The sequence below is a fragment of the Saccostrea echinata genome, unplaced genomic scaffold (genome assembly GCF_033153115.1).
Source record: "Saccostrea echinata isolate AGI-Se365-2 ecotype Australia unplaced genomic scaffold, CSIRO_AGI_Sech_v1 ptg000015l, whole genome shotgun sequence".
NCBI lineage: Eukaryota > Metazoa > Mollusca > Bivalvia > Ostreida > Ostreidae > Saccostrea > Saccostrea echinata.
This window is the reverse complement of record NW_026889764.1, coordinates 7,252,552-7,313,499: the sequence shown is the minus strand read 5'-3', so window position 1 is coordinate 7,313,499 and position 60,948 is coordinate 7,252,552. Positions and strand designations below refer to the sequence as shown.

The following is a 60,948-nucleotide window of genomic DNA, read 5'->3' as shown; positions in this document are numbered from 1 at the left end:
TCCAGACTTGCTTTTGATACTGGTTCTGACCTACATTTTCCAGATGGATAAACTGGTTAATGTTTAACGTTTAAGGTCAATTCCAATAATCCATAATACATAGAATTACTATGGCTTCTTCCCAGGTTACCCAAATTTGAAGGAGAGTTCATTTAGGGGCAAATACCTAAGTGTGGGTAATTATTTACTGTCTTATGACAGCATCTTGCTAAAATTTGTTTTAAATTGTTCCTGCAGAATATTAGTTGATTTTATCTTTTTCTTACCCACTCCATTTCTTTATATATTCCTTCCATTTTCACTAAATCGAAGGTGATTAAAAAAGTGGAAAGGCCACATGAACAATTTGTCATGGTTCCCGTTGACAAGGCTTGTTACAATATCGCCTTTGTTTGTAATGCATAATATTACAACTGTATTTTAGAAGATCTTGGTATTAAGGACATACGCAGCGTACATGTACATAACTCTACAGTGCACCTTTCCTACTGATACTTTTCCAAGATATTCTAATTTAAAAGCAGAGTACCAAAAAAAAAAAAAGTCAGCATACATTACCAGGAGTTTTGAAGAGATATCAAATGATGAAAATCCTTGTACTTCTTTAAGAAAAATTAACAAAAATGTATAGTGTAGTTTTAGCCTATTGACGGCAAGAGTCTAATAGTGTGCATAATTTGGAGGAATTGTAATTTTTGTGAGCATTGGAAGTACATTTTTAACAAGATTCCAATGGTGTGAAAAATGCGAAGTGATTAATTCCGTGTGGATTGGACATAAATTCTAATGGTGTGACAAATTCGGAGAATTTTTGTGTGTGTGTGTGCATTGGAAATTTTGCATTTTTAAACTCTTTTATTTCTTCTGTTCATTGCTTAATTATGTTTGTATGCACAGTTGGATATTTAAATATCCAACCGATAAGCATTTGGATATTTGAATATCCAACTGATGGCCAGTTGGATCTTTAAATATCCAACTAGTGCTGGTTGAATCGGTAAAATAAACGTAGACTAATAACAATGGATGGCGTCATTGAAGTTTTTTAAACAGGGAATAAGAAATTAAAGTTCAGACCTACGTTGCTTACGTCCTTAATTCTACATCTGGAAATCAAACTTATGCTTCCAGTTCACTTTCTAATAATGAAATTCCTCAAAATCATGTTTCAGTCTTTATAATCAATTTAATACTTTTGACAAGCAAGTCAGTGAAGGTGATTTCAATTTATCCTATCTTAACTGGATTCCCAAACTTCATAGACATTCTTACAAAAAATAAATTGCAGATAACTGCAAATGCTCCGAGCCCCTAAATGTATCTTTACTCCACGCAAGAATATTGACTTCAGGGAGAAACTTCAGACGTTCTGAGCAATGATATATTTTAAAGGTATGATGAATCAAACATGAATTCTAAAACACTGCATAGAAATTTTAGAAAATTTGAAATAATTTTTTTTTTCGAAGTCATCAACATCAAAACATATAATTTTTCATTTCCTTATGCAACCCTTCTTAACAATAAATTAGAGATAAGGGTTCTTGAAATCATCAAAAATTGCTTCTTCAATAAAATGGAACTCGGAAATGTTAATACCTTATATTTGACTAACTACAAAATTGCTTTTTAAAAACTATTCTGATGCTATAGAGAAATACCCTGAAGTTGATACATGTTTCTATCAAAAGAAAATTAAGATTACTTTAATATGTTTTTTCCATTCTCTTGAGTTATATTAAAATAAGATATTTCAATCTTATTTTAAAATTGTACATACATGTACTTCTGATTTCATCCGTTTGCTTCTTAGTTCTCTGTTTCCAGCCATCTAAAACAAGTTAAATGTATTAAAGAGATATCAGTTCTTCAAAGACAATGTATCCATTGGAGTAGCAATATGTTGGAACTCCGATAGGTTCTAAATTGTTTCTAATAAAAGTAATTGTGATTAGCTGACCTGTTTTTATATTCCTGTGAAGCAGAATGTATTCAAAACCTTCAACAAGAAAATAGAAAAAATCTTGTTTCGTCCTTCAACTCAAAATTTAGACATGTCGAAGACTTGTTTTATTTTCATGCCTATTTTGACTCGATATATTCCAGTGAACTCAAGATAATTGTGAATTAAAAAATGATAAACAAAATTTTACCGTTTCCATAGTTATTTTTTCTTATTTATTTAGTTACATTCAACTGCCTCCTACATATGATGTTTGTTTATTTGTTTGTTTGTTTGTTTGTTTGTTTTTTTTTTTTTTTTTTTTTTTTTGTTTAACGTTCCTAAATGTCTTCCAAATTATTCGATATTCAATACGCTCTGAGTACGATCAATATTTTAAACCAAGGCAAGCCACTGATAAATATATTGATGTTACAGGGATTTCAAAAACTCGTTTAAAATCAGCATTACGAAAATTTTATAGTCATTAAAATGACCTTGTTGCAAAAACAATCTATAATTAGGTCGTATTTTGACTGATTTTGACAGTTTCATACCAATTGTTGGGCCTTAACTTAATTTGACCTAAGATTACTCCGCCTATACTACCAATACCTAGGAATCACGATGGATGTGACCGATCGACAGGGGATGCTTGCTCTTCATATTCACCTAATCCCACCTCGAGAGTTTCCAGGGATCCGAGTTTTATGCCTTGTTTATAACTTTGTTCTACAGGTCTAGAAGTCAAAGACAAAATGATTAATTTTATTATTCTGTTAAAATTAAAAATGCTAAAATTCGGTTTCGGTCTTTTCAATACTTATCTTAACTGGATGTTATGGCTTTGCACTAATGCACTTATCAGACGAACCATACGTGGTTTTGCATTGTAAGGTTGAAATATGGCTGTAGGATGCTGCATTACAGCAAAAAAAAAAAAAAGATATTAGGAGCAAAAAAAAAAAAAAGATATTAGGAGCTAAGAAAAATAAAACATGCTGAATCAAAGTTTCCAATACTATGGAAGTTAATGATCCTTTACATAAGCAAATGTATGTGAATTTCAAAGCAATCAACTCTAGGTTTATCTAATTATTACATTAAGACTCTAGGGTTACTTTGTAGAATTGTGTAGTGATAACAAAGAAATATGGCAAAGAATCGGTCTACAATCAAAATGTTATTTACTAAAGAATTTAACAATCAAAGAGAGTTCGAGATCATTTAAAATCAATATTTGGTATGCCCCTAAACAGACACCAATGATACCATAAAATGTCATCCCATGGACGCCAAAAATAGTACAGAAATTCTATTTCCCTCTAAATGTACATCTATGATTAGCTGTTGTAGAGTCTGTGGTTGCAGTTGTCTTTGGCAGATATGCTTATCCAATTTATCCCATGTTTGGTGATCTAAATGGGCAAGACAGAACTGGATGTTGTGGCTTTGCACTAATGCACTTAACAGACGAACCGTACGTGGTTTCGCAGCTCTGTTAAGGCTGCATAAAGTGGGCGGGGCCTAATTTATACGGGAAATGTCTACTGTGACATCACACAAATATAGCAATTCCTCAAAACAACAGAAAATGAAATAATTTGCGGTTTGAAACTGCATAAGAGTGATGAACAACATCAAAACTTTCAACTGCATTCATTTTTGTCGCTAGTTAAATCCCACACAGCAAGATATAAACAAGTCACTGATCTCAATGCACTTGTCGACATGACGTCATCATGGTAAAATCTGACGCATTTTATGTGCAGTGAGAGGCGGATCAAGTTATTTTTCCACAGTGAAAAACGCATTTTATTATTAAACAGAATATTATTTGCAAATCTTAGGTAGACCATTATTGCAAATCTGAAACCTTTGTTTTGTGCCATTATTCAAAAACTATCGAGAGAATGTATTGAATTAATTCTACCATGTTTTTATGTACAGGGTGTGCATGTTTCACTCCAAGGTGCCTTATTAAATCGCCTTTTCGCAAGAGCATACACTTAATAGATCTTGACCATTTTTTGAGTATGCATAACGGAAACATTCCTTACCTTGAAAAGTGCTGCTGCTTTCCTGAAATCGAGAGCATTACTAAAGAAATAAATAAAATACACGGCAAAGGTCACACATATTTCGACTATAGCCAAATAACTTGAAATTTAAACTAATAAAATGCGAATTCTATTTAAAGCAGCAGCACTTTTCATAAACTACAAGTTATGTAGATACAATTTATTACTGAAATTTTTAATTCTAACTAGGGTATGCCCTTGCGATATTGAAATTTGTTGATGACCTACATACAGTACACATTACTTGCATTTATCACGTGACTGTCAAATAACGTGACCAAACCAAATTCCGTACGGAGCGAAGTATACAATGTTATTTCAATTAAAATTAAAGTCATGTGATAATATAGTAGCTTTACAAAAATTAATTCAGTTTAAAATAGTATGTATTTATGCACGTATATATTCCGTTGATTTATTCGTAGTACGCCTTAACAGTCCTGCGTTTGCATTGTAAGGTTGAAATATGGCTGTAGGATGCTGCATTACTTAAAAAAGTATGCAGGTAAGACATCATCAAGGCACCCTTGTTTTGTCGGAGTCCTTTGAATATGAACCAAATCAGTCTTGCTTGTTTGCATTACCGCTGTCCCATAACACTCGAACCGCCACATTTATCAACCTCCCGAAGGCAGAATGTTCATTACGTAACGTACGAAGCCTTTGCACTTTGCTTCTACTGTTAGGCTTTGCAATATGAACTCTTGACTCGGAGCTGAACCGGATTTCTTGCCAGCGTTGCTGTGGCCATATTCTGTTGGTCTGAGACCTTTTAAAGTCACTATTGGTGATGTTGTGGATCAGAAAAATGACATGGATATGTCCTCGTGCTCTAATTTCAGCATCCCATTGTTGATTATACAAACGTACATTCCAGGGAAAGCTCATGCTGTAGACGACGTCATGGTAAAACTTTGATGAGGAAGATGCAAACCATTGAAGTAAATCTGTGCTATATCAAGCACGGTCTGCCATTTTTTTGGTGATCATTTTTTGTACAGAGTTGCTGGTATCTATAGGTCAGATATATGATGCTATGTTCAACATTTAAACTTATTGTAACAGTATATTGTGTTATATATACTTCCAGTCGCCGAATATTTTTATTGCAATGTGCATCATTCAGATGCGGCATGTCTTGAATAACTTTAATGTTCAAAGATAACAAAATCAAAAGCAAAGAACCCAACCTTTTGATAGACTTGTTATGCGTAAGTGTGGATCAGAAACCAAAGGAAGATAAGTACTTTTCTGTCAAGTTAGAGTGACCCACCAATTGACATAAAATAGAATTAATTGTCATCTACACTGTAGGACATAATTCTAAATTATTTCAGTTATTCTTAGCATTATATTAGAACCCGATAGAGTGACTTAATTTGCATATATTTCCCTCACTCGAGAGTAAGCAAATGGATTTTTTTTTCTGTATTATTACTTCGTTGTCTATGGAAATTTTCCTGGGTTTAAAAAAAAGGACACACCGCACAAGAAAATTATTCCCTGTAATCGAAGATTAGGAGGCATAGAGTATTTGTCCTGTTCGTCCGTCTGTCCGTCTGTTTGTCCACAAAAACTTTAACCTTGTCCATGACTTTTGATTGGTTGAAGCTACGCCTTTCATATTTCACACGCGTATTCCTTGTGACAAGACCTTTCTTTGGGCATCATCATATTTAACCTTTTGACCTTGACCTTAGAGTTTGACCCACTTTTACTAAACTTTAACCTTGGCCATAACTTTTGAACAATTGGTGCTAGGGCTTTCATACTTCATATATGTATTCTTTGTGAAAGAATTTTCCTTGGGTATTAACATATATTACCTTTTGAACTTGGAGTTTAAAAAAATCTCTAAAAACACTTTTAAAAACTTTATAACCTTGATCATAACTCTTGAACGGTTAGTACTAGGGCTTTCATATTTCTCAGTTGTACTCCATGTGACAAGATCTTTCTTTGTGCAATTCTAACCATTTGACCTTCAACTTGGAGTCTGACCTATTTTTGAAAAACTGAAACCTTTGCCAAAATTTTTTAACAGTTGGTGCTAGGGTTTTCATATTTCACATGAGTATTTCATGTGACAATATCTTCCCTTTGGCACCATAAATTTTGACCATTTGACCTACTTTTGAAAATTGTTAACCTTCACCATAACCTTTCAACGGTTGATTCAAGAGCTTTTATATCTCACATATTTATTCCTTGAGACAAGACCTGTCTTTGAATATTAACATTTGTTATCTCTTGTCCTCGGAGTTTTACTTGCATTTAAGAAACTTTCACCTTCGCCATAAGTGCCATGCGGGGGCGTCAGTGTTTCACAAACACATCTTGTTTTAATATGTATTCTTAATTACCCCCCCCCCCAACTTTTTATTAATGTATAGAGGGTCCTCCAGTAGCAGTTTACCAAATAAATGGAAGTAGTATGGTTTAGGTTCAAACAGAACAAATCAACAGTTTTGTATTTGGCATTATAATGTTCATGTTTAGACAAAGCTTAGCCCGGTCATTGTAGTCCCCTGCATTTTACAATAAGACGATTGTTATAATTATATATATCACTCTTTAACAGATGAAAAGCTTACTTAATTTATGATATTTCGTAAAAAAGAAGTAATTCATAATTAGAATGCAAACAATTTCACCATAGCTTGCGGTGTAACATTTGAAAGGAATGGCCTTTAACTTGACAATTCTATAATTTTTTAAAGTATAATACATGTATTTATCCCTTTCTGAGTTGACTCTCTTATCAAAGAGACAATGAACCTTAATGCCAATGAAAAATAGAATTGAATGTTTACAAGTAATCTAATTAAAACAATTTTAGATTTATCTTGTTCAAATTCTGACAACTATTTGATAATGTCCTTCATTAAACGTTGGCATGAAGCATTTAGCAGGTAATTTGCCAATGTGTTGAGTAAACATTCTGTTTTCCCTTATATTAATGCCAGAGATGCAAACAGTGGCAATGATGCCATTTCAAAAACAAGTTCTGGTTTTCAAACCCTATTTTGACAGAAAAGTGATACTTCCATGTAAAATCAGGAAGGCACAATTTACAACATTGAAAAAATAAAAATAAGCTTGCTTTCTCGTATGATTTGAGTAAAGGTCAATGCAAGAAAGTCTATATTGTGCTTGATTTTTGATTCGTAACTGAAACAACTACAGAAGGATGAAATTAAATGCAATGTCAAGCAAAACCAAGTCATGGATGGGAGAGAACAAGTTCACCAGAAAATCACTCTATGTAAGTGAGGAAAATTACAAAAATTTCGGGGAAATGACCAACCTTCTATAGTAAATGAAGTCTCCAGCAGTTCAGAATCAACGTCCAAAATGAAAAACATTTTCTTTTCTTTTTTCATCAGTAGAATATTGATCGATTGTCCGATTTATAAGTGGATCACATAGCTTATAAATACATGTACCAAATTCATATTACTTAAGGGGGATTTGTAAAGATTCGTAGATGAATTATGAGACGAAATTATACATAAAGCTTACCTGCATCTTTTGTGAAATCAGCCTATCTACGTATGCACGAGTTCCTGCAAAGATATTGCTACATTTATAATTTTCCTAAATAGAATATAAAGCGGATTTCTATTTTGATATTTGCAATATCGTGTATTTGCAGTATTTGCAACATAAAGCAAAAATTACATGGAATGGAAATATGTTGATTCACAATTGATATCGGGGAAATTTTGAACTAATCTTCACACTGCTATTCCTCAAAGGACTGTGATGAGCGCGATTTTTTTAATGGAACAGTTAAGATGTTATGCATATGATAAGACCAAAAGTTACTGAATGTAAAATATATTTCAGAAATAATAAAAGCATTAAATATATTAACTGCAGAAGTGTAGCTTTCTGGTTGAGAAAATTCGGACAGACAAACCAAATTTTCTCAACTACAGAGCTACAATAAACAAAAAAAAAAAAATTTAAAGTGAATGTAGTAAATAATATTATTTTATTTTTGAATTCAGGAAAAAATCGTATGTAAATTAAAGTATTTCTCTGGTTTGTGTAGATCCTTAAATCATTTTTATTTGTGGCGGTCAATGCGCGTGGGCAAGCAAAATTTTACTTGTTCGTGGGAACGTAATTTCCTGGGTTATTCGTTTATACTGTAGATTTAATGAATCAATGTTTACAAAATAAACGTTCATGGGGATGTAAATTCGTGCGTAAGGGTGACCCACGAACATTGGTCCCCCATGAACAATGATGATTCCACAGTATACATGATTCTGTGGAGGTTAACCATCACTGCTGTTGCTCGATAGTCATATTTGTGTGATGTTTATTGCTGAACTGAACTCAGTTCAAAATGTTATGACAGCAACTGTTGGCAAAAGGACTGCAGATTGCGAAGAACTTTTAGAACTGCCAGATCATTTGCAAGATTTATATGTAAGGTCAAGTACTGGTATGTCACCGGAGAACAAACGAGCTGTACTTCAGTTACTAATACGTTATCACTCATCTTTTGCAAGGTCTGAACGAGATTTAGGAAGAACCAACATTATTAAACACAAGATAAGTACTGGAGATAGCCCAACTTTTAAGCAACCTCCAAGGAGAATACCTGTGCATATGCAAAAAGAGGTGGACATATATATTGATGACATGCTTCAACGGAATATCATCGAGCCTTCAAGTAGTCCATGGGCGTCCAATATAGTGTTGGTAAAGAAGAAAGACGGTACCACCAGATTTTGTATAGATTATAGAAAGCTGAATAAAATTACGAAGCATGATGCATATCCTTTGCCAAGGATAGATGATTCTCTTGATCAGCTTAGAGGTGCTACCTAGTTTTCAACATTAGATTTATGTTCAGGGTATTGGCAGGTGGCTGTTGAATCTCAAGACAAGCAAAAAACAGCCTTCACAACGAGACGAGGCTTGTATGAGTTTTCAGTGATGCCATTCGGCCTGCGCAATGCGCCTGCAACATTTGACGCCTCATGGAAACAGTGCTGTGCGGTTTGCAATTTGAAATCTGTCTTATTTATCTGGATGACATTATAGTCTTTGGAATTTTGAAGATATGATAGAAAATCTATCACGAGTTTTTGACCGTTTGGAAGGAGCAGGGTTGAAACTAAAACCGAAAAAGTGTACCCTTTTGTCAGACAAGTTGTGTTTTTGGGTCATATTGTATCTTCAAATGGGATAGCTACAAGCCCAGATAAGACCAAAACAATTCAAGATTGGAATACGCCTTCCAATGTTACAGAAGTAAGATCATTTATCGGTCTTTGTAGTTATTATAGAAAGTTTGTCAAGGATTTTGCCTCTATTGCAAAATCTTTGCATGACTTGACGTCAAAAGAAAAGCTCTTTAAATGGACGGAGGAATGTCAGATTTCATTTGACAAGCTGAAACATATTCTGACTTCTGAACCTATACTTCCACATCCAGACTTTGAAAAGGAATTTATCTTAGATACTGATGCGAGCGATAAAGCCATAGGTGCTGTACTTTGGCAGGTAATTGATGGCAAGGAGAGAGTTTGTGCGTATGCCAGTAGGTGCTTATAAAAATCTGAACGACGTTATTGTGTTACTAGAAAGGAACTTTTAGCAGTGACACATTTTGTCAAGTACTTTAAACATTACTTGTATGGCAGAGAATTTCTTGTAAGGACAGATCACAGTTCTCTCAGATGGTTGATGCAATTTAAAAACCCAGAGGGGCAGTTTGCACGTTGGATTGATATACTATCAAATTACAACTTTAGAATTGAACATCGTCCTGGGCGATTACATACAAATGCTGATGCAATGAGTAAACTTCCCTGTAAGCAATGTGGTTATCACAGTACACTGGAAAAGAAGGATTCCAGTGTAAAAATTTGTAACCAGATTGGACAATATCAGTCACTATTGTTAGCTCAGAAAAATGACAATGATCTACAGAAGCTACGTGAATGGATTGAGGAAGGCTCCTCTCCAATTTCTAAGAAAGTGGCACCAGAAAACTATTTTCTTAAGTCACTGGTTTCTCAGTTTGACAGATTGTGCATTAAAGATAATTTAATTTGTCGAAAGTGGGAAGATTTGTCATCGAAGCTGACACTTTACCAGTATATAGTTCCATACTCTGAGCGTCGTAATGTACTTAGACAATACCACGACGAGAAAACATCAGGCCATCTTGGTATTAAGAAAACATTATCTAAAATTCGCAATAGGTATTATTGGCCAGGGCTACAGCGTGATGTACGGCAGTATATAGCTGGTTGTGAGCTTTGTTCTAAAAGGAAGAGTGACAATGTTACCAAGTATGCACCTGTGAAGGTAGTACATTCTGGTTATCCTTTAGAGAGGATAGCGACAGACATTTTAGGTGAGTTACCACCTACAAGAAATGGTAACAAATACATCCTGGTGATTGCAGATTATTATACTAAATGGACAGAAAGTTTTGCAATGCCAAATATGGAAGCAAGTACGGTTGCTAAGATCATAGTAGAGGAGGTGATATGTCGAATTGGTACACCTGCGGTCATACACTCAGACCAGGGTAGGCAGTTTGAAAGCAAACTGTTCTCCGAAATGTGTACTTTGCTTGGAATTCGGAAGACGCACACAACGCCATATCATCCCCAATCGGATGGTATGGTGGAACGTTTCAATCGGACTCTCACAACTATGCTCAGCAATTTTGTTAATGAAAATCATTCAGATTGGGATGAACATTTACCTTATGTCATGATGGCATACAGGTCCACAATTCATGAAACCACTGGTTTTTCGCCAAATTCATTAATGCTTGGAAGGGAGGTTTGCACTCATTTAGACATTATGTATGAGGTACCCTCTGCCATTAAACCGATACCTCAAAATGAATGGGTTTGGCAATTGCAGGAAAGACTTGAAAATGCACATAAAATTGTTCGCACAAATACACAACAAGCCATGGTTCGTCAGAAACATTATCATGACAAAAAACTGAATTGGGCACAATTCAAGGAAAAGAATGAGGTTTATGTTTACTTTCCGAGAACTAAGTCGGGACAGTCCCCCAAATTTACGAGTTATTGGCGTGGACCATATAGAATCATTAAAAAAATGTCTGATGTAACGTTTATGGTGAATTGTGGGGTACGTGGGTCAAATCAGGTCATACATGTTGATGGGATGAGATTGAAACGACATCAAATGTTAATTGGAGAAACTCCAGATGGCGTAGAAAAGAGAGACGACGAAATTCTTGACAGAAGCCAAACGTGTACTGATGACATAAATGATTAAAAAGCAATTGCAAAAGATAAAGTTACTGATGATCATAAGGGTTGCAACGTTGAGATAGATTCTGGTATTAAGGAAGAGTTGCCAACAAGACAGTTTAGAAGTAGAAAACCTCCAACTTGGTTAAAAGATTATGAAACTGATTACTTGTAATACTGGTGGTAACATATATTTTTGTTTATTTCAGATCACGCAAAACCATGGTGAAGACCAAGTTTACCAAACGGAGTGGAACAAGAAAGTGTCCAATGTGTTCGAAATTGTTTCAAGGAGATAGTGAGTTCTCCATGCATGTTGTACAATGTGCCATGAAAGAACATGCTTGTGAATTTTGTGATTTTACATCACAAAAAGAATGTAACGTTAGGAGACATATGAAGAGAGCACATACAGGTTTAATAGAAAGTCCAATGCCTTTGGGACAGAAGCTTGACACAGCAAGTGGAGGCAAAGCCGAAAACTCAGGAAAAGAACACAACACTACTTTGTCAAGTGAAAGCGATTTGGAAAATGAAGAATGGTTGTCGCAAGATCCAGGTGATTTACTTCTGACAGAATCTGAGAACAATACAGCTTATGTCAGTGGTCAATGTACATCTTCAGAAACAGTAAATAAACCAGACTCTGATATCATGGTTGGGCGTGTTTTCCGCAAGAAAACATCTCCGTTGCTTCCGGGAAAACGTCCGTCAAATGACGATGCTAAACAGTTTATTGACACTAAGAAAACTATGATTGACATTGGCACACAAACTGAGTTTTGTAAGGAAATTTCAGTAAAGACAGTAAAGAAATTTCGAGAGGGTACAGTGGATATTAAAGAAATCACGGTTGAGAAATTTATTTAATATTAAACAGATAGTGTTGACTTAAATCTGTTTTTATTGTTTGTTTCAAGGCAAAATTTGTCTACCTGTCAATAAAACAAATAAAGATTTTTTTTTATTCGGGACGAATGTACCCAGAGGCGTGGGTAATGTGATGTTTTTGGTCTATTCTATAAAACGTTTTAGTGACCATAATTAGAATCATAATGGAATAACCTGACATCCCTTTGTGTTCTAGTAGACTGGCTCACTAGTATAAATATAAGAGACTATGAGAGGCTGTTATTACTGCTACAGCGGAGAAGAGAGTAGGTAATATTTTCTAGGATATAAACTTCTGGACCCATACAGTTGATCAGTGGTCCGAATAGAGCCGAAGCTGTTCAATTGTTTGGGATAAAGTTTGGCAAGTCATAAGCCAGAGGTCTGACAATTTGTCAGGAAGATCATAGGTACCAGGGTTAGGGGCCCGAATAGAGCCGAAATGTCCTTGATGCCTGTGCATCTATTAATTTAGTAGCATTTTAAGAACCTTAGGTTTACCTAGGTTGTACATGTAGCTAGTTAGTTGTAGTTTTTGATTCTTTCTTGATTTATACCCAAGGCAGGGATATTTAAAAAATATTATAAATCTAATTAGTGATTGAGAAAAATTGTTTGCCATTTTTTAAACAAAGTAAGCGTTACGAACTCAATTACATATTACATTTGAATAAAGAAGGGAAATCTCAAGTTACAGAAATATTGTAATTTATTATCTGAATTTGTGTTTATTAGCAATACAATACGCTTCATAAAATAATACATGTATATTAGCAGACATTGTTTTCAGTGAGACCCAGTCTACAATTGCATGTCGGAAAATTACCTCGTTTAAAATAGCAATATACGAAAGGTAGTCTCGTGTACGTGGCAATACTATACATGTACCTCTGTTGCTTGGTCATTGTTGGTCGTGAAGGAAATATGATGATCAGATTTATTAGTCCCCTACCGGTGAAACCGGAGGGGACTATAGGTTTCCTCTGAGTCTGTCCGTCCGTCTAGCTGTCTGTCTGTCTGCCTGTCTGTCCCTCTGTCTGTCTGTCCCACTTGGTTTTCCGCACTTTTTTTCTAAACGCTTGGAGATATTGAGCTGATTTTTGGTGTGTGAGTGTATCTTGATGAGTTCCAGAAAAAGTTTGCATTTCGTTCCGCTTCAATGAATTTTGACGGAATTACGACCTTTTCATTTTTTCAGGGTTTTCCGCACTTCTTTTCTAAATGCTTGCAGATATTGAGCTGATTTTTGGTATGTGACTTGACCTTGATGAGTTATAGATCAAGTTTGCATTTCGTTTCACTTCATTGATTTTTGACGGAATTATGGCATTTTCAATTTTTAACGGGAACCATATTACACTTGCCGGTAGAGGACTAGTATTGCTAATGCAATACTCTCAGAATACTTGTTTTTTTTTTCAAGAAAAATCATGTTCCTCGCGGGCTTTTTCGGAGGGAATAATGATTTTTCTTGGCTGAATAAGTCTTCATTTTTCTAAACATTCATGTAATATGCTTTTTTTATTACACCGAAACAGCCAAGCCTTTAAAAATAAGCATTTAAAAAGTTAAAATTCGGCACCGCTCACAAATTTATTTTCAGTTTCTTAAGATAAGTCAGTTATCATTTTTAGAGTCCTTGTAGTCCCTTGGATACTTCACCGACAATTGTCTTTGATTCCTTTTACCTAGTTTGAAAGAAGATAGCTAATTTCGTCACTGCTTGGATGATGAAACCCTTCTACTATTATATATGTTGTGACGTCTGCTGCTCTCGGGAGATTTCGTTAAACTAACGATAAATATGGCGGGAAAATGCACGAGCTCACCGAAGAGCTCGAATTTGAAGAAAAGCATGACGACAACCATCTTCACAATATCAAGTTTTTGTGATATTCGTTCCTCTACATAAAACCTTGACATAAGTCGCTATTCAAAAGTCGGGCTAGCGCGCTGGAAAGCTACTATTTCATTTGTTCCAGGCAAGGACTGGAACCAGTCAGAATACAGCCTTTTAGAAGGCGAGTTTTGTAAACAAATATGACTAGTCTTTAAAATGGAAAGTGTCAATATTTATAGGATTTGTGACTAGTTACCTGAAATAAAATATCGGAGATTAATTTTTGGAAGATCCTTCTCCTTACAATCACAAAAGATGTGCTATGGCTTTTATCCACTTGAAAACGACGGATTTAAAAGATATATTTTCATTGTTTGGTTGATAATTCATCAAATGTTACGTCAAGTTTAATCAAAAGCCCGACTTTTAAATCGCGACATTTGTCAAGGGTTTGTGAAGAAGACCGATATCACAAAATCTTGACATTGTGAAGAAGGAGGACAACAGGGAAATATTAAATAAATATTTGTAGGATGGTGGTACATGTAACAGTTAAAATTGACACCCCGAAAGACAATAGTTTTCCGATGGTTGTTAATTTCAACTGATACCCTCCAAAACTTGCCCTATTTATTTTATTATACTGAATGTCTGATTGATTAAAAAAAGTCTAAATTAGATTTGTCATTCTGAATCAGATCTCGTTTTGAAAGGCCTTAAACTATAAGATACTAGTACTCTCGTTGCTCAAACACTTGATTCACCGACTCTCATTAGTGTTTGGTAGGTACATCTGTACTCAGAATGTTATCATTCAATAATGCAAATAATAATTTCCCCGCTGGCAAACATTATCATCTGTTTATTGATTTTGCAATCAATCATATTCAGACTCAAGCTATTATAAACGTCTTGTTGATTGCTTAAATTTCAAATGCACAGCTGACGTGTTGAGAAATCTACGGCGAACTGTGCGCGCATAAATTACACGCATAAGACATTATTATAATACTTACACTTTGCAAAGTACGTTGCTAATACTGAGGGAGGCATTAAATTGGTTAATACTTCTAATGAACCGGATTTTCGTATTTAATATGAAAGTATAATAAGAAGTTTTATGGCCCTGTCAATTGACTGTCTTGAGCAAATCAGATATAGAATATATGTTTAGAATGAAGATATTGAGATATATTCTGTCATTATGCACAATTAATTCTTATCGATCATTTCATAATTATTCAAATAATGTTTTCATCTTTTAGAAAATGTTTTAGAAAAAAGTTAACGCTGTAAGACTGAGTAATGTAATGCTACTTTGTTAAAATTAAACATAGATATTTACACGTGCTGTAATCAGAGCAACATTTTCCCATTAATTAGCTTTACACCAGCAGCCACATAATACAAGAGCTCGAGTGTTCCAAGGAATGCATGCGTCGCCTGCTTTGTAGCTTCATTAAAGATGTAAAAAATTTCAGAGGGATTAACTTTTTATTTACTAATAGCATGACAGATCATGCATTTGCCTGCAAAGAAAAAATTGCATCCATGGATAGTATAGGAACGCGATAGAATCTGACAATCAAAGAAAATGTTTCCCTAACCCTCAAAAGAATAATTAAATTGAAATTATTAGTCCCCTACCGGTGAAACCGGAGGGGACTATAGGTTTCCTCTGAGTCTGTCCGTCCGTCTGTCTGTCTGTCTGTCTGTCTGTCAGTCTGTCCCACTTGGTTTTCTGCACTTTTTTCCTAAACACTTGCAGATATTGAGCTGATTTTTGGTATGTGAGTGTATCTTGATGAGTTACAGATCAAGTATACATTTCGTTCCGCTTCATTGATCTTTGACGGAATTACGGCCTTTTCAATTTCTATGGGTTTTCCGCAATTTTCTTCTAAACGCTTTCAGATTTTGAGCTGATTTTTTATATGTGACTTTACCTTGATCAAGTTTGCATTTCGTCCCGCTTCATTGACTTTTGACGGAATTATGACATTTTCAATTCTTAATGGGAACCAGATTACACTTGCCGGTAGGGGACTAGTATTGCTAATGCAATACTCTCAGAATGCTTGTTAAAAATAACTATTTACGTGTTTCGAACAATCCTCCGAAAGAGATTTCAGTCTGTCTTTACTGCAATTGTCAGTCTACACGATCCGTTGTACAATACCAATCCCGATGTATTTTCATAGTATTTAAATATAAGTTTGTGTGGTTAATATATATCATACAGTTTCAAAGTACTGTCTCATGAGCGCAACGTGTTTCCAACAATCCTCAAAAAGAGATTTCAGTCTAGCTGTCTTTACATTACTGCAATTTCAGTCTACACGATCCATTACGGAATATCGATCCCGATGCATTTTCATAGTATTTAAATATAAGTTTAAGTGATAACTGAATATCACACAGTTTCGTACAGTACCATGAGCTCATAAACATGTATAAATGCTAATTATCAAAATACTGCCTTTCAAAATTCAAATGTCATAAGTTAAATTAAACTGCCCGGGGTATTTTTTGCAAAGTAAGTCAAAGGTCAAGTGGTCAAATGGATTGTGATGCTGATATTTTCATAATGTTTTATGAGAAACAGTGCACATGCTAAATAGCATAAACTTAACTCTTAAATGTCAAATACACATGTATAATGTTTTATGAAAAAGAGTTCACATGCTAAATAGCATAAACTTAACTCTTAAAAGTCAAAAATATGCAGTATATCAGCACTTTAAACTATTTTAAAAAGTTGGACAAAGGTCAAGGTCAAAGGTCACAAGGTCAATAACCATGGTAATTTCCGTAGTGCCAAGCAATATATGTGCAAAATATCAAATCCATACCTCCTACAGTCCTCGAGATAGGGCGAGACAGACCGATAGACAGACACCGGGTAAAGTGATCATTAAGTGCCGTTCTGCTCTGCAGGTAACAAAAAAAAATTTCGGAGTGATTTAATCCATTTTATGGAGAAACGTGTTTATAATTACAGCAAATTGCAAATTTTACTCTGTTATAAAGTAAACATCAGGAAGCTAGTCGATGTTTTATAACGTGATGTCACATAATGAAAAGCTTCGTTACGGTAATAAAACCAAACAGCCTGAAGAGATTTGCCATTATCTACTCTGCAAGTAGAAAATTACGGCTTTAAGAATGTCCAGATTCAGCAAAATGAATGCTGAAACAATTACATGTATAGTACACAGTATAGACTTAGAGTCAATGAAATCGGAGTACTGTTTAAGAATAATCATAGGTCTACCTAAGTACTCGTATATCTCTTTCACGGCTGAGATTTGGCTATTTAAAATCCATTTCTACAATACCATTACTAAAATATTAAATTCCCTTTTCAGCGATGTGGGTTTTAACTTTACTCTAGGCTAGCACAACTCTCGACTCGGTAACGGAACGTGTTTATAAACAAATCTTGTGTTGGTGAGGAAATCGATTTTAAAAACTTTACTGCTTTCATGGAGCATGCAGAGGAGGTATTTATATATTATTGGTATAATTTCTACTTAATTTGTCTATAATTAATTAAGCACAAAAATACATCTAGTCCTAAACAGTATGCATGTACTAGCACTAGCTGTTTTCAAGTACTACTTGCGCAATACATACTAGTAAGTACTAGTTGCGCAATGCAAACTAGTAACGAATAAATAACGCAAGAACGATAAATCCTATTTTTACAATAATAAAAATCGAAATATTTTTAGCATCAAAATCAAATACAGCCTTTTTTCGAAATTGATTAATGTTTATGCTTACCACTAAATTATTGAAAACAATAATAAATATGAGGAATTATTCAAAACAGGTAAGAAGTGGGGAAGGTAAAAATGGTGAACAAGACAGGACGTTGTGGACTAAGATCGGGAAATACCATCAGAAAAAGCATCTGTAAATACTTCTGCGCCAATGATAGTTACATTGAGTTTAACACGTACAACAGAAAATATGATTATGGCCTAGATTGTCTGGAAGATGAATTACTTGAACTAGGTGATGGTTTACAAGAAAATCCAGAATTGGACCAACATGGCGGGGGCTTAAACTCCTCATCCACCGTCAAGGAAGGTGTTCTGTTTTCTTTGAAAAAAAGAAAAAGGTCGTTATTTTCAGATTCTATTGATTTTTGGAGAGGGGAGGAATTTCGGGTGGTCGTGGCTGAGAGGAGGACGATTTTGACATATAATGAGACTTTGTTAAGCCCTCATTGGGATGACTATGTTAAGTATTTGGATAGCAGAGCCCTACTCCCCATTGTTCTCCCCTTTAAAAAGACGTCACATTTCTCAGAGCTTCGAAGAAAGAGCACTGGACGAGGAGAGGATGGAACTGTACAGGACAGAAAAAGATGGATGCATAATCAGAAAAGCCGACCAGGGCTCCAACGAAAGACCGAATTATTACGCCAGAAACCAAAAGTCAATAATATACCACCATACAAAACAAATGAGTAAGGGTGATCGAATTTATTGTCAATAAGGTTTAGAATTTATACAAACAGAATAACCGTTTACATAAAGAGATATTTCTGTTTTTATTGCTCTTAACAAGAATTTTTAAATTGCGAGTATAAGGAATTAATCGCGAATGGAAAGTGAAAGAAAAAAAAATGATGTGATGTTTTCACCTAATCTTCCTTTTATGTAGGTTGATAGCTGGTTTGGATAGTGATATTCCGGAAGTTAGGTATACCATTTGCCAGCCAACATTTTCTTCACGTTTCCGACCACAACGGCTAAGAGAATGGATGTTTCTAAGATCTCGAGGTCATTAATATTTTTATTTAAAATAAAATAATACTTAATTATTTGTCTCTAAATTAATTAATGCCTTTCAAAAATTTCATTGTTCTTATTTAACAACAAAAGAAGGTACAGAAAAATGACATGTTATTCCAGTTTTTATTATTGATCACTTGTGTGGATTTCAATTAAAAAAAACCTAATGTCCAATTTATATATAAATATTGCATGTAGTTGAGTGTAACATTGAAAATTTTCATCCCCAAGGAAACCATTGTCAACCGAGGTGCAGCCGAGGTTGACAATGGTTTTCGCGGGGTGAAAATTTTCAATGTTACACTCAACTACATGCAATATTTATTATATTATACTGAATGTTTTTATACAAATATTGCAATGGTGACCTTTCGCGCATAAATTCTGCGCAGTCACTATTTTTTTGGAATATCACCCGTCGTCAAGCAATGTTGACTGTTGCTACGATGGAGGGCAGCTGATAATAGTGTTTTATAACAAATGTTTCTCGACGAATCAGATTCAACTTATTTACATGACAGTATGATATTGTTCACATAAAGATGTAGGTAGCCACTTTTTAAAGATTCCAGATATTTTGTAAAATCGCATTAAAACTTACTCTAATGATATACATGTATAATTGAAATGCTGCAAGTTCCAAATGATTGTTACTTTATGAATATACGTTAATTTTACAGTTTTTGGGTTAAGAACCACAAGTAATAGTTATTGCCTTTTGCACCATTTATAAAATAAGCAATTACCCATAGAAAATATTTTTTAAAGAAATCTTTTACTAAAGCAAATTTTTACTACGCCTACTTAAAAACATTGTTTTCAAAAGATATACTTTACCGGGCACAAAGTGTAATTTTAATTCTTTAATGAAAGATTTTGGAGAAAAAAAACCCTATGACATTACATAAAGGTAACAATATCTTACATCATTTCTTTCATATAATTTTCATACTTTTTTAAAATCGGCATTCAGATGACGTGTAAAAATCGTTGAAAAACACGTTTCATTCTCTTTTATTTAATTTTCTTAAAGATCTTTTACGATGTACAAACGCAAGAAGACAAAATCTATCGAAGAAAGCAATGACAAAACAGAAAGGATGTGTTAATGGTAGGAAAACCAAGCGCTGGCAGAAATGGAATCCCAAAGACACAGAAGAATGCTTACTGATTGAGTATGATAGAGTTACCTCTCCTACAAATGTTGGTAGAGTTTTTTCCCTTGCAGAGAGGACTGTACTCAACAATGAAACGCCGGATGATTCTTACATCCAGGGACTTTCTTTTCTTAATAGTGGGAGGCAAACAGTCACTTTAGAAAAGAAATCAACTTTAGATGTGAGCATAGAGGACCTACTGAGACAATATCATGAAAAATATCATAAAGGGCACAAAACAAAACATTTTAAGAAAAAAATTGAACCATTCACAACCAAGAAAAAAGTTGAGCTAGCTACTGTGGATCAAACCAAACACATTGTGTACCCAGATGTAAAAACTGAAAATGCAAACAATGAGACCAAAGAAAATACGTCATTCAGTAATGATAATATAGAATCTCAAACATTTATAGCTTGTGTGATCAAAAAATCCGAATTTGACGAATTTCTAAAAAGTCGATTTGTGCAACACTCTGAGAGCTGCTTTCCGCCAATTATTTCCATTCCATTAGTACATAATATCAACGGAAATGCCAAACATTTCACACCAGAAAGTTCTCTGCGACCATCTCTGCTGTTACAGGAATCTACAAAGTCGGTCGTCTTCGACACAGTACAACGTACAGGCATCTACAGGTAAGAAATTTACATGAGGTAAGAATTATCCGTATCTAATTCATATAGCGCCTATATTGTTATAGTTCAAATTTTGCTTCAAGCTAACATGAATTGCTACAGATATGTTATAATTAACTGTCGGATAATATATTTTCTGGTTAAATTTTTTATGTCAAAAAATAAGATAAAGTTTTTTTTAGCTATGTGACCAAGTTCCGTTGGAACAGATTTTTAGAAATATTTTTATAAAACATGTATGTACTGTAAGGAAATGTATGTAAAATACTTTATGAATCAGGAATATGTTGGGTTTATTTTTAGATTAAATAATTCTTCTCGCTTATAAAACTACAAACCGGTACCTCCCTTTAAATTACTTTAAAGATGAAGGTGATTAAACTTATTTATGACTAGAAATATCCTAAAATTGATTTAAAGGATAGTAACTTCTGACACGGAAAAGGTTTTAAATTACCGAAAAATTACTTCAGAGATCAAAAAATGTACATGTTTACCTTTAATTGAGCACGTTTTGCATTTTAAAAAATGTTAAATTAAAAATACTTTAACAAACTCGACTAAGAATTTGAACATTAAAACTTTAAGCTGAGGAACATAAAACATTGTGGGTCATAATACACCATTACATAAAGATAAAACACCACAAATCTTAGACCGGGTTGATGTATGGTCTGGATAAGCTTTTACATGTATGGAGTGTATGACAAAACTATACGTAATGATCATATTATGATGATAGATCCACATTTGAAATATCATAATTACCTAAGATAAAAGTTGCTTTATGCTAATTGTTCTTGTCTGGAAACATTTGCAACAAAACTTAAAGGAGAAGAAAAAATCATCAGACAATATATATCTCCCTTCATTAAAAGTTACATTGTAAATGTATTTTTTTTTTCAGATTGAAAATAAATGCCGATAGTGATATTCTATGGAATGTAATGATGGAGAACATAAGAGCCTACGTTTCTGGATGTGGTTCCTCGCCGTCCTCTCTCTGGGAAATCTACAATCTCTCAAAGAGACTAGTCAAAGAAGAAAATTACACTACAGACGAGTGAGTGTTAAATTACGTGCGATAGCTAAGCAAAACCAAAAAAAGAAGCAAACAAGAAAACGTCTCAAAGAGAAAAACAACACAAAACAACAATTTAAAAAAAAAATCAAAAACACACATACGAAAACAAACAAACAAGCAATTGAATGATTTTTTTTAAAATTCATACACAAAATGGTTATATTTCTTATTTTTACTTTCTCTCATTATAGAAAACCTGTGTACGTAACAAAAGTAAGCAAGCCCTTATTTGATTGGATGACCACAGTAACTTACAGGGTATCAACCATTGATCATGTCTACAAATCACGCTTAAATCAACTTGAACTCAAGGTACAGTATTAATGAGCTTTCTACTCTAGTAAATTTCAGAAATCATTGAAATACAAATCCTAGAATTCTAGATAATTTCATATAAATATACAAAATGTACACAATACGGATGCGGAACACCTTTCAAAACGAAACGAACCCCAGATTTCTATTTGACTTAAGTTTGTAGATATTGAATATTTTGTAATATTTTAAGAACTATTCTCTTCTCGTCTTAACATATGTTATTTCACATATTCCTAGAACTTGTCTCTTTCCATCGAATTTCATATAAATCAAACTGTCATATTGAATTCTTGCTATTTTTTATTTCAGACTCCACATCTGCCCTTTCAGTTGACAAAGGCAATCGCTCTTACCACCTTCACCTGTTCTGTATGTTTAACTTCTGCAGAAAATAGTTATCAAGATGATGGGCTTCTTTTGTTACCATGCCAACATATATTTTGCAGAAATTGTGTATTTCAGTACACTGTAGACAAAATAGAGCAAGGAGCAACGGAGGTGACGTGTCTGGTAAAGTCTAAATGGACATATAAAACTACCTTTCTTTATCATAAGTTAGGAAAAATTTAAAATGTCATGGAACAATGTAAACTATCATTCGCGTGCGTAAATGCCCGCTATTTTTGCAAAGTTCTATCCTTTACTCGAGAATTTCTTGCCGCGAACCATTGTAATTTGTGCATTAATTTTACATATTCTTCAGTCGCAAAATTAAGAATTTAGAGAGATGTACGGAAGCCCAATAGTGCAAACCAAAAAAATAAGAAACAAAAAAACGAAATTATTATATAAAGAAAACGAAATTATTAAATAAAAAACGAAATTATTAAATAAAAAACGGAATTATTAAATAAAGAAAACGAAATTACTAAATAAAGAAACAAACGAAATTATTAAATAAAGAAAACGAAATTATTAAATAAAGAAAACGAAATTAATAAATAAAAGACAAACGAAATTATTAAATAAAGAAAACGAAATTATTAAATAAAGAAAACGAAATTACTAAATAAAAAACTGAAACTGAAATACGGAATTTATAGATGTGCATGGTAAGGGCCTGAACCCATGAATCATTCCATAAAGCGCACGTGTTATAAAGCATCACTTAGTAATTCTACAGACCTGATTTTGTTTCGACATTGAAACAAGTGTGGGGGAAATGAAAAAAAAAAAAAAAAACTTAGATAAATGTCAAATTGACAAACGTAGAAAAACATTATGTGCTCACAGCCTATAATTCGCATTTGTAAAGTAAATGATTAATAACTGTTCAATTTTGTTTACGGGAATTTGATGCTGTGTCGCATCCCCACAACGTCAAAGTTTGAGCCTGTAAGCCTGGACGTAGCGAGGATGGCTGTTTCTGCTTACATAAAATTAATGACATTCCAAAAGAGCTCATGAATCGCTGAAAGGTCAAGGCCTTGCGTATCGTATCGCTGAATTCCCCCCGAACTAAACCTAGTGCCCTATCTGTGTATCCATAAATCTTAGGTTGTTGAAACAATAAAGAGAATGATTTGAATACTAGTTGGGTTTGTTATGCAAGTGTGTGCATTGTTTGTCACAACTATCACTGACTTATAAATACGGATTGAGAATTTGTCATTTAGAACATGTGAGAACAAATAGTTAGTGCATCACTTCTAATTATGCTTTGATAAATGACCAACCAAGAAATCACAGGCGCTCCCCATGTAATTATGTAAATGACGAATGATAAGTATATATATATATAGGTCTACCCCTCAATACTATAAAATCAACCTTGTTGATTTTATAGTATTGAGGGGTAGACCTATGTACATGTATATATATATACTTATCATTTGTCATTTACAAAATTACATGAGGAGCGCCTGTGCAAGAAATTAGAGGTGTTTTGCTTAATTTTTAATAAAGTAAGCAATCATTAAAATCTACTCATTGTAACAAATTTGTCTTGTTTAATTTTTGCACTTGCTCTCTTTAAACAATAATTTAAATGGGTTCCGATCGGTAACGTATCATTTTACAGCTTTTTTTGTACTGTGCTATAATTGAAAAAAAGATGTATAACCATGGGAATTTCCTAAATGTTATAAGGTTCAGCAGTTGTAAACAACGGAATCTTAACAGACATGTATATCTTAAATATTTGTGCAATTTATTAGCATAATCTCTTTGATGTTTCATGTCCAGATTCATTGTTTGCTAATAATTAGACCTTCTGAGTTGAGGGTTTAAGAAAGCTAATACTAACATAAATTTGTCATCACTGGCCAATTCATCAGACTGGTCAAATTAAGTTCACATTAATCATGTTAATGTAAGATAAAAACATAGATCTAAGCATATTGGATAACCAAAGGTAAAATTCTCCCCTATTCATCTATTATGATTGTCTACTCCAACTGGTTATGTTATCGATACGGAAATAGCTGAGTGTAAATGCAAATATCACACTTGTTTTAATGTCGAAACAAAATCAGGTCATAGAACACGTGTGCTTTATGGAATGGTTCATGGGTTCAGGCCCTTACCATGCACATCTATAAATTCCGTATTTTAGTTTCAGTTTTTTATTTAATAATTTCGTTTTCTTTATGTAATAATTTCGGTTTCTTAATTTAATAATTTCGTTTTCTTTATTTAATAATTTCGTTTGCTTTTTATTTAATAATTTCGTTTTCTTTATTTAATAATTTCGTTTTTCTTTATTTAATAATTTCGTTTTCTTTATTTAATAATTTCGTTTTTGTTTATTTATTTTTGGTTTGCACTATTGGGCTTCCGTAGAGATGTGTGTAAAACGTAGAGAACACATGTAAAAGAATTCAGTCACATTCAGGTTGTCTAGAAATAATAATAAAAAAGAGTAGAATTTCGGTGACATTTAACTTTATGTACCTTTTAGGGTCTTGTGATCAAAGGGATCGTGCGTCATTCAAGGGTCAAGTTTCTAGTACTGCATTATCAAAGAAACTTCCTACAATCAAATTCACATTTTCAAGATATCAATCCTGGATTTATCTCTTCTCTGTAGTTACAAATTCTTTACTTTTAATTTATAGGAAAATGAGTGCAATAGTATTATTGACGAAGTAATGATTTTGTACTTGGTTCCATGTCCATTATACCGTTCTTGGAGCAAAAGACATATGGAAAGAACGGTTATGTCACGTGAGATATGGAAGTGGTGCCCCAATCTCAAATGTGGCAAGATCGTTTCCGTTTCAGGTCAGTTTGTCATACTTTTAAAGTATCAGATTTCAGTTAGGCGAGTTTTATCAGATTTGTAGAATTACAATTTATTAACTCAATTTTAGACAAAATTGCAAAGTTTGCGGGGACTGAGCGTCTGAAATCCCTGTCTGAGCGAAGGGAAGTGACGTGTGTGTGTAAAGCAGAATTCTGCGTTGATTGTCAGCAACCCCCTCACTGGCCAGCTACTTGCCGTCAAGCAAGGACCTACCACAAAATATCAGACCACGTCATAGGTATCCTCAGTACCTTAGATAAATTATATAATATATAAAAGCAGGGCAAAAAACAAAACTAAACTGAAATTTAAAAAAAACTCTTATATAACTTCAATCATTCTTGTCAACCATGCAGTTCCTTAATGGTATTGTAAAATTTCATGTTTAAGTTTGAAAAAAGTGAAATATACATTTCCTGCTTGTTAAGTACGTTAATTAACTTTGAAATATATAGTAACATCTTTACCTTCATTGCTGATAATGATTCAATAATATTGATTGTTATTGAAGATGATGTAGCTATTGGTGGCGACAGAAGTTTCCTAGTCGAGGTTAAGACGTGTCCTCGTTGTCAAGAGAAAATTAACAAAAATGGAGGCTGTCAGGTGATGACGTGTAGGTGCGGGAACACATTCTGTTGGTTGTGCTTAAGACCAATGGTTGACCACAAGAAAAAAGACATGTGCAGGAATGGTTCAAACGAGGTGCGATTTTATCGATAAAGACCTGAATTAAGAAGTACAAATTATCATGTAACGTTTAGTATGAATTGGCGAAACTATCAAACTGACAAACATGTGCACATTTTTAAAGTTTTGAAGTTCTTCTTAAAAAATCACTGCATTTCTATATAATTTCATGTATGAAAACTAGTCATCTTCAATTGCTGATAATTTTTACAAATACTTTTTGTCAACAGTTAGTGGAATTTTCAAGCAGAATCAATTACAAACTACCTACAAATTACATGGAGAAGGCAATATCTTGCCGACTTATGCAAAGAAGACTTATTAAATGGAAAAAGACAAATTTTGGACGTCTTCAGGTATATTGCTTTCTTTTAATATGCAGGGATAATTTTGAAGAAGGGAATTAAAAGCATCTAGAAGATGTTGCAGAGTACCACACTATATTCTTGATTCAAATTTTCTAAGATATTCGTTACAGTTTTAAAAAATCAAGACCGAAATGAATAAGCATTGCCTCAAATAATTGATTAAAAAATGAATTTATTATAAATTACGATTACTGGTTATATTTAAAGCTCATAACATGAGAGTATGAAATCTTTTTTTTTTTTTTTTTTTTGCAATATAAAAATTCTACAGAAAAAAAATTCTACTTCGTTTTACAGCACAAAATGGATGTGTCGGATTTTGAAAAGGTCGCAGAAAAACACCCAGGAAAACAACAAGACAAAGCCGGAGCAAAGGTGGCTGAGTTCCGACATCTGAATTTGTTTATCAAGGTAAATGATGTTACATACATAAAGAAATATTGTTGTCCTTTTCAATGTTTTCCTCTAAAATTGTTTCAGATTCTTTAACCATTTGGAAACAATTCACCACTGACAAATTCATTACGGAGTACTTTAAATTTACTTTAAAAAATTACGGCAATATTTTGATTGTTTTTCGTGTAAATTTTTGACCGGTATGCAATAATTCAATAAATATCAAATTTATTAAGTCACGTGCCCCAGACTTAGTTCAGTGCATGATGAAGAAAAATACATGAATAAATGTTTGATTTTCCAAAGCCTTTTAAAATCTTCTTACAAGTAGCAGATAAATGGCTTATACTAAATAAAGCACGAGGGGAGAAGAAAAATTATACATGTAATTAAAATGGTTCAATATCAAAGGCCTTAGGGATGTCGAGAAACCAATGTAAATGAAGTAAAAGATTTCAGAGTCAAATTGACGCTGTATCTTCAGATAATTCACAAAATACTTGTAGTTGTTATAATGATCTATTTCCAGACTCTAAATCTTCTGGAGAACATTTTCGTCTCACTACCACCCATATCTAACAGCTTCCAGAGCCGACGACTGACAAAGTGTGAAGAAATTGTAAATCGTGTCGACTTCATTTCAAAACGTCTGGAAGAGGTATCTAACCATTACTATATGTATTTACCTACGTAATAAATAACATGTACATACGTTACATGTAATTAAGTATGGCTACAGACATTGTATTGTTTAGTTGCTATTTTAATATAAATTGTATTACAATTATTACAATATGATTGTAAAAGAAGAAAACGATTAAATTACATAGCACTTGTTTTCATGTTTATATTTGCAAAGAATCAAATTCAACTGATATAACTACATGTATTTAAGGAGGTTGGAGGGTCAACAAATTAACCGTCGGATATAACTTATTTTTTTAGATATGATATCTTAAAGGGTTTATATCACGTCTCAAAATTTTTTGATATGACAAAGTTTACATGCTATTAAAATCATATATTTAAAAATCTTTGCTAAAAAATTAATATTTTTGATGTTTCAGCGATTCAAAGTTTGAATTTCTCAATATGCATATTTTGATCGCCGATGTTACGCGCCATTGCTCTGACGTCATAGGTGTCAATCCTGGTCAAGCGCAGTACTTATTGTGTATACAAAAGGGCTCATTTGTTGTGTCTATTAAACCTGTTAGAAAATAATTAATAGATAATTAGATAATGGACAGCTAGTAAGGTATAATTTAAAGCTTTAGGATGCACAAATGTGCAAAAGAAAGGTTTTAGGAAGAATTTTTTCCCACATTTCCTGGACTTGGTCGAGAGATGAAAGGGGGGCCTTTTTCTGCAAATGCGATGGCGTTTATCTCCATTCAAAACAATTTATGCCCTATCGATCACAATTTTTTTCTGTCCTATAAAATATTTTAAGGAAAGTTACCTTTAAAAAAATAATAAATGACAAACATGCATTTTTTAAAAGTCGATCAGAATCTCATAGGAATGTTGTGAACTTCGTAATGGCGTACGGCGCCATTGAAGAAGTGTCATTTCTAGTACATGATATTCACTTCTAGAACAGATAAAAAACATACAGGATTTATATGATTAATTAAAATAGTAATGGAGGAGAATTTAAAATTCCCATATTTATAAATGTTTACGAAGTTAAGCTTTAGTAATTCGTTCTATTTAGTCGAAGTCCCGAGTTGTCAACGGCTTCGTCTTCGGTGACCACTCTCCAATTGTCGGCATATTTTCTGGTTATTTCTCTCTGCTAGACGTTCATACATAAAAGATTGACTGCCCAAAACCAAAGGAATATAGTCGATGTCAAAATTTCACCCGGCCATATTGTGTATTCTATTTATTTAGCGTAAAAATCTATTCAATATATTTTTTTCTTACGATAAGCTTTACGAGTTCTATTGACCATTGACACCTATGACGTTTCAGTACCACGTGACCCCTATCTAATTAGTGGAGATTTTTACTCCGAGGACCCTGTATTACGGGCATATTATCGTCTAAATACGGCCGTTTTCAACATTTCACAATTAAACGATAATTATATGTTTCAAGAATATAACAGTGTTTCATTTTTAAGAAATTTAGATACGTGATAAAAACCCTTTAAGCTGTCAACTATCATTTGGCAAACAAAAATTTCATACATTTTAGTTTTGAAATTTGATCATTTTTGTATATCTTTATATGGAGCTCTTCTTCTAAAGGAGATCAATATAGTCTGAAAATGGCCACAACCACCCAGCCCTCTTAATTGAACTCTTTAAACGATATTTCTTTTTTTAATTTATCTTTACATTATAGATGCTTCTGGGATCAGTCAAACAGAAGGATTGCCAAAAACTTAAGACGTATCAGAATCTACTCTCAGACAAACTTTGTGATCTTTGTCTACTCTCGATTTGGATCAGGAAGGAATTACGAGCTACGGATCAATGGAGAGACTGGGCAGAAGACTCTAATTTGTCCTTGTTGACGCGGGCTTCTCATGAAGTTCGACGTTCAATTGCCAAAAAAGACAGCTCCACATAAAACTTTATACATTATACTACAGTAAAGTACGCTTATAGCAAAGTGCCAAATAAGCTAACTCTTTCTATTTAAAATCTGTTAAGTTCATAATACGTCTTAAACTACAAGGAATAAAAACATCTCTTCTTTATAAGCACATGTTTGTTAAAAGCATGTTCGCTCTAACTGTGTTTTAATGTATACAGTTGCTTGATGAGAGGTCTGCAATGACTAACTGAATAATTTCAAGAGTAATATATAAGTATATTTGTTTTGAAAGGGCATTATGAGGAGGACCTGAATTATGGGGAGGACCTTAATCTAGTCAAAACCAATATGCCTCAATGAGAGCTCCAGCATATTTAAATTCAACAAATTATGACTTTATTAATAGGTATTTTACATGCAAAACACAGTTCCTACAAGGGGCACAATCTGCTGCTTTTTATAATTACATTTAAAATATGATTACTTGTCAATATGAATATTTGTTCTGGATACCAATAGGGCTGCTGGATAAAATCAAAGGTTAGCATTTAAAATCTCTGAAATTTTCTGTTAATACATGTAGTTCATGTCTGAACAATGAACATTTTCTTATCATTCTGATACTTTTGTCTTTCATGTTTTACATTTATTTATTTTATATACCATTAAATAATATAAATTCAACTGTTTTATCATTTTATTATCTTGTATTGCATAAAATATCTGGAATATGTTTACATATCTCCCATATGACATTATAATAGATTAAAAAATCTACACAATATGCAACATTATATTAATCAAATATTATAATTAAGAAATGAATCAAGCACCAACTGAGCATATTATTTTTACTGAAATCAGGAAAGGGAATGCTGATATAAATGTACACTTTCAGTAAAACATTGGATAGTCATAAAGTATTTAAACAATTTTTATAAATAAGAATTATGAAATCTATAAACAAATTTGGTAACTATGTAAATAAAATGCAACAGGTAATAATTCAATAGCAGGTTATTTTCTTAATTCAAAAAAGCAGGATTGAGTATCAACAAAACTCTCTAAAGTATATTTCCAAAACAGTGAAAGAAAATACATACCTACAATTATCCTTTATTCCTTCATCATAATGATACTAGAATCTTCATAAAATTCCATTAATTGCATACAACACCCCCACAACAATTTAAGAAAAAAAAATTAAGGTTATGGAAAAAACAATGCATAAAAACATTCTATTTCAATGGAAGGGATAAAGATAAAATCATTAGATAGAAATCTTTTAACACCAGAAAATGTGTGCATTTTTAGTAATCTGTATCCAAAAGTAGCCTAAAAACACCCCTCATTTCAAAGACAAAATGATCATAGCCAAGACTATTATAGTCTTTCCCTGCCAGTATTCTTACTGTAGACCTCCCATACAAACATATTTTATCTCCAAGTACTCCTCAATGCCATAACGTCCACCCTCGCTACCTAGACCCGACTCTTTCCATCCCCCAAATGGTGCGTCAGGGGTAGAGATGACTCCCTCATTTACACCAACAAGTCCCGACTCCAGACGTTCTGCCACCCTCCATATTTGGCTAAAGTCACGGGAGTAAAAGTAACCTATAAATAAAAACAATTGTTATATAACAAAAGTTCCTCTATGTAACATACATGCTGTTCCTTTAAAGACGATTAGATTTAAATTGCTACAAGTATTCAGTCTCGTATCAGGTTTGGCTTTATCAATCCTTAACCACATCAAATCAATCATTTACGCCTCTATCTACGTGTAGCATGTCTTGTAAAATATATTGTGAGGGTTACAATATATTGTAATTATTCCATTTACCTCCCTGTTCCACTACTAGCTTAGATTTGACTTTAATTTAATATATAAGGCCAACAATAAAAAATGTTTTGTTTGATGTACTTCAACCGACCCATCAAAATTGTCCATACCTGATCATTTTTTTTCAGTAATTTAAATTTTAAATTTTTTTTTTTGTTTATGGGAAAATACAGATGGTATGATTTGTGTTTAAACTTCAGGTTCTATGTCTTTTTTGGTTTTGCTGCAATTTAAAAACATATAAACTATGCTGATGTAGTTTAGATAAGAGTTATGGAGGAATAAATGTGTTAATCTGCGATTTTCATAACATAAAGGAATTGTGTTAGATAATTCCAAAAATTAAAAAAATAAATATAAAAGCCTACCTACCTACCACCTTGAAAAATATGAGCCGGAGTACATCAAGCAAAACATTTTTTTTATGGCCTAGGAACACATGGTAATCAAAGTTTCAGACCTAGAAATCATATTTTCTGTTTTAATTCTCACCTGCTAACCCAGACGATGTAGCATTTGCTAGGCCAACTACTTCCTCTTCAGTTTTAAACCTTTAAAAAAATAATATATCAACAACAAAAAGAAAGAACATAGAGCTCCAAAATAATTATCAAATAAACAAAACTACAACACAGTGATTGAACACTCAGGTAATTTGTATTTTGTTATTAATGGATTTTGACTTTGAAATAGAAACATCATCCATAATTTATACCTCATTGGTAGAAATCTGTGTTAACTTGTTCTGATGACAAACACTGTGTTTTGTGGTACAAGATGTGGAAGAGGTGTTTATGAAGGTAAAAATAAGGCTGACCTCAGTAATGTCACAAGATTTGTTATGTGAATCATATGGAAAGTACATAAGGCAATTATTTGCTCTACTGTGTACTTTGACATGTTACAATTTAACAATAAAACGAATTAAAGGGACCATCACTTCAACAGGCTTATACTCCCTGGTATGTAATCCTTGGAGTTATGTGGGGGGAAGGGGCACAATTAATGCATGGTTTGGTTTTTAATAGAAATGATAATGCAATGTGAACAGTGTACATTTAGTGTACATGTATATAAGTGATAAATTACAGCAAGGAATACTTTCTTCAAATTCATTCTCAATTTCTGTATTCAGAACCAATATGTATTTTAATTATTAATTAATGCAGAACATATGTAATGGATCCAGGACTGATTTCTTGTAATTATAACTACAATCAATTATTCTATATTCAATAACATTTAAATTATATTTAACGTAAATCAATTGTTACTCAATCTATCTGACATGAGGTTGTTCAAAATTGAAATTGATTACTTCCCAGATGATGGAATGTATCACTGATTATAAGCATACCTGATGATGCCAGCGATTGGTCCAAATATTTCCTCCCTGGAACACCTCATTTCATTGGTGACTTCTGTTAGAATGGTTGGCTCAAAGAAGTTACCTCCCTTGCTCTTCCCACCACACACCACCTTTGCACCCTTACTAACAGCATCCTGAACATGTGCTTCGATCTGCATTTAAATATGTATATAGAAAATATATAAGACTGTAATGACATGTATATACTCTAGTATACTGATAATAAATTGAGGACAAAATGAACATGTATTTCATGTTTACCTGACACAAAAATTAAATGGTTTTGTGATTTAAAGATATTGGACAAGAACTTTTCGAATTCTGAATATCTCCTTAGGCATGAAACCATATCTATCTTGCTGATAAAATTGATTGTATGTTGTTTTAACTCCCAGTGAGAATATTATTGTGAGGATTTTATTTACTCTACCTTTTCCACAGCCTTCTTGTTGATGAGAGGACCCTGGGTTGTACCAGGATCAATTCCATCTCCCAACTTCAGGTCTTTCTCAACTACAACTGCCATCTTCTGTACGAACTCATCATAAATGCTCTCATGGACAAAAATTCTGTTGGCACAGACACAAGTCTAAAAAAAGAAGAACATATGAATAGATGGTTTATGAAAATGATGATTTCATGCTACATCAGCACTACAAAACATCTGGCCCGGGGCCATAAAACTTAGATGAGCTCACTTTTGATCTCAGTCTCACTTTTCCACTAATACATGTAATTCCTTTTGTAAAAGTGAAATTGGGATCAAAAATGAGCTCGATCGTCTAAGTTTTATGGCCTCGGAGCCTGGACCACTGAACAAAGATACTGTCATTCAACTACTTTCTACTTTACATGACCTTGACATTTATCCTCCTTTCTAAAGTTCTGAAATGATTTCTTCAGGTTAACAATTATGATTTAATGGTCACTCAAAGGTGTTGACTAATGAAAGGAATGAAAAAGAAACTTTGCTTTCTACAGGGCACCTATATTCTGATGCAATGTATCTGAAACTAAATTAGGTACCATTACCTAATTAAAAGATAGTGTAAAACAACAAAGAGTCACCTGTCCAGAACACCTGAATTTCGCCCCCATGACCCCTTGAACTGCTGCATCCACGTCTGCACTCTCAAAGACAATAAATGGTGCATTACCTCCTAGCTCCAGAGAAACCTTCTTCACAGTGGAGGCACATTGCTGTAGTAATAGCTACAAAAATGGGTAAAAGACAGTGATTACTTAATATCTAAAAGGTCGCAAGGGTTGCAATCTTCCATAAAACTCAGTTACTCTATTCATGCAGTCTGCAGCTGCTTAGGCATTTTAATCTTTTGAACATCTGCTTTGAGTTCAGTTTATTTGTATCTCACAGGGAGGGGGGTAAAAATGACGGTTCAAACTCCTTGAAATCAATTAAATTCTGTTCATTACCTTGCCCACAGCAGTTGACCCAGTAAATGACATTTTGGTTACCAGAGGGCTCTCACATATGGTCTTTCCAACCTGACCTGCATTGTTACGGGAACTTGTTACCACATTTAGCACACCTGCTGGGATTCCCGCCTCCTTAGCCAACTGTATAAAAAAAATCAACTTGCATTAACAGACCTGTCTAGGAGATATAGACATGTGTTAATTTAGAATTTTATCAAATTTCTCATCTACTTCACAATGTATCACTCTAGCATGCCAGCTAGTTCATTTTCTTTCTCTAATTATACTGACCAAAAGAAATGACCAATAACTGGTAAGAAAGTAGAATTAATAAATGTCTACATATTACATTTACATTATATATTACATTACATTTTACATATGGCAAACTTATATCAATCTCGAGAACAAATGTGTAAATTAGTGCCAGTTAGTGCAGAATATATTAAATACACTACTACATACAACATGAGAACCAGCAAAGGCAATGATGTAAACTGGTTCCCCTACTTACATCACAGAGAGCCAGTGCTGAGTATGGGGTGTCCTCTGCTGGTTTCAGAACCACAGTACACCCAGCAGCTATAGCAGCACCTGCCTTTCTAGTGATCATGGCATTGGGGAAATTCCACTACAAAGAATACACCAGATTCCTCACTGACATAAAGTAATTGGTGTTTATCAGTGCATGTTTCAAGTATTATTCCTGATCGAAAGTTTCTACATGTGACAAATTATAAGTAATTTTTCCAGGACAGCATTTCAGTTTCAACATAATAACCATTTGGTATGTATCAGAGCTCTGTTGGAGATGAAATATCAACATTAATAATTAAATTATGATTGACCTTTATCCTTAACATGTGCTTTGTATTCATATTATTTTTTTTCATATGATACAATGAAGAAAGAAATTGGATTATAACAAGACTAAATCCTAAAATATAGGCATGCATGCTTTCATTTTTGTCTGTCTTCTTTTGCTAAGTGGTTCTTAATTTAAGGAGAAGATTTTTATATTCACCCACACTATTTTCACTGCTTGATTGGGAAATATATGACCATTATAACTGTTGTAGATTTTTATCTTTTACAATGTCAAGTTCTGTTGCAAGAAAGAAAAAATGAATACAATATGGCAAAAAAGAAAGTTTACCGGTGTGATCATCCCTGATACTCCAATTGGCTGCTTCAGGACAAGGAGTCTCCTTGATTTTACAGGAGTCTGAATTATGTCCCCTTCCACACGTTTGCACTCCTCAGCAAATAATTCCAAAAATCCACCACCATAAGTTATCTCCCCTTTGGCCTCAGCAAGGGGTTTACCCTGTGTGGATAAATGACTAATTTTTAATGCATCTCAAAATTTCTCAATACAGTCAAACTTCGGTATCTCGAACACTGATATCTCAAATACCATGGATATGTCGAAGTAATTTTGAAGTCCAAAGCACTTATTCTGTAAGTATTTTACCCTGGATATCTGCAATTCTTGGATACCCGAAGTTTTTTCTCGGTCCCACAGAGTTCGAGATAACAAGGTTTGACTGTACATGTGCATCCACAAGTCTCATTAACTCTTAATTTCAAAATTTCCAAGCAATTAAATGTAGAAAATATTATCCATATGCTTTTTCACAGAGGTAAAAGTATCAGAATTATTTTAATAAAAACCAAAATGCAATACAATAGTGTAACATACAGGTGAGCATAAATCAAATTAAAGTTTGAAAGATCGACTTTTTCTCATGGTCATCTTTCACTCTAGATCTACAGTCATCTTAACAATATGATCTAGATATATACTTAAAATATAATTATAAATCCTTTCAAAATGATGTAAACTGTATTTACGTGTATATATTTTACATTGTAAAAACAAAATTTGTTAAAACTAAGTTTGTTACCATGTTAAGAGAATTAAAAGTGCATGAAAATGATGCACTATCAAAATGAAATTGAAAAGTGTTGCATATGAAAGTTTCACTAAATTAAATGAAAATATCTGTGATACTGGGCTATGTCTAATACCTTATATATATATATATATATATATATATATATATATATATATATATATATATATATATATATATATATATATATATATATTAAACATGTACCTGCATGTATATATATGCTGGACATACATGTACCAGGTACATGTATGTTAAATGCTTGGAATATGTCAAATACCTTGGATATGTTGAAATTATAGTAGTCGGCTAGCTCTCATGTACCGGCATTGGATTTTCAATTCTGATATGTTGAACATCTCTTCAACTCTAATTCTCAACCCCCACCCATTCCATCTCCCAAAATGATTGAGATATAAAATGCCATTCATCCACTTCTTTTTAAGTACAAATAGTAATTAACCGGTAAAAAGGACATACCATCTCTGATGTTAGAAGTTTAGATAACTCTTCTATGTTCTCATTGACCAAATTAGCCCATTTTCTGAGCAAAGTGCTCCTCTCCTAAAGTTCATAAAAAATAAAAACACATTATAGAAATGTATTAAAAAGTGTAATAATTGTACATGTAGTTTAATTATTAAATTATATATGCAATAATCTCTTTCCATCAACACAATTGATCATTTAATATCATAATTATGCTTCTATATTAATAGAAGTTCATTTTAGATTCCTTTTCAAATTCATGACACAGTGCAATCTGCATGCACATAAATTATTTTTTTTATGTTAGAATAAACATGCCATTGTTTACAAGAGCACTGAGTTAATCCTTTACTTTTTCCCTCATAACTACATATATGTACATGTAATACTTTTAATACAATAAATCCTACTTTTGCTGTAGTTTCCTTCCAGCTCTGGAATGCTTTGTAGGCCACCTTAATGGCTCTCTCTGTGTCCGTGGCGTCCATGTCTGGCACGGAACCGATAACTTTACCATTCGCAGGGTTCACAACTGAAGTCAAATTTACAGTTGCATGTAAACCATCATTAAGTCACATACACAATAAACAATTTAAATGAAACCCACAAAAGCTTAAGTTCTGATTATATATGTCTACATGCATGCCTATATAAGCTTAAATGTAATAATTTCATTGAATCAAGATTACAGATCAATACAATGTTCCAAAATTTTCATGTGTATCTATTTGTATATTTATAGGTTTCTCTTTTTAATATAGTAAATTAACTGGGCAAAGTAACCTGTAGAGCATTTCAATACACTGTACGCAAGAGTCTTAGATTTAAGTTGATTACCTTGACAGGACTTCATCAGGGCAGCCCAGAGCAAGATTTAAACCTTAGCCCCCTGAACTGCCCTGAACTCTAAATATGTGCCCTGCACTCTCGGCTATTTGATATATGGTGTATGAACTTGCTTAACACACGAGACAATATAATTCAATAAGTATTCAACCATATTCTGCTAATCCAATCAGAAATGTGACCTAGTTAAGTATCAAGTATCGCACAATAAAAAATTGTTCATATCTGCTGGGAAATTTTATGTTGTGTAGTACGTTACATGTACGAGATTGGGCAAAATTTATTACCCCTGGGAATTGTTTTTTGTGCAGTCTCATATATGTATCACACTTAACTGTATCTGGTTACTTTATTTAAACAATACAAACCTTCAAACGTTTTGCCACTGCTAGCCGCTACCCATTCTCCATTGACAAATGCTTTGTCATATACAAATGAACTGGCAGGTCTTGCTCCAGGTTTGGGTGGGGCCAGATTGTCCATAACTTTTTGAAAGGATGAGAATAATCGATGTCTTGATGATGGTGAGAAAACCCTTACTGTTGCCAGGATTGGCTGCAAATATGTAAGAAAATTTAAGCTTGATGAACTGTCAACAGCTGCATATGTTTTGCTGAAATTAAAACATTTCTAAATATTTTCTTCAGGACTAATATATGATTGTTTATTTACACACGTATTAACCATGTTAACTGATTGTTTTTTATCAATATATATGTAGCAAATAAAGCCAGCTAGACAAAAAAAAAAATCCTATTCCCTTTCTTTATAAATATAAAGAGGGTAAGAGTTTTTGTTCCAGGGCTTTATTTACTACTTACTGATATTAAAATTCAGGTGCTTGTGAATACAGTCTGCAAGCTGTTTTATGTTCTAAATGGTATGCATATACATACTTCATGTCATATTAACACCCTCTGACTCATCCTCACAAGCCAGGGATCCTGAGTCAACAAGTTGCCGTTGGTCCAACGGCAACGTGTTGACTCAGGACCCCTGGCTTGCGAGGATGCCTCTGACTGGGAAAGAAAAATATAAAAATATAGAAGAATTTCAAAAATAAAAAAAAAAGTGATTAAAATGGAGAGTACATGGACCCGAGTGCATGTCTAAATCACAGAATCAATAAGTTGATATTCATAGCTCTATTATACTCAGTCAGGCAGTCACAATTAACAGATGTGAAATATGAATGCTCTAGCAGTGCATGAGCACTGGTAAGCGCCAATCGTGGCCAAGGTTAAAGGTTTGCGAACAAACAAACACAGAAGGACAGACCAAAACTATATGCCCCCGAATCTCCGATTACGAGGAGCATAAAAGACCCTCTTATTCTCAGATACTTCAAAATTCTAGAGGCATTCCGGGAAATTTAAATATAACTTGAATTATTCCTGAACTATTTTTATTTTTCTCGGAACGCCTCAAGATGTGAGGGTTTTTACAATAAGTAATCAGTGTTCCGAGACGTCCGGTGCATACAGATAGGTGCAGCGTTATTTTCAAAGAACAAGCCATGTAAACAAGCGAGTTGAGCAGACGCCATTACGGAGCTTGCATACTTTCATTTTTTTTTTTTTTTTACATATCAATAAGGTACATACATATTTATAAACCAAGACCCAAATACCTGTGATTCTTATAAATATATCTATAAAGGTTATATATATCAGGGCCGTTATTTTTGTGAAAGATTGTCAAAAATAAGTCATAAGCCATTCTTTCATACCATTTTCTATCTTTTAACGCTCCAGGACATTGATCATTCTATAAATTTCTACTTTCACTTTCGGAGCCTAATATGAGTAATTTCCCTTTGCACACTAATGCAAACAAAATCAGCCTCCACTTCCATTTAAAAAAATGTATATTTGATCTTTATCCCCATTACATTGTACAGAAAAATTGCCCTTAAATGTAAAAAAAATATCAAAAAAAAAAAAAAAAAGAAAAAAAAAGAAAGAAAACTCTACATAATGAAAGTTTATTAAACGCTAGGCCTATTCCCACTTTATAATAAGAAAGAAGAAAAAAAAACCATCCATGCAGACTAGGTTGGTGTATTTAAATTGACATGGTTAATAACCCAGTTACACATCATTTCTAGAGCTTACCTTCCACGTGTGACAGTCTAATGGCAATGAAAAGTTACTGAGATAAGCTGAAAAAGTAGGTCAATTCACCTGTTTGAGATCGACTAATATATTTGCATTATGGCTATATATATATAGATGACAAGTCAGCAAGATATTCAACTGCGAAAAGTGTGTTTGATGGTGGTGGTGGTAACAGGGGCTGTCTCCAACAATCAGGCCTGTAGAAAGCAATATCACTTGGGAGGGAGGAGGGGGGGACACAACCAAACATTTTCAGTTTGGATGGACAAATAAAATGTCATCAGACGTAATTATTTGATATATCGGCAAAGTAATTGGTAGTACCCCCTTTGTTTCACCACTAGGGACTCATGATATAAAATTCACAAATGATATGTATAGAGCATGTAGAGTATTTGATATTTACTAACCAAAATAAAGATATTTAGTTCATTTTTAAGCATGGCTGTATATATAGGAACCGGGGGGGGGGGGGGGTGGCACGGGGGGCCGTGCCCCCCCCCCCCCCCCAGCAATTTTGCCGATATATAGAGTACGTACTATAGAAAACATAGATACTATGTGTTTGTGCCCCCTCAATGAAAACGTCTGATGCCCCCTTTTTTGCATGGTATTTGCATGTACCAAATTATACCGCACCTTCATTCTCCTTCATTCCAGATAACATGATTACGTTAAAATTGGCCCAACGTTGACGCACAGTTTTTGACTGCGTTGGACCAACGTTGGCAACCTGACGTTGGCCCAATGCAATTTTGCTCATCGGCTCTATACGCTGGACAACGTGCTGGGCCAACGTTGGACCAATGTACTCACTCTAACTAAAAGAAAACTTAAAAAAACACTCAAGCTTACACTGAGCCAACATACTGTGAACCAGATTAAATTATCAATATGCGTTACAAGCGTTGGGTTAACAGTGGGCCAACTTTGGACTCCCAGCTTCCTTAGAAAATATAGCAAAACGGAATTGGTTAACGTTGGACCAACGTAAGAATCCCGACATGGTTGGATACTAAAGAGATAATTTACATGGTAACGTTGGTCCAACGTTCGCCCAACATTGTCTACCCAACGCCAACTATCGACCAACCATAAAACCATTAACCAACGTTGGTCCAACGTAGTCATGCTGTCTGGGATTGAAGTAATATTATAAAGCAAACACTCTATACATATTTGTGAATTTTATATCATGAGGCCCTAGTGCGTTTGATGGTGGTGGTGACAGGGGCTGTACACAACAATTTCATTTGGGAGGGAGGCACAACGAAACATTTTTTAGTTTGGGTGGGCAAAAGTCCTCGACAAGCCAAAAATAAAAAAGTCATCAGACGTAATTATTAAAGTCTGTAGCTTTGTTTTTTGTAGTATACCATATATATCGACAAAATAATTGGTGACAGGGGCTGTGCACAATAATCAGGCCTTTAGGAAGCAATTTCACTTGGGGAGGGGGGGGGGGATGTACATGTATTTCCCGAGTTTATCATAAACTACATTTCCCGTATTCGTTATATGTCAACATTTATTTCAAAATACATTATGGATAATCGGATAAAACAAAACAATTAAGTTAGAGGTATCTTATTGAATATTTCTTTATTTCATTTTACGTGCCTTTGATAAATTGTGTTGCATTTAGAATATTAACTTTAAGAAAATTACAAATTTTAGAAGTGTGAAATTCTTATTTCAGTGTTATTATAGATACTTTAAAATAATTATTTGGGAATATACTGATTTCCTCTACTGACTCTGGTCCAAAAATCCGCAATTAACTCCGTGTTCAAGAACTTGTGAAAGAGGGGGTGGGGTATCTGTGCGTGTATTGATATACTCTGCGCAACGAATATACACTTTTCAATTAGTGGCACTGTACATGTAGCTCTCTGGCCGTCCATCCCATTTTTTCAGCGTCTACACCGAGCTACAGATCTACAGCTAGAAGCAGTATGGAATTCAGTCCACTCAGTATTTATCCTACATATTTGTATTTACGCCAGATTATCTCAAATATTCTCATATAAAATACCGTTATTAAGTCATTTGTGGTGAAGGTGTGTTACTTTATATGTTAAGAATAAATTATTTGTTATACAAAGTGGAAAGTATACCCACAGTATAAATTAAAGTATTCACAGCTTATGGAACCATAGCACACACAATTATATTATGTGTATTATTCTTTACTTGTATGCCCTGAGGGCCCCCAAATTAGTATCAATAAATCTTCCGCGTTTTCGGGGAGGGGGGTACAAGGTCAATGGATCTGCGCATGACCGCACCTTGATTTTTCTTTTTTTACGCACTGCATAATTTCAAGAAAAACAAACTCTTCATTCATTTATTACAGTGAAGTTAGGTACTTTACACGATATCCAACGCAAATATTTCATAAAATGCATTAAAGAAAGAGAGAAAACGAATTCGAAAGACCAATTCTAGGGTAATATAAATTATGAAATATAATTACTAAAATCTGACTACGAGTACATGACAAGGACATGAGGTGTACTTCTTGTTTTCTGTAAAGCAAAAATTACCACGCATTCACTGTGCATCCGTAATCTAACCTTCCAGCGTTTATAAGTTTTGCATTTGTAATAATTTTGTTAATTCCACAATCAATAATCAATAATTTAAAAATCGAAATCTACATTGCGTTTTTCGCTGCAGTTCATTATCTTCAAATATCCAATATTCAAAAATTAACAACTATGAGGCGCCGCATTGGTATATATTGCCATTTAGTGATATCACCTATTCAAATTGAATAGGTGATATCACTTATTCAAATAGGTGATATCACTTATTCGAATAGGTGATATCACTTATTCGAATAGGTGATATCACCTATTGGAAATGAATAGATGATATCACCTTTTGGCTATTCGAATAGGTGATATTACCTATTCTTGCTGAATAGGTGATATCACCTATTCGAATAGGTGATATCACCTATTCAATTTGAATAGGTGATCAATTTCTTGCAACAATAAATAATGAATGCTCCCTTCCTCAAGACTATCTAGATTTCCATTGAAACCAAGCAAATTCGGGCTGCCCAATTTTCCCCCGTATTTGAGTCCGAGACATATTAAATACCTTATGTTATCGACCCCTGTAAAGTTATATAAATTTTATAAATTATACCTAGCTGGGGTACAACAAAGTGGCATTCTTTCTCTTTATAATGTTAAGTGGGGCATTTTCTGTATGGAACAGTTGTTATGCAATTTTCACGGTTTTTCCTATAATATACATTATAGATAAGTGTAATAAATAAAATCTGTGAGCAAACAGACAACAAATTCTATTTGGGTGCTTAAAACTAAATGAGAAGCTGTAATCCACTGTATAAAAGAACAGTAAGTTATAAAGCGAAAGTGAAAGTAATGAGAATTAAAGGCTATAGTCTTGGGAGCAGTTGTTATTTCATAAATAATTTGAATAGGTGATATTACCTATTCGAATAAGTGATATCACCTATTCAAAAGGAATAAGTAACATCACCTATTTGAATGAGTGATATCACCTATTTGAATGGGTGATATCACCTATTCGAAAAGGTGATATCACCAATTAAAATCAAATAGGTGATATCACCTATTCGAATAGGTGATGTCACCTATTCGAATAGGTGATATCACCTATTCAGAAGCTGAATAGGTGATATCATTTATTCGAATAAGTGATATCACCAATTGAATAGGGATATCACCTATTCGAATAGGTGATATCACCTATTCGAATAGGTGATATCACTTTTTGGCAGTAAATACCAAAACTGCGCCTCATAAATATCACTTAGTCCGCTTTATATCGCTATTGCTTTTTTGAATAGACATATTTTGTGAAGCTTGATGCATTGTGAAAACTCGGTAATTCTTTGTTCATATTTTGTAGAAAAAAGAAGAATGTAACATTTTAAGGCAAGTTTCAAAACATAGTCATTGTTACCACCATAGAGTTTGCAAAATGTCGACTTTAAACGAGGTTGTTGATACCCTTGTTACATCAACTTATGTGTTAGTAGCCAGTCTATGTTTAAAAATTGATCGTGCTCAGATCGTACTACCTATCAAATCAACTGGGAGACATAAACATATATGCAGATGATATTGGTATATTGCTACATAAATAAAAAAGTTGACGCTAGAAAAGTCGAAGGCATCACGTTAATCGATATCATAAAGTTAAATTGTTAGTTTCTTATCAGTATCTCTCTCTTAAAATGTCTAGATATGAGACATATCTAGATGGTCAGAATTCTTGGTCCTTTATTTTGAGTTCATGGGATATTTCTAATCAATGTAAGAATGGAAATGAATATTGTCAATGACATAATATCGTATATCTAAAAGTAGAATTAAAGACCTTTTCATGTAAAAGTTTTTAAATTAATTCTGCTTCATAAGAATACAAAATAGGTCAGCTAATAAAGGGGAATAAATTCAAACTACACAGACTGCACAAACTCATTCCTGTCGGATTAATATTAATATCCTTCATAGATTTATCTTCCCAACGTTTCACAGATCCACAAGAAGCAATATAAGTTAAAGGGGGGATCTATCTTTAGTGTAACAAGTGGAAAAATATTAATGGGTGGGACACGAATCCCCTTGTTCCCCCTCCCAATTCGTATGGGCCTGTATCAATTAATTAGATGTAATATTTATGTACTGATCCCAATAAAATATCAACATACCCCACCCCCTCCCCAGAGAGAGAGAGAGAGAGAGAGAGAGAGAGAGAGAGAGAGAGAGAGAGAAGTTTTTCCCCAAATTCTTGACAATAAATTTGCATTTTTTGACTTTCTGACATTACAAAACCTCTCAAGTAAAAATAATGCATTGATTATCAACTTCCCCTCTTCGACCGTATCCGCTCTGACCCCACTTAGTTGTGGCATATTTTATCGACGATATCCTGTTATCTTTGATAGAGATTAAAGAAAATAAGGATTTTTATGTTATCTCTTTGAAATTTCAAGATGAACAGGAAACATTTATTCTGAATGTATAACAAAGCCACTAAGGTCCAGGATATCTGGCTCCAAGACCATCAACTGAGAACAGACTTTAGTCAAATTTTAAACCAATATAACTTTTGAAATAATTTTGATAATCAAACAAAATTTTCATTACATGTTTGAATTTAAATGTTATATAAAATTGCAAATTTTTTAAGCAAATGCATTAAATAAAACTCAAGATATTTTAAAAAGATCAGAATTTTGACTTAAGTCTGTTCTCAGTTGACTTTATGGTCTTAAGCTTGGGGCATGATTTATGTCAAGGAATTGAAAACAAAGAAATTAATGAACCCAAAATTAGTAATGACTCCTACTTGGAAATCGTTGATATTGTCTCATATTTCCAATGAAAAAGGTTAAGTAAACGAACAGTGGTCGATCTCAAAAAATCTGCAATCAATACAAATCTGTGAACAGGGCATAAAACACGGACCCCCAGAAATTGCAGAGTTGGGATCAGGTGCCTTGATGGAGTAAGCATCCCATGTTGCCCAGTCACATCCGCCAAAAAAACTATTTTTAATGGTTTTTTTGATATGATTTATGCGTGCGTATATTCTGACAAATGTTCGAGGGATGTCGAGATGATTTCGAGGACATGCTATGTTTTATATGTGATATTATCTTGTACCGAAATTGAGTAAATATATAAAGATAAGACAATACACAATACTTTACTAATGTAATTAGCATATTAAATAATTTGCAAGTACAAGATACACAACCCAGTCTGATGTCAAGCGTTAAGCAAGATTCATATTTACATGTACGTCCAGTATACGGGATTTTGTATTTTCTTCACAGAACAGTGATCTTCCATTTTTCGCAATGTTAAGTTTGAATTAAGACACTTCCAAGTATATCAATATAGATCATGGTGAGTTAAACTATAAAATCAGAGTAATATACATACACTATTTTATACAAAAATACAAAAGTTATCAGCATAAATATTTTGTTTAAGCAACTTGAAGGCGCACAAGGCCCAGTCCCAGGTTATGGAGTAATGACTCTCTGCTCTAAATCCCCCCCCCCCCCCCCCAAAAAAAAAAAAAAAAAACAACAACAACAACAACAAAAAACTTCCCAATATGATGGTTTTCATCAACAATTAGAGCATTATATTTAAGTGGAAAAGTATAAAGAACGAAGCGGTACATTCTTTTTCAGAAATGAATCTTATATGTCTAACCATGGTATGAAGAAAACTGAGAATTAAGGAAGAGCATTAATTTATCATCAAAACATTAATCTAAAAATACGAGTATTCAGTATTTAGTGTCATATATATTTTTTGAAAAAAATAATTTAGCACTTCTTTTTGAGTTAGAAAATCACATTTTTATCTGTGCTTATAAAAAAGAACCCATCTGTTGCAACCACTATTGAAATAACGACCACTATTGAAATAATTATTTCAATAGTGGTTGAGAGTGCATTTCAAAACCAAACACAGGTTGTAACCACTATAATTGAAATAACGTTCACTATTGAAATAATTATTTCAATAGTGAACGTTATTTCAATAGTGGTTACAACCTGTGTTTAGTTTTGAAATGCAGTCTCAACCACTATTGAAATAATTATTTCAATAGTGAACGTTATTTCAATAGTGGTTACAACCTGTGTTTAGTTTTGAAATGCACTCTCAACCACTATTGAAATAATTATTTCAATAGTGGTCGTTATTTCAATAGTGGTTGCAACACCCATCAACAAGAGTTATTTTTCTTCAAAAAAAAATTTTGGACGAAAAATACTACTAACAAAAATTCAGTATATTAACTTCAATTTCAAATTGTTCATAAAAAGGTAGAACTATATCAATTTGTGACAGTTAAAAAACTAGATGCAAATCTTATCAATATACAACTACTAGTATAAAAAATGGAAAAAAAGAAAATTGAAGTCAATATTTGCATGTTATGACAGTTTTGATTGAACTAATTCTTTGAAGGTCTTCCAACAATCTGTTGGAATTCCAATTGGCAGTAATTGTGCTCCTTTTTTATCCGACCTTCTACATCAGAAGAAGGAAACGCTTGCTGTGGCCTTCAACTCAACATTCAGATATTTCGAACACGTTTCGTCAATTAACAGTAGTTACTCTCGTTCATACATGTATGTCGACTCGATATATCCTAGTGAACTCAAAATAAGACACCACAGAGTCTGCCACATCGGTTTCATTCTTGGGTGTTTTACCGTACTGACTAAAGGCGATAGCCCAACAAAGGTTATAATGACCTTGTTAGCAAACACAACTTGTCATTAGGTCGTATTTTGACTGACATATTTCATACCAATTCTTAGCCCTTAAAGTTTTTTTTTAATATTATATTTAACAACGAAATATTTCGTATACCCGATCGATACATTAGGCTTATGGAAGGTGGACATGTCGGCAAGGAATGCTTACTCCTCCTAGGCACCTGATCCCACCTCTAGAATCCTTTGTGGGTCCGTTTTTTATGCCCTGTTCAGTTTTATATTGTTTGTAGCTTTTAAGTTGGATCACTGTTCGTTATCTTCACATTTTTATCTATATTCATAAAACTCTGACATTGACAAACTATTGACATTTTAGATTCTGCATCTTATCATGGACACTGCATGTTATCATGGATAACGCAACTTACCATATTAACATTAAATTAAACTTTATCATTGGGACTGCATTTCATCATAAATACTCAACGGTTAATGCATCTCTCCTAGGATAGGGACGTCAGGGATATTACATACAATCATGGATAATACATACAATCATGGATATTTCATATAATCATGGATATTACATACAATCATAGCTGCAGAACTGTAGCTCTCTGCTTGAGAAAATTCGGACAGACAAAGCAGAGAGCTACAGATCCAAGCGTTGTAAAAACCTTCGATTTACGCCGCCGCTTTTTTGTCGCTCGCTTCGGGTATTATTTCTTGTATTTAATGCTTTCCCCCACTTTAAAAATAGTATCCGATAATTAATCATATATTTTACTCCTATTCCTGAAACTTTATTTACCTTTCAACGGTTCCAGACTTTAAAATAAATGCATTCCGACGTCGACGTTGGTGTCATCCAATAACACGCCCGAGTTTTCAATTTTTGGTTTTATTTTTCTCATTTCTTTTTTACATACATATTATATTCTTTGTAGACAAAGTACATGATATTTGAACCTCCTGAATATTTTATTTACATTTTCTCGGCAAGTATATGTTTTTTGAAAGACTTATTTTTCGCACGACCCCTAATATGGACGACGGAATGGGAGTTTTTATAACCGACATTCCAAAACCATACCAGGGCTGTTTGAGACCGTTGAAAGGTAGATAAGGTATCAAGAATAGGAGTAAAATATATGGTTAATTATCGGATACTATTTTTAAAGTGGGGAGAAGCATAAAATACAAGAAATAATACCCGAAGCGAGCGACAAAAATGCGGCAGCGTAAATCGAAGGTTTTTACAACGCTTGGATCTGTAGCTCTCTGCTTTGTCTGTCCGAATTTTCTCAAGCAGAGAGCTACAGTTCTGCAGCTAATACAGTCATGGATATTACAGACAATCACGGATATTACATACAATCATGGATATTTCATATAATCATGGATATTATATACAATCATGGATATTACAGACAATCATTGATATTACAGACAATCATGGATATTACATACAATATGGATATTTCATATAATCATGGATATTACATTCAATTATGGATATTACATACAATTATGGATATTTCATACAATCATGGATATTTCATATAATCATGGATATTATATACAATCATGGATATTACAGACAATCATTGATATTACAGACAATCATGGATATTACATGCAATCATGGATATTTCATATAATCATGGATATTACATTCAATCATAGATATTACATACAATTATGGATATTACATACAATCATGGATATTTCATATAATCATGGATATTATATACAATCATGGATATTACAGACAATCATTGATATTACAGACAATCATGGATATTACATACAATCATGGATATTTCATATAATCATGGATATTACATTCAATCATGGATATTACATACAATCATGGATATTACATATAATCATGGATATTACATACAATCATGGATATTGCATATTATCATGGATATTACATACAATCATTGATATTACATACAATCATGGATGTTACATATTATCATGGATATTACATACAATCATGGATTGTACCTCTCATTATGAATATACACTACAATTACATATATACTAGCTCTGCACCATCGATGGTGATTTTATATGCATCAATTATAATGCAATCTTATGGTATTAGTCGAGGTTCGTTTGTTTAATTTTAATTAGATAATGCTAAACTACATCATTAATTACTTTATACATAAAGTTTTATATTATAGAAACTGATGGTTTTTATAAAACATGTCAAATGAAACACAAATAAGCTTAATACAGAATAATTTCATTTTGGTTGTAAAGCGTCATTTGGTTTTTTCCAACGTCACAATGACTTACGTCAAAAACGTATCAATCCGCTTGACGTTACATTTAAATATGTACAATTTGAGGGCATTTTTGAAGGAGAAATTGTCTTATTTTCTACATTTAATGATGGAAAATTAAATTATAAGGAATGAATTTAATACTTTACCTAAGTTATACTGGTATAACCAGAGTTGGAACAGATTACGCTTTTTTATAAACCGCCTCGCGGTTTATAAAGCGTAAACTGCCCCAACCCAGGTTATACAATACAACTTGGGTAGCTATTAAATTCATTCCTTAAATATTTCTCTAATCTTTGTGGGTGGGCAGCATCCCGTTATCTTGAATATAAGTCTGCGATGTAGATATTTTTGCTATCTTTAAATAGCATGTAGTTGCTGATTCTAAATAGCATGTAGAATTCGGATACCACTACCAGGAAGATTGTAAGTTTCAGGGGAATTTTATTGCGGACACTAGCTCCAAAGCCTCCAGTTCGACGAGCAAAGCCCACAAAAACTCTTAAACGGAAGGAGCATCAATCTGAACCTCATTAGTAAGGGGGACCAGGAAGACAAAAAACTTACGAATAATTTTACTTTTAGTTAACGAATACTTTACATGCTCCGATGCTTAATGACCAATGAAGCTTAATATGCAGTAATACATAATTACATTACTTTTTAGAGTCGCCTTTTAAGTAATTTAAGGTTAGTGTATTTTATTTCTTATGTTAATAAGAAAATTCTTTCTTTTCTTTTTTTTTTTTATCAAAAATCATTTTCTTATATCCGGGAATTGATTTTGATTTTCAGTTTTTTTTTTATTTTTTTTTTTTAATATCATAAATTCCAGTTTATGGTATAAAGAATTTTTTTTTAATCAGAAAATATCTCAAAATACTTACAACTGAGGCGCCTCATTTCCTTCAATCTTGCAACGACAGTAAGATTTTAATATTGGAAATTTCAGATCTAGTATAGAAGTGCTTAGAAATGGGTTCTTCTCATATTTCTTCTTTTTATATATATGCTTTAGGCCTATGTATTTTAAAAAAAAATTCTTATCTCCAGATAAGGCGAAGAGGTCATATGAAGATACAAAAGGTAGAAAAACTAGAAACTCGTTGCGAGCAACGAGAGTCTTCCGTCCGAATAACCATCCTTATATGTGATATTCTTTGCATGTAAAATTACATTTATATATGTTCGTAGTAAAGACACCTAAATATGTAATATGGGTCTTTCAAAAATGCAAGGATTTCAAGTATTTATTTTAAAAAAATGAAAATAGTGCAGAATTCACACAGAAAGAAAAACGCCAAACATCATTAATAAACGTAAATTTCAGCTAAAATGAGAAAGAAAATTCAGACATCGGGATTAAACCCAGATCGCCTTCGTGAAAATTCAATATGGAAACCACTACACAAGCGCAATTTAATCAGCCATCATCGATGTTTACTATGTACTCATTGCCTAAAATAACCAGCGTCAGGGAGATTTTATTTTATTTAGTGTGGAATAGTAGAATGAGAGCTAGCTAGCCAAATTCTGCGCAAAAAAAATTCACATCGGAATTTGTTACTATTATATCTCTACTGATTTTTTTCCTATATAACATTAGATCGTCAGATGTGACTAATTCTCTTAGAAATCATTATGAATGGACTAATCCCCGTGTGTTAGTCAAGTGAGCTAATCCCTGCTTCGGAATCTAATTCCCAGTTACCTGCAATCCTCTAGATTTTACTTTTACATTGGTATGGTATGTGAATGGACTAATCCCCGTGTGTTAGTTCGGTGAGCTAATCCCTACTTTGAAATCACACTTCCTAAATCCTCTACATTTTACGTTTGTATCGGTATAATAAAACAGCTAAAAGTATAGCATTGCGGGAGTTAGCAAGATTCCAGTTAACTCGATCAAGACTATTTCCCTCGGCTTCGCCTCGGGAAATAGTCCTGGCTTTGGGGAACTGGAATCTTGCTAAGTCCCTCAATGATATACTTTAAGGAGGCTGGGGGGTCAACAAATTAACCACAAATTAACCACCAGATTTAACTTAATTTTTTAGATATGATATCTTAAGCTGTCAACTATCATTTGGCAAAGAAAAATTTCAAAAATTTTAGTTTTAAAATTTGATCATTTTCTATATCTTCATATGGAGCTCTTCTTCTAAAGGAGATCAATATAGTCTAAAAATGGCCACAACCCCCCAGCCTCTCTAACTGTATACTAATTCCCCATAAATCGTTATGAATGGACTAATCCCCGTGCGTTAGTCAAGTGAGCAAATCCCTGCATCAAAAGCTCATTCCCTGTTATCTGTAGTCCTCTAGATTTTACTTTTACATTGGTATGATATGTGAATGGACTAATCCCCATGTGTTAGTTCAGTGAGCTAATCCCTGCTATAGAATCACGCTATCTGAATCCTCTAAATTTTACGTTTGTATCGGTATAATAAAACAGTTAAAAATATATCATTGCGGGAGTTAGCAAGATGCCAGTTCCCCTCGACCAGGACTATTTCCCTCGGCTTCGCCTCGGGAAATAGTCCTGGCTTAGGGAACTGGAATCTTGCTAAGTCCCTCAATGATATACTTTAACTGTATATTATATTGAGTTTAAACACTAACTGTTAGCAGAAATAATCTATTACTGATGAACTGATGATACTGTTTACTTTCTTTTATTCTTTATGTATTCAACTTTTTATTTCATGTAATTCAATATACAGGCAAGTCCATGTAATCTTTTTCTGCACTTCTATATACTTCTGCATCACACCATTTGTCTACTACGAAAGGCTGGTCACGATACATTATTTCGCGCCAAACGTCACGGGTAAATCTTCGCGCATTTCCTTTGGAATGTATTTTCTATTGAATGGAAATACCTTCAATGAAATTTCAAAATGTATGTTCTTATAACCTGAATTTCGGGCTTAAAGAAGTATATTTATCACATTGTACTTATAATATATTGTATGGATAAGTAACACTAAAGCAGTGAATTAGGTAAATGTTTCTACAAATTTTATTTTCCTGTTTACCTCCAAAGTGGACTATCCCGATTAGTTACACAATTTTGAAAGGACTGGAATGTTTCGCCGAAAAACATCTCGTCCTGCGACGGTCAAAGAATCTGATACTATTTATGTTCAGTAACAACATCTTTAGGAAAAAATATTTATATCAACTTCATTAAACAATCTTTTTAAAAAAATGGTTTTCTTATTTTTGTCTTTTCTGTTCATTTAATATGACACAAGCCTGCATGAAAAAAAAAAACCCAATGGCCACGTAATAATTACTATATATTGATTGCTTTAGTCAGACAAGTTTCTTGAAAAGCTATTACTTATAACCATGGTTTAGGATCATTTTTTACCTTGGTGCAAAACAATATGTTGTAGTTATCGTATTTCCACTTGTAGTCATGTCGTTTTTCTACTTTGAGATACAGACAAGAGCAATTATAGTAGACGTTTGAGGAAACTTCGGATTAAAACTCTAGATCAAAACAGAATTGCAACGTAACTGTGACGTTACAATCCAACAATTCCTTCACATTTCTTTGATCCTTATGGTAGTTTCATTCAAACAAACGCTCGGCTGACTCCGTGAACTCCGACCTGCTCATCGGAGTTTACGGAGACAGCCGCCATTTTGGACTACCGCTTCAAATTTAGAAATGCGAATATCTAGAGTTTGGATTGATCAATTCTAAAATGAATTATATATTAACCCTACTAATATAAAAGAAAAATATAGAAAAACAGGAAAGTTTTAAAATTCGACTTTTTTAAATTCGCATCCGGTAATAACCAGAAGTACTGACGACGCACGAAAAGGTGATTCCCCACATCTAGAAGTCATAATCTATCATCTCTAACAAGTCTCCATTTCATATCTTAAGCCATTTTTGAAAAAAAGGGGGGGGGCAAAATCTCATTTTAAAATCAGAAAACTGTCAATAACTTGGAACCGGAAGCGAGTTTTCCAAATTTTTCTTCTGATGAACAAAGTTCATTTGACGACACATAAATCCTGAAAGTATAATTTAAAACCACTGAATAGTTTTCGAGAAATCTCCTGCACAAAATTTTGGTGAAAAAATAATAATAAGAAGAAACAGTAGAATCACTATAAGGCCTTCTGTGAAGAAGAAAGACCTTAAATATTAAAATCACAGTGACTTTTTTATCCATCAACACAATGGTGTACCCAGTTGCAAAATCTCACAAACGCTTTACTTGAATAAAAGCACAACGACATAAAATCATTACCTAAGGAAACTTAACACAGTCTTTTGAGACCATGCAGTAACTCTAAAATTGATAAAATTATTATCTTTCCTTTATATATTTCTACATTGAGTTTTGCTAGAAAATCCGAGACAAAAGCACTGAATTATTTTTAGCTGTTTTAGATTCTGTCTTTAAAAAAAGATTTCAAGTGTCATATGACCCTCTAAGAGTTTGTATAGCACAATGCATTTAATTGTCAACTCATTCGTCCTGGCAGTTATCTTCTTATAAATCAAACAGTAGTAACTAGTAAATACATCAGAAATGAATTTTCATGAAAGAGTTTGCAACATGTTCTTTTGATAATTGAACAATAACATCGGAACACACAGAGATTTTATACATTAATATTTACAAAAAAATATGAACAGGTATATATGAACACATATTTAAAAAAATCTTCCGATTTGATAGTCGTCTGCCCTCAAATTAAAACATCATCTTACTTTGCCAAAACAAGATCTATATAATTAATTGTTGTCATAGAAATTTCTGAAAACTTTGAACAGGAAAAATACTTTGACAGTGTTTGAGATGAACAATTAATCTAATTGATAGGTTCCTTCTATCCAGGAAGTTAAAATGGATTATCTGAAAAACAGAATTAATGACAAGCAGAAAGTGATAAAAGGCTCTACTTGAAAAAAAAAAAAAAAAAAACTGCCATTCATATTATATTTTGAGAAAAAGGTCTTATAAGCAATGATTTGTGTACATAATAAATAGACCTGATTCTGATATATAGATCTACAAGTAAAACAACATCAGTCCATTCAGTTTTATTAACCAAAATCAGAACTTAAAATCATTATCAAAGATGATTCAGGTTATAACAAGTAGTATTCCAAGCTTTTTTTTAAAATAACAATAAACTATGAAAGACGTTTTATCTTCTATACATATATTTTAGCTAGTTTTTTGACAGAAATAGGGAATAATTCAAGATAAAAGCCAAGTTCAAATATTTTTATGTTTGGTTTTTTTTTATTTTTTTATTTTTTTTTTTTATTTAATGAAGTAGTGGAGTATAAATATTGCAAAATATTGCAAAATTTCGTTACTACTTGATGTTGTCAATACTTTATGAATTTTTGTGTTATATGGTTTTCTCAAATTGATTTACAAACTTTGACTGAGTTATTATGTGTTATAATTTTTAAAACAATGTTAAATAAAATACATATCAGATGTCAGGAGAACAACACAATAATGAAAATAGGGTCTCCTCAAAATCTAGAATATTATGTAAGAAAACTTGTGTATCAAAATTTTATTTTCGGCTTAGATTTAAAGAACTGACTTAAATGGACGAAAAAGTAATTTTAGTGGAATTTTGTTTCATATTTCTTTCATATAAAAGTTTTTAAACCAGAATTGAAAAAAAAAATGTATAATAACAATTAAATTGCCATTTCTTTCACGTTTTTATACATAAGCTTGGAATGAGCTGTATTTTTTTTTTTATTAATAATGTAATAATTTCTAGTATGTGTTCATGTATTTTAACCATATGTAAAGGTTGAACATATTTTATTCTGTACACAATTTAACAATCATTAGCTTTTTTAGTTGTTTTCTAGTGCGAATACTATATGCGTAATTTAAACTGGGATAGTGTAATATTATTTACATGATTGTATTTACGTAAGAAAACAATTGAAATCAAAATCTTCATATTAAATCAAGCTTCCCCTTGAGGGAAAAAATTCTTTATAATTATTTATTGTGTCAAATACATTCTTATTTTACACTCTATTATTTTATGAATTCCTAACATTTACTTTTGAAGCTTTTTTTTCTTTATGCCCATCACTGGATTACGAGTCACGCTTTGGTCTTTTGTTGTTGTTGTTGTGTAGATAAGTTCTTTGAAACCACAAATTTCTACCAAAATCAATAACATCAAAATGTACGACTTTTCAACACTTTAAACCATTCCCAACGATAAACTAAGTTCCAGGTTTTTTGACATCATAGACAGCTGCCTTTTCAATAAAAATGGAACTCGTAAATGTATTTACCTTGTCATTGGTCATTTGCAAAGCTATTCTGTTAAAAAACATTCTAATTGTACATACAAGTACTCTGAAGTTGATATTAAAAAGATACTTGAGTTTCTGATTGACAATATATATGTAGTTTTTGGAGATCAGGTCTTCAAACAATTTATTGGAATTCCCTGGGTACATGTACCAATTGCACCCCGTTATTAGCAGACCTATTTTTGTATTCATATGAAGCAAAATTTATTCAAAAACTTCTTCTACATGAGAAAAAGAAAACGCTTGCTGTGGTCTTCAACTCGACATTTACATACATCGACGACTTATTATCAATTAACAATAGTTACATGTACTTCCATTCATATGTCGATTCGATATATCCCAGTGAACTTGAAATAAAACACACCACAGAGTCTGACACATCTGTTTCATATTTGAATACTTTATGAAAAAATACGTTAATGGTAACCTAGCAACAAAACTTTATGATAAACGTGATGACTTCAACTTTCAATCGTCAACTTCCCTTACTTATGTAGCAATATACCGTTATCACCTGCATACGGGGTTTATGTTCCTCCTTTGATTCGATACACAAGAGCATGATCTACGTATGATCAACTTTTAAATAAGGCAAGCTATATATTAACCAACAATAAATAAACTTAAATAACAAAATCAGTTGTCTATTTCATTGCTTTATCAGTAAAATCACGGAGTGTAAATGTTGTGGGGAGGTCTATGGAATAGCTTTTACTTAGCTATAAAAACTGACATTTATCACTTGTTTTTTGCAATACACACTCTTTATACTGCGGAAGACGACACATCGATATGGTCTAAATAAGTATTAGATTCTACATTGAAATATTCATTTCAACTGTACAGGTTTGATATGTGTTTCTGATCTGATAATTTTTTGATGACGTTCGTGATTTATAGGAGAATATCCGCGGCATTTCTTTGATCTCGGCAATAACTGTTGTAGAATTCAGTATAATCTAAGCTGATCACACTTACGCATGTTACGTATGTATCTGAATTTTATGGCAACGTAAATTTTTTTCCCAATCAAACTATTATCTATAACATTTGATGATTGATATAAAAGTTAAACAACAGATTTTTAGTTTGTTATGTCATAAATATACATGTTGTCCGCGTGGCCGAGTGGTTAAACCATTTGTGACGGTATATATCTAACCTCACAGCTCATATTGTCGTCTATCGGTACATGTTGCAAGGCAATACCCGACAATTCTTCCATATGAATATGACTATTTACTTTTTTCCTCTTCTTGAGAAGATTTTTAAAGAATTTTATTGTATATTCCCATGTAAAACTTTGATCGTCCATTGTAGGCCAATCCTATCCCCGGAGGTCATGATTTGAATAAACTTGAATCTATGTAGTACTAAATGTACCTGGGGATGATTTGATATAAATATGACTTATCATGGGTTTGCTTTTTTAAGAATCTTAAAAGATTTTCTGTACATATGTAAAACATTGATCACCCATTGTGGCCCACCCTACCCTGGGATATTTATTTAAAAAAAAACCTGAATGTACTCATCAAATTTTCTGGCTCAGTAGTACTTGAGAAGAAGATTTTGAAAAATTATATATTCCTATGTAAAATTTTGATCACCTATTGTAGCCCCACCCTTCCCGACGACAATATGTGCCAATGCATGGCTTTACATTTTGTCATCCATTCTACAGGAGGAAAAAAGGCTCGTCTCGATACATATTGTCGCCGACGTTAATATGTACCTATGGACGACAATATGTGCAGTGAGGGTAGGTACATATTGTCACCGACGACAATACATGGGGACCGGTCTTATGAATGAGACTGATAAACCGAGGTCTAGTGTAGCAGAAAATGCTGGCAGAAAAAGATCCCTCACTGCTCAATCTGGCCGGAAGTGCCGAGTACAGATATAAATTTGCAGCCCTCCACCGGCAGATAGTGTGTCTCAATATGAGTGATAATTATTGGAAGTGACCTTAAACAAACATACAACCAAACAAACATAAATGTGCATTGTTTATATACATAAATATTTCATTAAACTAAAAATGGGTATTTTTTTTTCCAGTTTTCGACTTGTATTTATTTGAATATTTCATTCTCCATTTGTTTTCACGTGGCTGTAGCTTGTTTGTTTCTTTCTTGAACCATCTCCAGAAGAAACACAACCCTTATTTTTTAACGACATCTTGACGCAGTTTGAAATCAGACGCTTGTAAACTTTTATGCACTCTCTTCTAAAATTAATGTTCAGAAAGCTATATATCAGTGGGTTTATGGCATGATTGAGAAAATGGACCCGGGCCAGGAGTTTCATGATGACCTTGAATTCTTTTGAGTTGATCGTTCTGATGCTTCTGACGAAACCCTGGAGAAGATTAACGGTGATACTGGGTAGAAATGAGAGAATAAATGCAATCGATACAGCAATAAAGATTTTTGTGGACCGTGTGCAGCGAACGTTTCCGGTCATCTTTGTGACGCTAGAACTCACCCTAGACATAAGAGATTTTCCTGATGCACAAGATAGCTGCTTATTTAGAAATTGTTTGTTTTCGCCTTTTGAAATGACTGAGTCCCGGACATCTAAGCAAGATTGACTTCCATTTCTTTTCAGTTGGGGCTCCTTTGAAATGCCGCTTTTGACTGAGGAATGGCTAACAGAAGGCTGGTCGCCAATGATATTCTTATTTCTGTTTTTTATTGCAATCCAGATACGTATGTAGAATCCAACAAGCAGGAATAATGTAACCCAGAATGTACTGAGCAATAAAGCGTAATGTATTTTAATAAACTTTGTGTTCATGAATTCATTCGAAATGGTACAATCGAATCCACAGACATTTCTCTGATACAAGGGTTTCCGATTGATTCCAAACAACACAGCTGTTGGAATAGCAAAGATGAAACCAAACAAGGTCGATCCAGCACACATTAGTTTGCTTCGTAAGGGCGACTCAGGCAAAAGAGGCTTACATATTTTAAGATATCTGTCAATGGCTATAAGAATCAAAATAAACGATGAAGCATCGGTGAATGCTGATTCAGAATATCGGAAAACTTTACATGCTATAGGATTATAAAAAGTGTAATGGTAACGCATGTCGTAGATATCAAGAGGAATAGCTATACTGGAAGCCAAGAAGTCAAACAGCGCCATCGTGATGATGAAATTGTTGGCGGGTTTTCGTTTGAAACCAAAGCAATATATATAAAGCACAAGTAAGTTACCGAAGATTCCAAAGAGCATCACTACAATCAGAAATATTATGACAGGCATATAAATCATGGCACGATCTTCGCTCAGTCTTTCTAATTCTTGATAGGCGGATGGTGTCAAATAGCTATCATTACATAAATGGAAGAATGATGGTATTGTAGTTGTATATTTTAAGTCGGTCGAATTTGCAATCTCTTGGATGATTGAGAAAGTACTATCTTGAACTGAAAGGCCCATTCTTGATTTGGTTGACACAAAGGATTTCGAAACAGTCTTATTGAATCTAGAAAAAACCTGTAATTGAATAAGAAAAAAAATAACATTAATCTCATTATTTTTTTTAAGTAAATAAAAATCATGGAAGATTCCCTAACATGTTTATTCCGCAGTTTAAAGTTCATATTTTGATAGAAATTACGAAAGTATTGATAGAAATTACGAGAGTATTGGTCGCCTGCGTGGCGCAGTGGTAGAGCGTCTGCTCTAGAGGCGCGGAGTAAGGAGTGGATCCTTATGTCGCGGGTTCGAATCCCACTGTGGGACGTGGAGACCGATCCTTTGATGAGACCGTATAAACTGAGGTCCCGTGTCGCAGTAGGTACTAGCAGGAAAAAGGTCCCTCAATGCTCAATGGCCCTAAGTGCCGAGCATAGGGCAAAATTTGTAGCTCTCCACCGGCAAGTGGTGGCGTCTCCACATGAGTGTTGAATCTCGAGAGGGACATTAAACAACAAACAAACAAACAAACGAAAGTATTGTAATGTAAATTCATACCTTAAAAATGTAAACTCATGTGACGAGGGAAAAAGAGCAACAATTCATTGTACTTTTCTTTTCACTCATTTTTTTATTTGGATCTGTTTGAAAGGAAACCTACTTCCGAAATTGATATGCAGCACTGTAAAGACCGCCCACTGAACTCCTATTAACCTGTGAGGTCTGTAATAATGACCTTTCTTTTTGATATTTATTCCTAACCAAACTTTAAAAAAAGAGCCAAAAATAGTTTCATTGGCTGATCCATGGAAATATTCTACGTAGAGTAAAACAGAAAATTTTGTCTGTGTGGTGTTGTTTTAATCTCCAACTCTCTTAAGATTTCTTGAAAATGAAGATAAATACTGTATAAGAGAAAGATATCTTATATTCAGGGAAGCCTATAATAAATACACAAGACAAAATTGCTAACGCACCACTTGTTATTCTTATTTTTGAATTGAGCATTTGCCAGATCTTTTCAAATACAGTTAGATAGACAAATGTCTTGGTGTCATGACAAGACACTTAAATGACCTTAGTGCCCGAAAACCAATTTCCCGACCAACACTGCGACCTTTTTTGCCCAGATATGAAGTTGGTGATTACCGAAGATGGTACGTTAGTTTGCGACAAAAGCAGTCGTCTCCGGATAAAAATCAAATAACGTGCAGCATTGACTATCATAATGCCTATGTAGTCATCCAGTGCCTTGGTGTCCATACCAAATCCACCCAACCTCCGGTTGCCCCAATTTTGTTGAACAATCTTGAAATTGTCGTGCGGTGCTTACGTAATGCCACGGCTATCTATAGTAACCATTTTTATGTTTGGTAATCTAGTTGCAACAATTTTCTGGGATCAATCGCCGCATACGGTGCAACTTTTTTTCTGAGATCTAAATTAATACAAACATAAAGAACACAAACACAAAGAAAAAATAGAAAATTTATTCGTCCAAAACTATGGACACAAGTTTAGTTTTTTTTTTTTTTTTTTTTTTTTTTTTTTTTTTTTTTTTTTTTTTTGTATGAAATGCTTACACTTCAGTATACATTGTACTTATTTATCAGTTAAGACATTTAAATGACTCATTTTTTATTTAAGTAACATATAATTATATTTCAAATACATCTTAATTGAGTTTTGAAAAATTAAATATTTATTTTCTTTGGTGGTGCTTTAGCAATTTTGTCTAGTGTAAATAATACAAAGTTTTCGCTTTGTTTATTGACATTTAATTTGTTGATGTATACTGATTGGTCTGTCACTAATACTATAATTGAAAAACACAGGATCTTTATTTGTTTTTATGTCAATATTACAATGGAGAAATCGAAATCTAGAACATTTTCAGCAACATTTTGTTTGGACTAGGGGAAACACATCTTCATGCGCACAGTAAAACTATTTGTAGACATTCTAATTAGTTTAATCAATTTCAAGATTAAAAGCAGCTAGAAATTACTTGAAAATAAAATCAAAAAAATCAATTCAAATCTTGTAACAAAAAAAAATTATTTACACGACCTATTTATCACAAAAACGTATCGTCAAATTGAAACAAAAGTCTAAGCAAATGTATTATAGATTGTTTAATTTGTTCACTTCCTTGAATGAGTACACAGGATATACTCTGTTGATCGATAAGAAATATTAAACAAAGGAATATGATAAACAGTGCTCAACGGAAATCGTCTATCATCTCTTTTTTGAAAAGGAATTAGTAATATTTATCTGAAGTATTATGATTATACTTATCGACAGATCATCAAGAATTTTTCATATGTT

At 33.3% G+C, this 60,948-nt stretch overlaps 4 protein-coding genes across 5 annotated transcripts; 2 read left to right on the top strand and 2 right to left on the bottom strand.

Moving 5' to 3' along the window:
• The first annotated feature begins 11,510 nt into the window (after window positions 1–11,510).
• On the top strand, window positions 11,511–12,158 carry LOC133188046 (RE1-silencing transcription factor A-like). The gene has a single exon (XM_061323437.1). It carries the CDS (start codon window positions 11,511–11,513, stop codon window positions 12,156–12,158), a length of 648 nt encoding a protein of 215 aa, XP_061179421.1.
• A 5,718-nt stretch (window positions 12,159–17,876) lies between these two features.
• LOC133188045 (uncharacterized) lies at window positions 17,877–29,881 on the top strand. Its single transcript, XM_061323436.1, has 13 exons — window positions 17,877–18,496; window positions 18,694–18,812; window positions 19,858–20,620; window positions 21,528–21,683; window positions 21,896–22,016; window positions 22,332–22,532; window positions 25,079–25,244; window positions 25,334–25,513; window positions 25,778–25,971; window positions 26,187–26,312; window positions 26,622–26,735; window positions 27,250–27,378; window positions 29,073–29,881. Exons 1-13 carry the CDS (start codon window positions 17,877–17,879, stop codon window positions 29,298–29,300), a joined length of 3,117 nt encoding a protein of 1,038 aa, XP_061179420.1. The 3' UTR covers window positions 29,301–29,881.
• A 117-nt stretch (window positions 29,882–29,998) lies between these two features.
• On the bottom strand, window positions 29,999–39,335 carry LOC133187461 (glutarate-semialdehyde dehydrogenase-like). Of its 2 annotated transcripts, none has more exons than XM_061322843.1 (12): window positions 39,285–39,335; window positions 37,539–37,725; window positions 36,735–36,856; window positions 36,316–36,399; window positions 35,076–35,246; window positions 34,434–34,550; window positions 33,917–34,060; window positions 33,551–33,694; window positions 32,913–33,071; window positions 32,471–32,634; window positions 31,606–31,664; window positions 29,999–30,884 (listed from the first exon to the last, which is right to left on the bottom strand). In XM_061322843.1, exons 2-12 carry the CDS (start codon window positions 37,651–37,653, stop codon window positions 30,676–30,678), a joined length of 1,488 nt encoding a protein of 495 aa, XP_061178827.1. In that variant the 5' UTR covers window positions 37,654–37,725; window positions 39,285–39,335; the 3' UTR covers window positions 29,999–30,675. The 2 variants fall into 2 exon arrangements, with proteins under 2 accessions (XP_061178827.1, XP_061178826.1); XM_061322842.1 differs by lacking the exon at window positions 39,285–39,335 and adding an exon at window positions 38,900–38,956 and having other exon boundaries at window positions 30,000–30,884.
• A 17,891-nt stretch (window positions 39,336–57,226) lies between these two features.
• LOC133187809 (neuropeptide S receptor-like) lies at window positions 57,227–58,672 on the bottom strand. Its single transcript, XM_061323210.1, has one exon. It carries the CDS (start codon window positions 58,636–58,638, stop codon window positions 57,277–57,279), a length of 1,362 nt encoding a protein of 453 aa, XP_061179194.1. The 5' UTR covers window positions 58,639–58,672; the 3' UTR covers window positions 57,227–57,276.
• Window positions 58,673–60,948: the final 2,276 nt, after the last annotated feature.

What these genes read in the sequence shown, in the direction of transcription:
- LOC133187809 (XM_061323210.1), bottom strand. Translation starts at nt 58,638, where the DNA reads ATGGGCCTTTCAGTTCAAGATAGTACTTTCTCAATCATCCAAGAGATT.
- LOC133187461 (XM_061322842.1), bottom strand. An exon ending in GGTCAACTGCTGTGGGCAAG is followed by an intron (nt 33,695 to 33,916) that starts GTAATGAACAGA and finishes CCATTTTTGTAG; the next exon opens with CTATTACTACAGCAATGTGC. An exon ending in ACAAGAAGGCTGTGGAAAAG is followed by an intron (nt 32,635 to 32,912) that starts GTAGAGTAAATA and finishes ATTTAAATGCAG; the next exon opens with ATCGAAGCACATGTTCAGGA.
- LOC133188046 (XM_061323437.1), top strand. Translation starts at nt 11,511, where the DNA reads ATGGTGAAGACCAAGTTTACCAAACGGAGTGGAACAAGAAAGTGTCCA.
- LOC133188045 (XM_061323436.1), top strand. Translation starts at nt 17,877, where the DNA reads ATGGTGAACAAGACAGGACGTTGTGGACTAAGATCGGGAAATACCATC. An exon ending in GAAAATTACACTACAGACGA is followed by an intron (nt 21,684 to 21,895) that starts GTGAGTGTTAAA and finishes CTCTCATTATAG; the next exon opens with AAAACCTGTGTACGTAACAA. An exon ending in CAAGATCGTTTCCGTTTCAG is followed by an intron (nt 25,245 to 25,333) that starts GTCAGTTTGTCA and finishes ACTCAATTTTAG; the next exon opens with ACAAAATTGCAAAGTTTGCG.